Below are 72089 nucleotides of genomic sequence, written 5' to 3'. Positions count from 1 at the left end.
GATGTTCCCAGGCCAGCTGAGAAACATAGTCCTTCCATAGAAACATAGTCCTTCCGGGGCCTCCTTCCTGTGGGACGTCCCCAATTGTATAGCACATTTCAATGCTTCCCCTGCTGGTACCCATCAGCTGTCTCTGGATTCCCACAGGCCACAAAGGCCTGATAGGACTCCTTTTTCAGCCTGACAGCATCCCTCACCAAAGATGTCCACTAACGGGTTTGGGGCTTGCTGCCGCGACAGGCACCAGCAATCTTGCAGCCACAGCTCCGATAAGCTGCCTCGACAATGGAGGCACAGAACATGGTTCACTCAGACTCAATGTTCCCCACATCCCCCGGAACAAAGTTCAAAGTTCTGCCAGAGATGGAAGTTAAAGCTTCGTCTCATAGGGGACTCTGCCAGACATTCCCAGCAGACCCTCACAACACGTTTGGGCATGTTAGGTCTGGCCGGCATCCTCCCCCACCACCGGAGTCAACTCATCACCAGGTAGTGGTCAGTGGACAGCTCTGCACCTCTCTTCACCAAGTGTCCAAGACATACACCCTCAGATCTGATGAAATGATGACAAAGTTGATCATCGAACTGCAGCCTAGGATGCAGTCCTGGTGCCAAATGCACATATGGACACCCTCATGCCTAAACATGGTGTTTGTTATGGACCATCCGTGACGAGCACAGAAGTCCAACAACAGAACACCACTAGAGTTCATGTCAGGGGGCCAATCCTCCCAACCACGCCCCTCCAGGTTTCACTGTCATTGCCCACTTGAGCGTTGAAGTTCCCCAGCAGAACAAGGGAGTCCCAAGGAGGGGCACACTCCACTACCCCCTCCAAGGACTCCAAGAAGCACAATCAACAGTCAGAACCAGTCCACAAGCTCTGGCTTCTTCCCCACCAGATAGGTGACATTCCACGTCCCAAGAGCCAGTTTCTGTGACCGAGGATTAGATCACCATGGCCCCCTCCCTCAGAGACCACCCATCCCACACTGCACCCGATCCCTTTGGCCCCTCTCACAGGTGGTGAGCCCATGGGAGGGGGGACCCATCTCTCCTCTTCGGGCTGAGCCCGGCTAGGCTCCATGAGTAAAAGCCCAGTTCCCAGACCCCACCTTGAGGCCTGGCTACAGAGTGGGGCCCCGGTGATCCATGTTCAGGCGAGGGAATGTAGGTGAATCTATAGGTGTCTAAACTCATAAAATGTATAAATAAAGATTTACACAAGACTCAGAACTCCCTCTGCTCATAGTCGAACGAGAAGAGATTTTAATGCACATCTGCGGATACACAACATCACATACACATCGTTACAGTAATCCAAAATCTCTTGACTTCTACTTCTGACATCAGTTTTTTATAAAGTCCCAGCTCTACAGGTGTCTATTGGGAAGCTTTGACCAATGCCGTTGCTCTCCTCCAATTGCGTAGTTCATCTGCTCCAACTCACACTGGATGTGTATTGGAAGTTCCTTGAAAATATTCAGACCTCTTGACTTTAACATATGCCCTGTTTCAGAGGTGCAAAATAAGGCAATTATTATTCTTATCTGTGCAAACAGCTTACTTCCCAGCCATTCTTCCAGTCCAATTTTGAATTTCGCACTCAAGGAAAAGTTGGGAGCCTAGGTTAGATTGACCCTCAATGGCGCCAGATTTCCTACGCCAATAACAACTCCATAGAAAGTATTTCCTCTCTTTTGTGATTGCTATTCCACATCTCTCCAAATCTGGAATTTCTTCCTGACTTCTAAGTCAGATTGACCCAGTCTATTTGACACAAAACATTTATTTTAGGTTAAACATATTTTAGTGCAAACCAACCAAATAATATAATTTTTAACTATTAATATAATTATATTCCCCTACAGGAACACCATATCCAAAGTTCTTATAAATCATAAGGGGTCTTCAGGCTTTGCTTTGTCTGGTCCATCACCTAGGACCTCTCTGCCTTGGGTGACCCTACCAGAGGCATAAAGCCCCAGACAGCATAGCTCCTAGGATCTTTGAGACAATCAAACCCCTCCACCATGATAAAGTGGCAGCCTATGGAGAGGATATTTATTATATGACATATTATATATATTTAGATCTTTTATTTATATTTAAATAAAAAGAACAAAATCTATTTCTTTAAAAACTTAATCATGCACACAGCGATGAAAGATTTACCAATCCAAGAGAAACTGTCAAGAATGGTTTGCTGTTGTCAGCCAGACACTCCTCGAGTCTCTTATGAGACTTAAAGAGCTTTCCACAACTTTTTCATAGGGTTTTTAAGAGTCAAGCTGTCTTTACCACAAGGAAAGAAGCAAGTTGTGAGCCTGTTTGTATGGGCCCAATGTACCCTCTTTGTGCCTGATGGAAAGGGTTGTTAAGTGGCCCCTTATGGGTCCTGGCTGAATACTTGTCCTCTATGTGTGACAGGTTATCTAATGATCTACTGTGTAGTTTTTGTCATCCACTGCAGGTTCTCTTTTCAATCCAGTGCAACAATAGGTCAGGGTGGGCCCTGTTGCGCATTGGTAGAACCTGGCCAGTAGCTTCTACCAGTTACCACATTCCCTCAGGGTCCACAGGAAACAGAGTCTTAGTTTTTGCTGCTGCTCGCTGCAGAATGGCAGGGTGTGGCAATTGCTTGCACATCAATAACGGACATATGTTGTTCAACTATTTACACAGTAAAACCCATCTACCAAGCAACCAAGAGTAAAGCATGCCATCCAAATGTGGTGGGACAGTGTGATCAAAATGGGCAACTTGAATTTAAGACCACTATTGTAATAAAGATAAGATTGGAAAACTTTATTTGAAAAGTTACCTTTAAGGCACACAGACCCGCTACAGATGATGCTTGAGACAATCTCACCCAATTCAATAATTTTATTTATTGTGCAATTATTTTCAGTTTAATCAAAATTATACTAATTTGAAACCACTCACACATTAAAAGAGTGTTATCGCTCAACTCAGAGATGGCAGTGCAAATCAGGGTAGTGACCTAAAAAAACAAATGAAACTGCAAGAATAAAAGAAAATCGTGCACCAAACAAGAAAGAGTACCACAACCCGGAAAGTTCACCACCAACACCGCGAGCTGGCCGTTCCTGTCAAAATAAAGGAAAAGGAAATGACATTCAAATTACATACATTAATTCAAAATTATACAGTTCAGTCTACAACAATCAAGCAACAACAGTTCAAATTAAGGATCCGTCATAGGACGAACCAACATGCCTCAGCAGACACCACCCAGAGTGGCACTAGAAGAATTGGTCCAAACTGGTCACAACCCACACTGGACAAGTGACAGGAGCCAGCTTTATGCTGACCAGGATGACAGGCCTGAGGCCAGCAACCAAGGCGACAGGTAGGCAGCCGACAACAGATAACCCAGATAACCAAGATGACAGGCGGACCGCCAGCCAGGTCAACAGGCAAATAGCCGGCCAAGGACAAACAGCAGTTGCTTCTTCAACTGTGGAGACTATTTTCATTGGTAAAACTCAGGCTTAACATTTTACACTACATTATCCTGTGATGAATGGTGATAGACAGAAAATATCTCCAGTGCTTTTCTTTGTAAGGTTTGAACATGGTAGCCAGTAGCAACACAAAGAGGTGGAGGATTAAAGATGTAGTAGAAGGTAACTGCAGGGTCACTTCAGGCTATATGGAAAGTGGGCTGTAGGGGAGAAAATGGTGGCAGTAGAGAAAAAAGCGAGGATGGAAGGAAAGGCAGATGCAGAAAAGGAATGGAAAATCAATAAAGTCATCAAACATGAATTGTGCACTGAAATGACTTCTTAAGTCCTATCAGGAAAGCAAGTGGGAGGTAAATGCAGTAAGAAACCATGTCCTTCAGCAACACTGAAGAACTGAGCCACCCACTTTCACACTCAGTAAAATGGAGTGCAATGAATGTTGCTCACAGCAATACACACAGCACTATTTTGCATTCTGTTTTATTGCACTCCATATATATATATATATAATATATATATATTATATATATATATATATATATATATATATATATATATATATATATATATATATATATATATATATATATATATATATATATATATATATATATATATATATATATATATATATATATATATATATATTTGAATATATATATATATATATATATATATATATATATATATATATATATATATATATATATATATATATATATATATGTCACAGTTTTGCCTATATGGTCCACACTAGCATAAGTAATTCCTCATCTATTACTGCATAGTTAGGCTACATTTTTACATAAAAATCAAACCAAGAATCCACCATTCACCAGTAGCTGATTCCAGAAGGGATTAATTTTTTTGTGCCACACCGAATTCCACATCACACCGACGTACTATGGTTGTAAAAGTCAAGGTAGCATGACTAACATACTCATCTCCGTTGCTAATTTTTTTTCTTAAAACTATTTCTTGACCTGTTCAATGACGTACCCTTGGACCTTGTTATCTAGTTGTCTTAGTGTTAATAATTACTGGCAATGTACTCTTCTAATTAGTAGCAAACCAATGTTCTATTGGGAATAAACTATCCTCTTGTGAAATTTGAATGTCAATGCATTTTTTTATATTCTTAAAAACACAAAAAAACTAATGTAAGCCTTATGGAAATAAGTTTGGAATATTCACCTGTGAGTTCTTCGTCAAGACAAAGTCACAGTTACACCTTTCAGCAAATGGGAAAAAGCTTTGTCTTACACAGGCCATCATCTTACATGGGTCAATGCTGTGAACCCACCGCTTCCAATAAAAAAAGGCTGCTGCTAAAAATATTGTGGAGGTCGTAAAATAGGCAGTAAGAGGTCATAAATTTAAATCTTTGACTCCTGTATCAACCATGCTGATATAAAATCAAGATGTTTTATGAAATGTTATCTAAGATTTATTTATGTATTTGCAAATGACCATTGTCATATTTAGGTCAGTGTGGTGAGAGTAGTGTGTAGACCTATTGTTTTTCAAGGATTCTCTTTTCTTTTAACTGGCTATTGGGAAGAATACTCAAAAACTATATATTTATTTATTTTATTTTTTTTTCAAAAAATTCAGCTTGCAGTGGAAAAAAAAATATATCAATAGTATTTAAAATTGGTGTCATCAAATGGCTCAACACTGCCACCTAAACTTAGGCCTATCCAGTTAATGTAGGCACTTGAAATTTGGTCAACAGATAAATCCTCATCTTGTCGTTAATCAGTTTTCAATTTGGGAGTCAGTCATACTTGTATTTTCAGAGTGTTTACCATTAATGTTTAATTTTGCATCTCAATGTCAAATTGTTGAACCATGCTCCTGCTCAGCCTTGCTGTGGTTCTAACTCCTCCTCTGCTGTTCAGTTCTCTGCTTTTCTTATAAAATGACCAACTAGCCCTCCATGTCTACCAATACTGGGCTGCTCATTCTTCAATTTCATTCTGCTTGTTGAACTGTTTTGGACCTGGTGGCCCCATCAAGAACCAGATGACAGAAGTCCAAGTCAAAGCCTTGGTTGAATAAACATCCATCCATTCATTGTCAAACACCCTTGTCCCTAGTGGGATCGGGAGGGGTGCTGGTGCCTATCTCCAGCTAACGTTCCGGGCGAGAGGCGGGGTACACCCTGGACAGGTCGCCAGTCTGTCTCTGAGTTTGAATAAACATACTCATGCCGTTAGGTAAAAGTGCATGAGAGGTGAACGGAGGTGGAAAAAGGATTGTTTGCAGGTTTCCTTTGAAGTGATGACAAATAGTTGGTGTTATCAGAGAGCTGAGAAGTTTTCCCTTTTACTTGGTTCTTAATTTCTTAGCATGAACAAGTTTTTAAAAACTTTAAGCATACTGCCCTGCAACCACTGCTGAACAAACCAGCATGATAAGTATATTCTGCCACTTTTTTCCAAAGTACTTTATTAATAGGCTGGTTTCTTGGTAACCCTAAAATTCCTTCTTTAAAATGTTAGAAGTGTTTCATTGAGTGTTTAAATCAAGGATTCTCTGGTTTGACAGTTTGTTCCTGGTGTCCTAAAAAAACTCCCCTTAATTAAGTAGTTAAAGAAGATTTCATCATCCAGACTTAAGAGTCCATGGTTTTTTTTACCTTTCCCCTTAATTATTGCAATGGTTTTTTTTTTTCTTTTCAGCATCAGTCAGGCTTTGATCATCCATCTAACTATTAAGAAATACAGTCACATCATTTTTTACTGGGACTTGTAAACATTTTTATCACCAAATTTATTTTAAATTCATTGTACTTGCTTTTAAGTCTCTCTATAAAGTTCCATTTTATCTGTCTGAATGTCAGCACCCATGTGTTCTCTAACAGGGATGGACCAGTCGCTATTTGTGGTTCCAAAGATGTAAATTGAGATTAGATAGAGCTTATTCTGTTGCAGCTCAACAATGGAGATTATTAACTTTTTATGTTCTGACTGTTTTAATATTTTATTTAAAAAACATTTTTCTCCAAGACATTCAACTATGTTTAATTAACTATTTATTGAATCTACTATATTTGCTTTATATTGATAAATATTTTAATACTGTTCAACACCCTGATTAGGTTTGTTGTTATTTTTAAGTGTTTTAAAGTGCTTTATAAATAGGATAGAATAGAATGTTTAATGTCCTAACAGGGGTATGTTTCTCACGGTGTGAATATATGACACTGGCCAGTGGCCATATACTTAAACTTAGAGATAAATAGGACAGAAAACAAAGAAGTAAATCACAAAAGCTACACATCTCACAGAAAATACACAGAATCAACAATAGCATCCTCTATAGCTCATCACTTCCAGACTAATTAATCAGTCATGAACCAGGATTATCCAATGCAGGAGGTATGATGAATACAGGGTATTTTAAACTAATGAAAAAGAATCATGAATTCTAAAGAAAAATGTTTCAAATTATGTTGCTTAATATTTGTTCAAGAAACAAATTGCTTTCAATATAAAATTACCTATATGTCAGTGGGACCAACAAAAGATATAAAAAACAAATAAATAAAAATAATACATATTTTTCATTATTGCCTGGCTCGAAACAATTAATATAACAAGCAGGTTCTAGCAAGTCTTCATCCATCCATCCATCCATCCATTTCCTTCTCCCTAATGGGGTCAGGAGGGTTGCTGGTGCCTATCTCCAGCTACATTCCGGGCGAGAGGTGGGGTCACCCTGGACAGGTTGCCAGTCTGTCGCAGGCAAGTCTTCATGTGTCATTATTTTTATGGATTTTCTTTTCACCTTCACCAACCATCATTATCTGGAATTGACTCTCATTTTCGTCATCATGGCACAGCTCTTCTCTGGTGTTGATCAGTGGTCAGACTCTCCAGAGAGTTGTTGGGTGTGAGCTTGAAGTTCATAGTCCTCATTTTTGTTGGAACTGGGTTTGTGCCTTGAGGGTTGATGTGCTAGCAGTGGCGATGGGCCTCTAGACAGTGCATTAAGCAGACATGAGGAGGACATTCAAGGGTCCACACACCGAATGAGGTCAGCATGACTCCGTCGCTCAGCTGGCATTCAGACTGACGGCTCTTATGGCCCTCAGCATTAAGTAAAGGGAGTCATTGTTAACCAGCTGAATTATTCTCTCACTGTGGCTGGGATACAGCTTCAATGAGTCAATAAAACACTTTGCATAAAAGTAGTCAAATATTAAAATGTACACAGCAGTCTGTGGCGGCAGACTATAGATCTTTAGAGAAAACAGAGCTACAGTTCCCATCATACCGCATGATGCCTGGGTGTCAACACTGTTGGGCCGAGAATCTCACAGTGCTGCACATGATGGAATTTCTGGAACCCTATGGAGAACAAGGAAAAATGCCTGGATTGTAAAGGAGAGAGGATAGCCCAAAAGACTGTAGACAGTTATGGTCTGTAGGAAAGCTCGAGCTCTGAAGTGTCAGCAGTTGTGGGTGATTTGCCGTCTGAGTGAAATTCCATCACAGGATCTCACAAAAGATATTAATGGTGAACTAAGGAAAATTCTGTGATAGCTTCAACTATCCTAACCAATTAGGCAAAGGCTGAAATCCTAAAATGAGGCAAGGAAATTGTCAGAATTTCAGAAAGGTGCAAAGGGGATATTTATGAAATATGAAGATTTTTTCTTACAGTTTTTTTGTACCGCACACTTTTGCAGTTTGTTAATTGGTACACTTCTTTCCAACACTGGTCATCTCTAATCATAAAATCTACTAACTTTGATCACAGAAGAAAGGAGGGGCAAGCTCAAGAGGGCTGAGAGATGTCACTGCATTAGTCTGATGTCTCTCCAGAAAATAAACCAATGAACAGTCTATAAAAATTAACAAATGCTGTATAAAAGTAAGAATGGAGAACACACCATTTGGTTAATGCTTGGAGTTGATGTAGATTTGAATAAAGTCAATGTGTCTGAGGTCACTTTTAAAAGAGGGGCCCGCCCACTGGAACAGGTTGATCACATGCAAATTGAGGAGGGAGTGAAGTAAAGTGACAAATTGAGAAAGCTGTGGGAGCGACAGAGTTCAGGGTTTAAGGAGCCCTGATTAAGAAAAAGGTTTCTTGCAGAATAGGAGAACAGTGTCATTTCTTGCTAAAGCAGAAAGTAAGAAGAGAAATAAAATCTGAAATACAAATATGTACAATTTAAAAATAAAACAAAACTAATAATAATGACAAACATCAGTAATAGAGCAGGATTATCAAATACAATGTAATATGTTGGTCCATACATGAAGCTTAGAGCACATAGATTTAGCCTAAACCCAGCAACGTAAGCATATTTTTTACTGCTCTCACCAGAAGCAGCTCAGGCTTTTTACAGCTGTCTTTATCAGGGATTTTACGCTTACAAAATTACCAGCTCAGCAAAGGACATAGATGGAAAAAAGAAAAGTGTTGAAAATAGAGCTGAAAAGACTGACTCAGGAAAATACAGTACCATGTACTTAACAGCTTTAACAGATGAAAATAAAGATAAATGTAAATGACGAAACAGGCTTCAGTTGCTTCATTTGGCAATGAAGAAACTCATCTTCCCTAATTGCAAATACTGTTCATGCCAAAAATGTATTGTGTCTGTCCATGTATGAAAAAAAAACAACAAAAAAAACCCAACTCAATCATAGAAACTGTTTGGAACGAATCCCTTCAGGGTGATGGGATAGTGGGTGTTCATGCAGCTAAATGTTGAACTAATGGAACTGTTTCTGCACTGACTTTCTCTGGCAGTTTGTTTCTACTCCAACTTGAAAGTTGGGAAATTAATCCTTCGCCGCCAATGGGCAAGGCTAAAATTCAAGGTTGAGCTCATGTGGCATTGGTAATTTTTGACAAAAAAAAATCTGAATATGGACTAGAAAGTATGTTCCAGTTATAGATAGGAACTAACTTCAGGGATCACACTTCTCAGCCTCCATGGGAAAGGTCACTCAGAGCTCTTTAAGTCACTTTACTCCTCCTGCATTCGACGTCCAACTATATCAGTAGAAGCCTCCTCTCACGGAGCAGGCTTTGCTTCTTAAGAAAGCTTAGATCCTTCAGTATTTGTACCAAGATGTTGCTGATCTTATATAAATATGTTGTGGAGAGTGCATTTGTAGCTGCCATCATCTGCTGGGGTAGCAGCATCAGAGCCAGGTGTTTGGGGAGGTGGGTGGGGGTAAACACAGTGACTGTTTTGTCAGTCAGAATGGAAACTGTTTTGAAACCTCTGGAAATCATTGGGGTGAGGAGGATTCTTCATCAAATGAAAAACCTTCCAGAGAACTCTGAGTATCCTCTTCATCAGAAAACAAAGCTTCTTCAGTCAGTGGTTTATGTTAACAATGTTCCTCTTTGGCAATTAAAAGTAAACTGATTGTTATCTGAGCAGAGTCAAAGGTTTCTGACATCCTTTTCTTTAAGATATGTATCTTGCTGTGACAAATAAAGACTGCACCATTGAATTTAAGTGATACAAGGCAACAATTTATTTCCCTAGTATTACCTGTAATCAGGGGATGTGAGGAGGGGGATATGGGAGTTGTCTCTTACTATCATCTACAATAATCCCTAAGAATAGAGTTTGAAAAAGCAAAACCACAAAGCGGTTTTATTGAGTGAAGTTTTATTTGTCCCTGGCAGCTGATCAGCAGCATATAGCACATTTTATCAATGCACATTGCTGTTTTATGTTTTCTTCATTAGCACACAATTCAAGAAGATGGCAAGACACAAAGGTGTGTGTTGCTAGGTACTACACGCTGAAAACCTCCTCTGACGGAAACAATGATGGGGAAGCTGCAGATGTAACTCTGCTGTGTGGAATGAAGAGATGAGTCTGGGGAGAGAATCCCAAAAGCCTGAGATCTGCTGCCTCATTGGCAGCTTAATAGTGTGTGTCATAAATGGTGTCACCACCTCATCTCTGTTTCCCTCACAAACCTTTATCTCAACATACCCACAACCACCCATCCCAAAGGCCCCATCTGTCTCCACACTATGCTGTACACCGATACCTCAGTCTTCATCCTGAGCCTGGCAGATAATATTTCCACTTTCACAGCAGGAGATCCTATCTCTCTTCTGCAAGCATCATCAGCATCACTGTGACTTTGCTCTTTAATATATTTATAAATCTATCCTCCAGACACTCAGCTTACCTTTTTATAAAATAATTGAAAATAATAAACAGTGTACTGTGAAAGGGGTGGAGTGTGTGATGACATACACACAGCATGTGATAAGCAGGTTAATAGAAACCTAACTATGAACAAATAAGTGAAATTGTAAAAAATATAAATTAATCTACAACAGGAATAGAATGCCCTGGAAAAACTTGACTGAGAAGAAATTGGTTACTTCCTGTCTGTTCCTAAGATTTTTCCCTGACAAAATATTACAGAAGTTAAGTAGGAAGTAACAGTCCAGATTCTGCAAAAGAGATCCAATCTGAACAAACTGCACATGATCAAAAAATATTCTGTGTTGAGCAGTGTAACATATTAATGAAATTCTTCTTATTCTGTCATTATTACTTCATCTGCAATCAGAAGGTTGTGAGGTTGATTCCAGTCATAATGATGCACCCTTGAGCAAGCATAAGAGTTCCACTTTAACTCATAAGGTCCTCCCAACAGTTAATCCCAAAATAATTCCTACTGCTACTAGGTTTAGATAGAAAATTATTTCCTTTTATGTAAATTTGTTTCTGATGGAAGCAAGGACAGGAATCTCTCAAAAGATAATGAAAAATTATTATGGAAGCATCCGATAGTGGAACCATTGAGAGCCTGCTGACCAGCAGTATCTCAATCTTGGAGCTGCAAGGTCTCAGACAGGTATTCTCTACAAATAATGGTGAAGGCAATAGAGAGGACCTGTGGGACTCCCCCATCCAGAACATTGCACACAGACACTGCTTTAGCCAGAGTTATTGTAGTACTTGTGGTTTGGCTCTGATGAAGAACATCACCAAAAGAAGGATTTGGAGGGAGTGTGTGTTCAGAGCTCTATTGATCTGGGATATGTTGATGATGGTTTATTAGCGTTTAGTTCTGAGCTAAACACTAATAAACATTTAGCTCAGAGCTAAACGTTTATTAAACATTTATCGAGCTTGGCTCAACTGAAGGATGAGCTTTCTGTGCCTTTATGGACAGAAACCATCTCCATTTTGTAAATGTGTGACTTGTACACACGATTCCTCTATTTGAAATATATATCTACATTCCCCACTCTCCACAAAGGTCTTTCAGGGACTCAGTATTGCGCTGCTGTTCAAATAAGCATTTCCCCTTGGATATCTTTATTTTTTATTTTTTCCATTTGGAATTTTTTCTTTACAATTTTTTATTTCTCATTTTTGTGAGGTGACCTTTTGTGCCCTGAAAACATAAGGTCATATTTTAAAATAATATGCACAATAATAATTACTATAAGTACTTGTCCTGATACAAGCAAGGACCATTGTCATGGTTATTGCTTCATGTGGTGGCAGCATTCCAGGTATTTATACTAATTTAAATATGTATGTGTGATGGTAACAAAAACATTCATTCCTGTCACAATATCATTTGAAAATTGTTTTTATTTTTATTACAAGATTAAAAACCTGTTTGCATGTATCGTTGGTATTTGGATGATTTATATGGTCATTCCCAAATTCATTCAGTTTCTAATAGGTTTGAAAGATTACTTTAAATGTAGGTCCAATTTTACATCCCAACCAGTGACCAATATCACAACAACTGAGACAGAGCAGAGGTTCAAATGGCAACACATTGCTGCCACTGTCACTACTTTAACTCCTTATGGACAGTATGTTTAAGAGCAGCCATCACAAATTCCTGACGTCATTCTTGTGAAGAATTTGATAGCAGACCTGAGAAGGTATCAGGGCGAGGCCGCCATCAAACCTGAGTCAGTTACATTACTTCCAAAAACCTGTTGTGAGAAGCAGGTGGAAGGAAACTCCAAATGTTTTAGTTCAAAGACAATTGTAGCAAAAACTAAGGAATTGTATCTATATTTCAGAATTTTAAAAAAAGTAAGATAGAACTGGAAAGGATATGCTTATTTTTACACTGTGTACATTAGTATCTGGTTTTTAATTATATGTTGACCTGTTTTACAGGTTTTAAATTATAAAAAAAGATAGTGTTGTCCTTATCGCTTTTTAGTAATCTATCATCAGCAATTAATTTAATGAAATTGACTGTAATAAATATTTTTAGTCCTCTAATTGATTTTTGTCTTTTGGCTTCCTGTGGTTGGGAAAACACTGGGCCACAGTGACATCATTCTGGCAGCTTTTAATGCAACGTTAATACAACGTTTTCCCACAACAATAGAACCAGGATTCATATTTTCACTAAATGGCAACTGGTTCATGAATAATCATTTATATGATCTGGAAGTCACAGCAAGACAACAGGCCTCATGACAGACACTGCAGAAGAGATATGGAGCCATAAAGAAAGAATAAATGCAAAATCTGGGAAAGCAAATAATAACAGCCTTTCAGCAGCTTTACAACTCCTGAGGAATAAAGACTGCCATCAAAAAAAATGTAACTTGCATGATATTGTCCATCATCTCATGTAAATGTCCCTAAGTTTATACTATTCTCATATGTTCACAGCTGAGCTGATGACTAATGACTGCTGTTGTGTATTGATCAGACAAATCCCAGAACATCTGGAACCCACAATCTCAATATGGTCACAAGACAAGCTCAGAAAAAAAAAGGAATGTTTGTTTTATATGCAAACACATGCATATTTCAGGGATTTATACAGCTATAAATTGTCCAATCAAAATTTATTAGCAGCAGAGACAACAAATGAATCTGACACTGACCTGCTGTAAATTCACTTCTTGGAGTCATTTTGAGGTTACTTTTTGAGGATCATAAATAAGTAGCAGCCCCAGTCTTTAAAGTTTTTATGAATGGCCACAAGAATGCAAGAACAGAAGGGTTTCTCTGCAGCATGTCGCATACTATGCAGTCTGGGGTAATTTGAGGTATTTTATTTGTTTGTCCATGATTTGCCAACACGTACGTGTTGATATTCCAACTTACACTCTAACAACAAACCAATTAATTACCTACGATTAAAGCAAATCTTAGAGTGAAAATTATTTCTGCTTATTTTTGTATGCATTAAAAATGTTGATATTTGAAATTCACATTGTTTCATTACAAGAACATATTTTCAATTAATTGTATGATTTCATAAGTAATCAATTTGCAAATGTAGTAGTCATGAAGGCAAAAACCCTCTGAGCTAATCATAGAAAATGTTATTAAACATTATGTCAGGGGACTGATACAAAAAGTCTCTAAGGCCCTGAACATAAACTGAAGTTCAATTTCATCCACCATCCACTTGGATCTTTTTATTTTCTTTTTTTGGAATTTTATCTTTACAATTTATTATTTTTAATTTAAGCAGCCTTAGAGTGCAGTAACAGTGGTCACAGGAAAGATCTTTGTAAGACACTGAAAAACAGGAAGAAGAAGCCTGAGTGAAGACACTGACACAAAGGTGACCTTTTGTGCCCTGAAAACACTTTTTAAATAAAGTATATAATTATTGTTATAAATACTTCTACTGCAACAAACAAGGACCGTTGTTATGGTTATTGGTTCACGTAGTGGCAGCCTTCCAGGTATTTATACTTATTTACATATGTATTTATGGGTGGCGACAGGGTGGACCAGCAGCTGCGCTCTATTTCCCGCAAATTAGGATGTATGAAGTTAAGGTGTGCAAGTATGTGCGTGTGCACATCTTTGTACAACTGAATTTTTTTGTGTGCCGCTCTTTTCTAAATTTGTCATTACACCAATTTTTAGTGTTAAAGCTGGGCACTCTTTTATACATGAGGCCACAGGTCACCATGACTATGTTGAATGAGGTACAAGCTTCAGCACCTGAGATGGAGAGACCCTTCAGGCAGCAACTGTTGCCCACTCAAAGCATGGAGAGACAATAATTCAGATCAAGGCTGGACTAGAGTTTGCCAAAAAGCATCAGAGAGACTCTTTAATCAGGAGGACACATCTTTGGCATGTTGAGACCAAAATGGAGGTCTTAGGCATCAAACAAGACAGTGTGTTTTTATAAAACCTTACATCAACAAAAGAAAATCTGAAAAAATTTCCATCTCTACAGTTCAATCTACGATGTTGAACCTTTTTCCACATTTCTCACTTAAAAAAACTTAAGAAATAAAACAATTTTAGAGAGCTCTTAGCTAGCTATCTGGGTAAGAGATTATCTTTCACCAATATATATTGTACAAAAAAAGTAAAAAGCTAACTCAAAGTGAACTTTTTAAGGACAACTTTGAATATAAAATTTAATTTCATTAGGTTTGACAAACACAGCTTTGGATGATGCAGAGCTGTCTAGACAGACAGAATTTGACTGGCAGAGCTCTCCTGTTTTACATGCACACAAACAAATTTTCAGTGCCTTTCCACAACAATTCATCATCAAATTATTGCACTTTTTGAAAAACACATGACGCTATTTCTAAATTTAAATTGAAAATAGGGGTGGTTACATTCTGTCATGGGTCAGGTTGGTTTAGATTCCCTTTTCTTTTTAGTTACTGAAATTACCATTTGGAAATCATTTTATTCTTACTCTAATTATCCTTGCCTGTGGGGATCAAGACAGGGAGTTATTGAGGAGTTTACAGAAGCAACTCAAAGTCAAAATTAGAGAGCAAGGAGAATTACAGGCAGAAGCTGGAGAATAAACTGCAGAGGAACAATATTAGAGAAGTGTCGTCAGTAATGAAGAAGATTGCAGGCTTCAAACATAAGAAGGGTCAGTTGAATTGAAATCTGGATAGAGAAAATGAGCTGAACACATTCCTTAACAAGTTCAGTTCAGGAACAAGCTCATCATCCTCTCCTGTCTCCAGCGAGACAGACATCCCACCCTCTACTGACCCATAGCTTTCCTTTCACACCTCAGATCTTTTAATTCCCACCTCAGTCATGGACTCTTCTGCTTCCACAAGTTTGTTGTCAGGAGATGCTGCTCCTTTTGCAATCTTTCTCTCACTTTTCTGTATTGAAAAGTCAGAAGAGGCAGGTGAAGAGGCAGCTGGAGAGACTGAATCTGAACAAGGCTTCAGGTCCGGATGGTATCAGCCCCAGAGTCCCGAAGGCCTGAAGATGCAGAGCAGCTCTGTGGGATTCTATATACTGTATACAAAGCAGGCAGCACTGTGAAGATCATGTTCATTTCAGAAACTCCAGAAGACCCAGGTGAAGTCCTCAACAATCACCTGGATCTATGACTACCGTAACCTCACAAACAGACCACAGTTTTTGACACTGAAGGACTGTGTGTCTTCCAAACTGTGAGCACCACAGGGCACTGTACTCTCATCATTCTTTTTCACTCTCTACACTTCAGATTTTTAGCACAAGTCTGACTTCTGTCTTCTACAGAAATATTCAGATAACTCTGTAGTTGTCAGGTGTATCAGAAATGTATGTCTTGGTGTGGGAACAATCATCTCATCTTGAATTTCAACAAAGCAAAGGAGATGTAGATTTCAGGAGAACAAGATTAGATTAAACTCTATTTCCATCATGGAAGAAGAAGTGGAGGTGGTTGAGGAATATACATATCTTGATGTTGATCTGGACAACAGTCTGGACTGGAGACACAACAGTGAAGCATCTAGAACAGGGGTGTCAAAGTCAAATGGACGGAGGGCCAAATAAAAAATTTAGCTACAAGCCGAGGGCCGGACTGATCGAATGTTCATTGAAATTTTTTTAAATGACGCATATAGTCTAGTGCAGTGGTCTCCAACAGTACAGCGGACCGTGCGTGCGCGTTGTGAGGATCGAACGGGGGGGGGCGTTGTGAGGAGGGGTTGCGTGCGTTGCGTACATGGGTAAGTACATCATCTCACAGAACATTTTAAGGAAGATATTTTTTTTCAGACGGGGTGCCGGCTTGCTGCGGTCTGCGGGCCGGTTCTAATAATAAATCAAGATCATCCCAGGGGCCGTAGAAAATCTTCTCGCGGGCCGGATGTGGCCCGCGGGCCTTGACTCTGACATATGTGATCTAGAAGAAGAGACAGAGCAGATTGGACTTCTTGAGGAAGCTAAATCTTTCAAGAATCTTCTATAAATCTGTTGTTGAGAGCATCATCTCTTCTGCTATCATCTGTTTGGGCAGTGACATCAGAATGAGGGAGCTAGAAAGGCTCAAAACCTGATAAAGAATCTGGTTCTGTTCTGGGGACGACTGTGAAATCTCTGGAGATGATGATGCAAAGAAGGATTCCAGATAAATCAAGATTTTTATGGATAACCCTGGACATCCTCTTAATGAAAAACAGAAAAACAGAGTATATTCTGTCAGGCTTATTCTTCTTGTTGTAGAATGTCTTACAAAGATGTTTCCTGTCACCGCTGTTACTGCAGTCTAAGGCTGGTTTAATAAAAAAGAATCCAGCTGGATGATGGTAGCTGAAGTTGAGTTGGGCCATACTGTGGGAGCTCAGTGTTCCGATTGACACATAGAAGAGTGTGGCTCCAGGTGCAGGTGGCAGCATGTTTATGCAGCTCCTATATGTCTCCATATTCCATATCGATACGGCCATATAATTGTATCAATCTTGATACAGTTATTTCAAGATTGATACAGTTATATGACCAGTCACATTAGGGAGTATTTAACAGAGTTGGACAGGTAGCATTCATATTCAAAGGGATTGATACAGAAAAACAAACAAAGCAGTCCCAGCTGTCATTTTGCAGCAGATGGATGGGTTCTGTTGGACTGTGAGTAGGGCCCCCACCCCTAATAACCGATCTGACAACTGTTTGACTCAGCCTTACCTGTAATTGCTCAACTTATCTCATTGCTCATGGATTACCATGAGCAATAAGATTACCATGAGCAATGAGATAAGTTGACCCTTGCTGAATTGCTCAAGATCTCCAATGACAACTTTTAGGGCTGATAACACAGCAAATTTTAGATATTTTTTGACTTTGCCTCATCTGGATGTGACTGAACCATAAAGATATGAGTTGATGTGCCATTAATCTCCAACTTAGACTTTGGTGTGGGCTAAATTACAGCTGGTAAAACAGTAAGAGAAAATACAGACTCTTTTGGGAAACAAGCAGCACTCTATAAACAGATTCAGCTATTTGCAAGACCTTGCCACAAATAATACCTTGATGGGGATTGAGTGATTACACTCAGCCATGTGATACTTCAACTTCTCATTTCACTACAATTTGACACAGATTTCAATGATCTGTTTGACCCATTTCTGTAACCCTGTGGTTCAACACAGCGGAAAACATGGACAGAGATAGAGAGAGGTTAACCATACAGACAAAGGAGTCAAACTAGGTCAGGCTTACGACACAGATTTTGAGCAAAGAAGACTGAAGAGTACATGTTAAGTAAATTATTTCTGAACTGAGAGCCGCAGTAGATGTGATGTAGCTGCAGCCACCCCTACCTTCTATTGTCAATAAATCTAGATTTATGCCTCAGTGTTTTGAAGTCCAAGCCTCGTCTTTTCTTATTGAAATGAGCTGATATTGGGACACAATTGGACTTGATTTATGGTTGTGCCTGGCACTATGCCAGAGGCTGTTCCCTGCAAAGCAGAAGTCTGCAATGAGTGCTCTGTTTGCAGTTTGCATGAAGCTCCTTTTTTCATCCTGGCTCCTAAGTACTGAAATGATATGCGGAATGGTTATCCTGCACCGTGGGCAATAAGACATAATGTGTGGTCAGATGAAAATGAAATGAACACAATCTAATGTAACTTGGATGCACCTCTGTCTCTCCTTCTTTCTCTCTCTCTGTTTCTTTCTTTCACTCTCTTTCTCTCTCACACAGGTTGTGCGAGAGAGAAAAACAGAAACTATCATGGTCTTCAAGGTAGATGCTGTGTATTGATACAGCTGGCATTTGGTATTCAGATGGTAATGCTGAAAGCTTCATGAGGCTGAGGAGTCCTGTTAAGCAGCATGTGGGATTCCTAATTATGCCCCTTACATATTAACAGTCAAGTACACAGTCACCTTGAATGTGTTTTCCTTCTACACAGAAAACTTTTCACATAGTTTAGTAAAATATTACAAATTTCCTTTACTCTAAAGGTAATACTCAGGTGGACTGTTCAGGTCCTCATGGCTTAGACCTTATTAATGTGCTTTGCCATCATAACAAGCTTTGCTTTAGGTCATTAAAAAAGGAAAACATGAAATTAGTTTTTCCACTTACAACTTGATAGGATCTTGTTTTTGTCATTTTGGCAACAACAATGCCTGCAATAAAAAATGTACAAATGCAGATTTCTTTGCTTTAAACCTCTTTACACTCAGTAATAAAACTTGTCTAAATCACAATCTGTGAAAATTGTCATTCTGTTTTGATATTTTGTTTTCCTTGTTTTAATTATCATGTCATTATCATGATGTAACCTAGTTACAGGTTAGATCCTTCAACTAGGATTTAACCTGGCCACTTAAGATGATGAACATTAATTACATTGCATTATTTTTTGAATTCACCTCTAAAGGACTTCATCAAAATGTGAAGACAGAGCCAACACTTATCATCAGAATGTCTTCATTGTCCTTAGAACTCCTGTAAAACATTGATGTTAAAACAATTGTGGTTACTCCCAAGAAATGCTGGTTCAAAAATAAAATAAATAGTAGAATTAAGTTTTAAATTGATTAAAGAGTTCATACAATCATTGCCCCTGTAATAAATCTCCAAACTGGTTCTCTTGCACTTGCAGTCACTGGCTCATCTTAATTACACTTTAAATCATGGGTTGACAGGACAAAGTGACTGAGGTGTAGCCCTGCTGTTTAATTGCCTATAAAAAACTCCCTCCAATCTTGTTTCCCTCTCAAACCTCAGTACAACATCCTCCTAACCTTAACTGATTCCTCTCTGAGCTGAGTAATGCTTTTGTAATATGGAACCAAATGAAGCTGTCATTCTAGCCATGATCACACATAAACATCTACAGAAAGAAATATTAGCAATTTGTGTGTGTGTGAGGGGGGAGGGAGCAGGGAGTGTGCATGTGTGTGCGTGTGTTTTAGCATTTCTCCCCTGGAGAGTAATTTCTTTCCCAACAAATACTACATTGTGAGGCAAGGGAACTTTATTTATATAGCACCTTTCAAGCCAAAGACAACTGCTTGCACAAGAAAATTAAAAACAACATAAAAAAAATCCAGCAGATTCAAAATAAACATTAAAATTGGGGCCCAAAGCCTGGATCTATAAGAAGTATTTTTTGGGGGTATGGATTAAGTATAGGACTAAGATTGGACTGACTTTGGGTTAGGTTTAGGATAAGTAGGTGTAAATGGATGAAAAATTAAAGTAAGTCAATCTTAGAAAAGACATAGCGTGTCTTTTCTAAGATAAAAAGACACGCTATGTGTGTGTGTGGGAGGGTGTATGCATGTGTGCCACATAAGTGAGTTGTGTGTTTTAGGAAGCGTGGAGGCTGGAGCTCAGTTTCTTTGTTCATCTGTGCATGGTGGCAGGTGTTTGAAACGTAAGAAGAGGCTTTAATGAGGACAGCAGGTGTTTGATAATAAATGTGGAATGAGTTAAGAGAATTGTGTGTTAAAAATCACTTTCCCTGACTTTTACTGGTCCTGCTACTGGGAAACTTAACCAGCAAGAAAGCAACAGCAGCCGGCATGAAGTTACTCGCCAAAGTCAAATATTAACTGATCAGGGGATTTGAATGATAATGTAAATGCTAAATTCTTCAAGTTGTGGCTTCAGACCTGTTCGAAGATTCATACATTGCTGTTCAGACAAGTATGGACTCAAACTCAAACGTCAGATGAGAAAATCAAAACCGAAGCCTGAAGTTTATCTTCACTATCAAATAGTTTAGAGCAGGGGTCTCAAACTCCAGTCCTTGAGGGCCGCTGTCCAGCAGTTTTTAGATGTACCTTAAGTAAAAAACACTGGAATGAAAAGGCTTCATTACCTCCTCCCTGTGTAGATCAATTCTCCAGAGCCTTAATGACCTAATTATTCTATTCAGGTGTGGTGCAGCAGAGGCACATCTAAAAGTTGCAGGACTGCGGCCCTCGAGGACTGGAGTTTGAGACCCCTGGTTTAGAGTGAGATCCCCCTTCACTGCTTCTGTCCACCTCTTCATAACTCCTGATTGTAATCATTCTGCTTATGAACACAGACATTTATAACCTTCTCCCAAGGTTACAATAAATCAGCTTAGCTTCTTCCCATTAAGGAGCAACATCTGTTTTAGCTCAATAAAAGAAGTTTTATTGCTCTAATCTTGGGTGTCCTTCATATTTAGGACCAAAAGGTCACCAATAAATTTTGCTTTGTCTGAAACAGTATCAAAAGACAGAAACAAGTGTCGAAATTTAAATCAATGTCACTGTCAATATGTTTTTACTCTACTAGAGCTCAGCATGTCAAACTACCACTGTCTGATTGATTGCATTATGTATATGTAGCATTTATGGTTCTGAAGGATGAAATACTGAGAGAGGTTTTCAGGTGTTGGGGGTTTCCAATTTTCTGGGGGAACTATGGGAGGGTCGAGTTTTTGTCAGACCTCTAACCTGACATTCTCACTGGACAAAAATAAGAACACAGGGAGGATGTTAAATTTCTTGCAATTGAACAGAGAACTCTGCCCAGGGACATCTCTTTATGGACCAGTTCTAATGTCCCCTCTTTCTTCTCCTCCTTTCATTGTAATTTGAGAACCCTGTTTACAAAGATTAGTAGCTGCTAATTAGGGGAGGGGCAAACAACAAACCCAACTGCTAACACACATTTATCTATCTTTTCTATACAATGCAGTGTCCTGTCTTCATGTGAAGACTTAAGCACAGTTTCAGTATCATCTCTGGGTCACAAACTTTGACCGTTAGCCTTTGGGTGTTTCTCTGTCAAGCCAGCTCTCCGGGAGTGGCCTGGACTCCCCTTCCATTTTGGCATGCCTATCTCCTCCTGCAGACATTACTAAAAGGCACACGTTCTAGAAACAAACAGACATAGATTCTCACAGTCCTTAGTGTAATTATCTCTATTTATATAGTTTCTTAAATTAATTCTATCAGTTCTAATTACAGCTGAGCAACTGCTAAAGAGTAAGACATACAGTGCTGCTTGAAAGTTTGTGAACTAGTTGAGTAGTTTAGATTTTTCTTTTTTTAACCCATGATTTTCTTATTTTTTCATTACCAGTTTTTGCATACGAAATGCCAGGTTTATGTTCATTGATTCCATTTGCTTGTTTTGAGGGAAATGTGTGAATTGCAAGCAGAATAAATGAAACATGGAATCAGCATCTGCAAAAGTAAATGAACCACAGCTGCACTGGTAAAGACAATCAGGTAAAAGACTCAGGCGAAACACATTTGAGTGCTCGACTAATCAGTTAAGCAAATCAATCAAATGAGACATCTTTGGAAAACGTTTTGAGATGCACTGGTTAAAAGGGGGAGAAAACCAACCAAACCACTGTTGTGTCAAGGCATAAAGACCAGATCAACAATGCTGAGAGGAAAGGAGACATCTGAGGACATCAGGAAGAAGGTGGTCACAGCCCATCAGTCTGGGGAAAGCTATAAGTAGTGATGGCCAAATGAAGCCTCATGAAGCAATGAAGCTTCCTGGCCCATTGCTTTGCCCAAAAGTTCATTACTCGATGCTTCATTCATTTCTCACTAGTGACATCTGCTGTTGAAACTGTGACAGCCTTGTCACTCAGATAGACATATTTAAAAAACAAAATCACAAAGTTTTTGTCAAACTCACATTTAGTAACAGGAGAGTCAATTAAATCCTATTTAACTAATCTTTTTTAGTTGTTAAAATAATTTGTAGTCAATCCTGATATATGTTTACTGTCAGTGGCTGTTTTCTTTTGTCACTGACTGATTTGACAATAGACATTTGTTTTAATGTATTCAGAGTGCAGTGCTTGTTGGGGAAGACAGTTTTCTTTGAGTTTTGATTTGCCTCCTGAAAAACTAAAATTCTTCAAAAATTCTCTTTTTCTTGAATTTCTATTGGCTCTCTGATCTGATCCCTTATATTTTTACTCATCATAATTTTACTTTTCCAACAGCTTTAAGTCTGTTTCTGCTGTGTAAGACTGACATATTTTTGCAGAACAAAGAAATAGTGGAAATTTCAAGAAGGTGGGAATTTTGGATGTGAAGGGTTTAATTATTGCTATTAAGAATCTTGTGAGTGATCATCTCAAGTATTCCCAGATATCAGATTTTTTCTTCTTGCTGGCTCCTTTTCAATCAAGTTTATTTGTGTAGCACATTTCAGCAACAAGGCAGTGTCAAAATGTTTTACAGAATAAAAACACATAAATATAAAGTCACAAAATATGCCATAATCAACCATTGAGAAAAATGGTAACAAACATTACATTTTGATGAGTGCCATCATCAAAATCATTAATACAAATCTGATGCGATCAAGCAGCGGCTCATCACGATTTTATTTTGAAAACCGATATGCAAACTGAAGCAGTCACGTGACCTATGCAATGCGAGGCATCGTTTGTTGCTAGTCACGTGGTTTTCAACAAGACAACACATGCCTCGAAGTGGGGCTTCACCGGACATGCCCCCTTATTACTCGGTACAAGCCTCTAAGCCTGGCTTCTGATAGCCCATCACTAGCTATAAGACCATCTCCAAAAGATTCCAGCTTCACTGTGAGACAAATTATTTACAAATGGTAAAATAGTTTCTCTATGGAAAATCACCAGCAAAAGGAGGTGACACAAGGTAGGTGAAAGAGTTCACATACTTTAGCACTTGGCAGATTTGCTGTTTTTTGACAGATAAAATACTGTAAAGAAGGTTCAACTTTATTAGACCTTAAGCTTGGTTTCGTAGTTTTTATTTTAGTTTTCCGAGCCTAGTTAGGTCATTAAATGCAGCGCAGTTCGAGAGAAAAAGAGTATCACGAGACTCGATGTTTATGTTCTGTTGTTGTTATGGTTCTCAATGCTCACTGCCCGGATATTGCCAAGCGCTGTCTGTGCCAGAGCTAGAGACCAGAAGCGACACGGTTCTTACATGAGAACAACTCGGTTGTCGTTGTAATTCATCTGTTGCTGAAAGAAGTAAAGTTCATCAAGAGGTTTTTTTCTATTTTTTGTCGTGTATCTTCACCTACACTAACGCCTCCGTTACCCTGGAAACCAAAAGCGCGACAACTGGTGTCAGAAGTGGGATCATCTACAGGACTCTTGTGAGTGAATTCAATCGCAAAGATAATATCCAAGCCCACCCTGAACTAATTACAACTTAAAGACAAGCTACAACTAAAAAGAAAAAAATATATATACCGCACTGAGACAGTAATAAGCTGCTACATTGTTGCGGCATAGCACTTCCGGTCCAACCCTTCACAATAAGAGCACAAGAAAAAAACTTGCCAACGGAAAAATAAATAAATAAAATGACAGAGGATTTACAAGATGCTACAGCAGGCCCTGGAGAGGCAGACACACCTCCAAAGTGGTTACAAGCTGTGCTGGAAAATCAAAATCAACAAACAAGACACTTTCAAATGATGTTGGCTCCTGTACTTTCACACATAACGGGACAATCAACTGTACAACAAACCCAAGCATCACATACTGTTCCTGAGAGGAGTGATGACTTGATTCCATTGCATTCTACAAGAGAAAGGTCTGCATGTGAAACACATGCCTCTTTGGATGTGACAACTAGACCACGTGTTCATACTCCTTTTGCCGCTGAGCTGGAGGTTATAAATCAAAGATCACAAAGTTCAGGCCCAGTGAGACGAACCACCAACCCTGGACCTGACCCAGGACACAGAGACACTAGGGACACTGAACCTGAGGTCCCACACACTTTTACCTACCACAATGAAAGAAGGCAAAATAATACTGGAGGCTATTACAACAACTGTTCAGAGCTTCAGAGGCCTAAATTAGCCACCTATGAAGGAGATGAAGATTGGGACTCTTTTCTGATGCCATTCGAACGCCAAGCCAGAAAACACGGATGGAGTGCTGCTGAACGAGTGGACAGGCTGCACGAGTGTCTGAGAGGAGCTGCAGTACGCTACATCTGCTCATTACCAGAGCGCACAAGGGAAGATTATGTTCTCTTGGTTGAACAACTCACTCAACGCTTTGGGAAAAAAGACCCTCCCACAACAGTAAGAAGAAGACTGGGAGAACTTCGACAAGGGCGGGAGACATCAGCTGAGTTTGCAGAGGAGGTTAGACGCCTGACTACACTTGCATATCCAGGGGTAGATCTCCAGCTGCAGGACCAATTGGCAACTGATGCTTTCCTCAAAGGCTTAAGGAACCAGAAAGTGGCATTCGAAGTCATGAATCGTGACCCAAGCTCCTTTGTAGAGGCTCAAAGGTTTGTGGAGGCTCATGAGCATAACTTTAGAGCTACTGTGGGTCGGGACACGGAAGTAAAAAACAGAGCAAGGCGCATTTCATGGGTTGATGAGGGGGACATGTGCGATGACAGCGCATCAACGTCCCGCAGGGTCAGTACTCCTCAGTATGTCACAGCTGACCAGTTTGCTGCACTGGCAGAACAAGTGAAGACCCTTGTTAACACCGTGGGGAATCTACAGCTCCAGGTTGCCAATTTACAGCCCATAAGCATTGTATCCCAAAACTCCAAGGCAGCCCAAAGCTCTATACCAGAGAGAAAACAAAATTACCAACACATGCAGCCCAGCAGAGGGCGTTCTCAAACTCCAAGTCCAAATCGTGGAACAACTGGCCCATGTTTTAAGTGTGGAGAGACAGGACATTTTAGGAAGGACTGCAGTAGGGCTCCCAGTCCTGTGACTGCAAGACACAATAGTGACAAGTATATAGACAACCCACTGCAGTCAAATGGAAGCACAACCTCAGATTCCCAACTACAAGGCAGACAGGTTGGCTGCACAGAAAGGAGGGGTGAGAGTCTGCAAATTCTTTTGACCATAAATGGTATCCCAATGCAGGCCGTAGCTGATACTGGAGCTCAGACAACTGTGATATCAGAAGAGCTGTATCAGAGAATCCTGAACGGTAACCCTGCACCTACAGACCTACACCATACATACCTACTAAATGCAGGAGTTGGAGATGGCATGAAAGCTAAACATGGACTCACAGTGACCTTCCAGATTGGGTCCAAATCCATAGACTGGGAAGTGCATGTAGCCCCTATAAGAGACTCTGTCCTCCTTGGATTGGATCTGATGAAGGCCCATGATGTTGTCATCTATACCCAAGGCAAAGTTTTCATTGGGGATGAATTGGTCCCCTCCAAAATTGTGCGAGATGATGGCTCAGACTACTGTGTGGCTAGAGTAACTCTGGAAAGAACCTCAATCATCCCAGCCAAATCTGAATGTGTCGTGTGGGGTGAAGTGGAGGACCCACAGCCAGGGGTTACTGCATTCTTGGAACCCCTGAACATTGCAAATAATGTAGTCTCTGGAAGTGTTGTTGTCACCATGAAGACAAAGGTGCCAGTCAGAGTGTGCAATTTTTCAACCAAGAGAGTGGCTCTACAGAGAGGAGTATGTCTTGGACTCCTAGTTGAGGTTTATCCTCTACCCCCATTTGCACCAAAACCAAATTCAATGCCTGCACCATCACTGGTGGTTGGGAGGGTAGCAACAATCTCTGACATTCCTGAGCATCTCCAAAGTTTGGTGGCTACCATAAGTGAGACCCTCAGTGAGGAACAGCAACAGCGATTCATTCAGCTACTCCTCACGTACCAATCCATCTTTGCTAAAAGTGACTCTGACCATGGCTACTTATCTGCTGTAACACACAAAATTGACACTGGGTCTGCCAAACCTGTGCGTCAACCTGTGAGAAGAACCCCTCTTGGATTTCAAGGCGAGGAGGAAGTACATCTTAAAAAAATGCTGGCAGATGGCGTAATCACACCATCAGCATCTGAGTGGGCCTCTCCAGTGGTCCTAGTTCGAAAAAAGGATGGAGGAGTAAGATGGTGCGTAGATTATCGCTGTCTGAACAATCTAACAATCAAGGATGCTTATCCATTACCCCAGATTGAAGAATGTCTTGATGTTGTGGGTGGAGCCACAATGTTCTCTACTCTTGACCTTCAATCCGGCTATTGGCAGATTGCAGTGGATAGTAAAAATCGAGAAAAGACAGCATTCATCACCAAATGGGGCCTTTATGAATACACTCAAATGCCATTTGGACTATGCAATGCTCCAAGTACGTTTCAGAGAGCAATGGAGCTCGTTCTCGGGGGCCTTCAGTGGGAAACTCTTCTCATCTTCCTGGATGATGTCATTGTCATTGGAAATGGAGTAGACCAAAGTTTGGATCGGCTCGAGCAGGTTTTCCAGAGGTTCCAAAGCTATGGATTAAAGTTAAAACCAGCAAAATGTCATCTGCTGCAGGAAGAAGTTCTCTTCTTGGGTCACATTGTGAGTGGCAAAGGAATCAGTCCAAATCCAGCCCTCATAAAGGATGTACAGCAGTGGAACTCCCCCAATAACTTACAGGAACTACAAACTTTTCTTGGGCTGTGTAACTATTACCGGAAGTTTGTACCCAATTTTGCAGAGCTGGCAAGCCCCCTCCATACTCTTCTCAAAAAGGGGACAGTGTTCCTTTGGACTGATGAGCAGCAGTCTGCATTTATGAGGCTCAAAGAGAAACTGACCACTGCACCAGTGTTGGGGTATCCCCAAGCTGAAGGGAAGTTCATTCTGGATACGGATGCCTCAAACAACAGTGTTGGTGCTGTTTTGTCACAAGTACAGTGGGGAGAGGAACGAGTTCTGAACTATGCGAGTAGCCGCCTTTCACCAGCTCAACAGAAGTATTGTGTCACTCGTCATGAATTACTTGCTGTTGTTTGTTTCACACAGCAGTTCCGCCACTATCTACTAGGTAGAAAGTTTCTACTTAGAACTGACCATGGCAGTCTCATCTGGCTTTTTAGGTTCAAAAGTCCTGAAGGACAACTAGCCCGCTGGCTTGAAGAATTAAGCCAGTATGACTTTCAGATTGAACAACGAGCTGGCAAACAACATGGTAATGCAGATGCCATGTCAAGGATGCCAGGAGAAAAGGTGGAGAACTGTGACTGTTACCAGGCAGGGATTAACCTGTCAGATCTGCCATGTAAAGGGTGCAGGTACTGCCAAAAAATTCATATCCAATGGGCTAAGTTTGAAGATGACTTGGATGATGTTGTGCCTCTAGCCTTAAGGTGCATCCAGCCCAGAAGCAGCACCAGTAATGGTGATCAGCCATCTGTGCACCTACCAGAAAGGCCAGAAGTCAATTGGGTTGAATCCCTAAGTCCTGAGCAACTGGCAAGAAACCACCTGCGCACTGCACAAGAACGGCAGAAAAAGGTGCATGACTTCCGGGCCAAAGAACACTTCTACAGTGTAGGAGATCTGGTGTTTGTCAGAGACGATTCAAAGAAGAAAGGGTTAAGCCCTAAGCTTCAGAAGCTATGGAAAGGCCCGTTAATTATTGCAGCTTGCTGTGGTCCTGTGCTGTATGAAATACAAGGTCCCAAGCGCAGGACAGTGATGCACCACGATCGGCTCAAGCCGTATGACAGTGACGTGATACCAGTCTGGGTTTTACGCCAAAGAAGCAGACTGCTTAAGAATTGCCAAGACCAAGAATTTCAACCAGCAGAAGAGGATGTTCCCCTGGTTCCTCTACTACCGCTGTCAGATGATCAGGATGAAGACCTCCAGCCCAAGGATCCAGGATGCTGGCCAGATGGAAGACAGGGGGATTCAAATTCTTCAGAAAAGACTGTTAAAACATCTAGTGGTCGTCTAGTCAAAAGACCGCAGAGATTTAGGCACTAGTTTAGTTAGTGAGTTAGTTGAATGTTAGAATTGCAGAATTTAAATAACTTGGTTTATGTTTTCTTGCCCTTATGGCATATACATTTCAGTAGTTACGTTCTTATAACTACCACTTCTTTCTCAATTTTGGCTGTATAACTTGTACTGAAGGGACTCAGTATTCCTAAAAGGGGGGATAGTGTAAAGAAGGTTCAACTTTATTAGACCTTAAGCTTGGTTTCGTAGTTTTTATTTTAGTTTTCCGAGCCTAGTTAGGTCATTAAATGCAGCGCAGTTCGAGAGAAAAAGAGTATCACGAGACTCGATGTTTATGTTCTGTTGTTGTTATGGTTCTCACTGCTCACTGCCCGGATATTGCCAAGCGCTGTCTGTGCCAGAGCTAGAGACCAGAAGCGACACGGTTCTTACATGAGAACAACTCGGTTGTCATTGTAATTCATCTGTTGCTGAAAGAAGTAAAGTTCATGCAAGAGGTTTTTTCTATATTTTTTGTCGCGTATCTTCACCTACACCAACGCCTCCGTTACCCTGGAAACCAAAAGCGCGACAATACTTTTGTTGCATAAATAATGAAAACGTATACTTTTTTCTTCGTTTCCCTTATTTGGAAGGACTGCTATACAATTTGAGATTTGGATGTTCATTTCACATGATTATAATAATTTTTCTTTAGAAAACAATGACCATGTTTGGGTTGTTCACAAACTTTCAAGCAGCACTGTATGATAATTCTTTAAAATACTTCAGATTGTACAAAGCCTCTCTGTACTCATAAACTACTAATAGCAATTTAGCTAAATAAAATTATGTAGGAGCCATCCGTCGCACAATGACTATAAACCAGAGCCTCTGCTCCTGTTCCTGCTCTGTGAGTGAAACCTCTTGTAAGTACAGTGTACATTATAGTACACAAGAGTATTCGGTTATTCAGTTATGGGATACACGTTGTTAAATTGACTTGTGGCAACTGAGGAAGTTAAATGAGCATGCTGTGTGTGCACTGTGCACCTACCTGTGTCCTTTTAATAACTGTAAAAGGACTGGGAGACTGGAGGATGTTCGAGGGGAGTCAAGTCAGCTGTTCTAGTCCCATTGAGGAGGCGGTTACAAAGGGGTGCAGGGTTCAATGATATATGATACAGAAGTTACATACAACCTTTTTTTCCTAATTGTCCTTGCGGTAATTGGGAATAAACCCTTTAAAATCATCAAACACAGTCAGCTGCGGACTTTGTTTTGCTGTTTCAGGGCAGGACAAGGAAGAAGACTGTCCAACCATGATGTAAAGAGTTTGTCTAGAATTTCTGAAAACTGTGGTATTATGTAAAGTGACTTATAATTTGTATACAGATGCTTATCTCTTGCTTTGTATATTGGTATTATTTTAGCAATCTTCACTGAGCTAGGGAAGGTGCCCATTTTGAGTGACAAGTTACACATATGTGCTTGAGGTTTTGCAATTAATTGCTTTGTTAAAGTCAAATCATCACTGTTCTAATCTGTGGATTTTTTACAATGTCAATTTCTTTATCTGAGATTTCTTGTGAGAAAAATGTCGCTGGATTTCTATCTACCATTAGTTCTGGATCCTAACCTTGATAGGTTTGGTTCAATTCTTTTGCCAAATTTAGTTCAACATCTACAAAGAAGTTGCTAAAACCTCTTTTAACAGGAGGTTCATATTGGCAATTTCCTTTACATTTCCAGTATAACAGTCTGTGGAGCTAGCATGTAGTATTATTTCTGACAATCCTATTTATCATGAACCAAGTGCATTTGATGTCTGAGGAAGAGCATAACTCAATCCATTGGCAGAGAATACAGTGCATCAAGTCTCCCTCTCATGCCGTATTTGTGGGGGACGAGGTTATCCTGAGCTAACTCTGTACTTATAGGCTGAGGCTGCTGAAGGACAGTCCACTTGTCCTCACTCTGCTACTTTCTTCCTCTACTACCCTCATGCTATGTTTGCAAGAACTAACAATAAGTCTTATATATCACTGATTGGCCCAATAGTAATTCAATCAGAGAAATCTTCTTCAATGGGAGATAGCCTAGACAGATCTGTGAAAGTATATCACAATTGAGTGGAATTGCATAGGAAAGTGATGGCTATAATACATTCCAGCCTGATGTCAATGATAGCTCTAATCTTGATTTGAATTTCATTTGATCAGAGCAGGGTGATTTTTTAAGATAGCTTAGCCTACTTCAGGCTGTCAGACATTGTGTTTTCAATTAAATTTCTTGATTATATAGGTCCCACACTAAACAGGCCTAACTGAGCCTAAAAAAATGATTATTTATTGATAAGCCTTGATTTAACAAAGGACCTTTAACGCTACATTTCTTTGTCCTCTTAGTAAATGAAGTCTTCAAAAAAAAATTACAATGAAAACAACTTTTTACATGTAGACAGCTCATGAATTAAATGACTCTACTGAGCTAAAACCATGAATCAGTCTTCCTCGTTTTTCTACAAACATATGGAATAATAAGGCAACAGTAATGTAAGTCAAATATTTTCCACATTTTGGATGATCCAGCAACCTATAGTCCACATTTTCTGTTTTTTTCCTCTTCATAGTGCTTTTTTTTTTTTTTTACTGATGCATTAAATGTTAACTCGTACTGATGGACATGAACCCAGGAGTAATCATTTCCTCACAACTCCAGCTTTCCTCTGCAGTTGTGAGGAAAGGTAAGAGCAGGCTGAAAAGAAGATGGTTAGAACTGGAGGAATGACTACACAGTTGGGAATCTGTTTTTCTCTTCATGACACAGTTTTTGATTGATGTCACTTATATTCGGGAGCGACTTATTGTCTGGAACTTCAAAGAACAAAACTTAAAAAAAATAAAAACTATTTCTTCAAATGTTGAAACTCTAAAGAAAGTGCCCACAAGGCCTGAAAACCTCATGTTTCTTGGGTTTTCCAAGATAAACATAAAGTACATTTGCACTTTACATTTCCCTAAGTCACAGAACACCTGTTCAATGCTCTGATCTAATGAAGGAAAAGTGTATAGGGACACTAAAATGTGTATAATTGGAAAAATATTACATTCAGGATGTATATACTTATTCCTATATATCTCATCTGAGGTTTAATTGAGGCATTTTTATATTTGAATGTATGTCATGAAATGCCGCAAAGGGAATGTAGCGTATATTGTTCCCTCTTTAAAGTAGTACCCACATATACTTTAGTGGTGAAACTCAAGGGCATTTATGATGTGTGGACTGAGGGCGTCCAGCCCATCTGTGACAGAGTACACCGAGACATCTACTGACTACTTTCAGAATTTTAACTTAAACCAGAGAATTGTATAACTTGATTTCCTCAGATGGGAAGCACAGCAGAACAGATTAAAAAATTAATAAAGACAACTATGTGGAGTCAAACACTGACACAAACAGTCACTGTGAATGAGTATCCCAAGGCAAATACATACATATAAATGAGGAAAGTAAAGTAAGTAGCACAAGCACACCCGCACCCACACATATGCTAATTAATAGAAAACAAACACTTACACAGGCAGTCTGTGGGGACTGGATTATGCTGTCTCTACTTGCTGTAGAAATTGTTCTCTAAATTCAATCAACACACCACACACTTCCCTGAGTCTACTGGAGGCTGTTATCAGACTACTGAAGATCACGAAAAAAGTAGTACACACACCAAAACTATACTCAAAATAATAACACAAGAAAACAGAAAGCACAACGCTTTTAAAATATTCAGAGAAGTGTTTATGCTACTTATTGAGATAGGAGTCTTGGGTAGATATGTCTTAATATCAGCCAAAATAGAGCTTCACACTTCTTCAAAGAGAGCTGTTTGGAGCAAGGGAGAAGTGTTCACCTCAATCCAACTTCACAGGTTCAACCTCTTGTACTTCTAAAGTAGTACACCAGAATACAAGTATTGAGGAAATTAATTTGGCTCAGTTTCTGTGAATTTTGCTAGTGATAATCCAAAGTGAGACTTCCCTGATACAAACACATATGTTGGAAGGTGTCTGTGTGTCTTGACTTGCAGTGGTATCCCAAGTCAGTACTCCAGGATCAGTACACTGCATGTTTGAGTTCTCTCTCTGGTTCAATACAGCTGAATCAAATGATTGCTAAATAGCATTGACACACTGACAAGGTAGAAGCTACCACCACGGTGATGAAAACAACATCCAGGGTTCGGCCCTGATGTGTCAAAAAACACAACATGTTCTCCATCCACATATGCCACCTCACCTTTCATTAGCAAAGCAGGATGTTCATCACGTGCAAAACAAAATAAATAATATTTGAGTGAATGCATAATTTGATTAGTGAAATGTTCCTTCCAACTTGCAGGTGGAAAAGAGCATTTCCCTGATTATTTGGATATATTTTTGTACTCTAATGTAGAAGAATTATGCTGAATCTATCCCATCCTAAAGTTTTAAAATAATAAAAATTTGGTCCAACAGACAATGAAGAGTCCAGAATCCAGAAAAAAGTACCTTGGCAACTACTTCTTAGGGTCCTATTCTTCCAACCCAGTAAAAAAATTAGACCAGAGGATACTTATCTCACCTGAACAGGAGTATCTAGTTTATATACTTTGGATCAACATTATTAGATTCTTTAATTCTTATTTTGCTCTTTCCTTTGGTTTGTTATTTTGTTTGTATTTCCTTTCAATTCATATACAGCACCTTGAATTGCCTTTTTGCTGAAAATGTGCTATATAAATAAAACTACCTTACTTTACCTTTCCTCACAGTTAATTTGTGGCTATTCTTTTTTTCTGCTTATACCAAACCTTTATTAATTTGTGCCTTGTCGTACTATTTTCCTTGAATTTCTATAAAGATGAAAAAAGTAACATTCCCATAATTCTACTTTTTAACTCAAAACATCACATGCTCCAATGAATTGTGGGTAATACACGTCGCCAAAAACTGCCTGGAGGCAGACTTGGCGAGAGGGCAGAAATATACCCAAAATGGGAGGTATTTAGGACACACTTTGCACTCAAACCCTAAAACATGAACACATATTTATAGGACAGAAAAGTGGAACGAGCGTGGAAGTGTGAGTATTGTGAGCAGGTCATGGAGAAGCTTGTAACGTCAAAAGAAAAACGGGGGAGCCTGGTTAGGGTTAAAAGTTTACTTACAGAACATGACAGTACATGTGTCAATCTCGCTGTTTATAAACCTTGCTTGTGCACCTCTGTATTTCTGTAACGCAGTGTGGATTGTGCCCTCTATGAGGACTTCTTCATAGAAAAAAGATACTCCACCAAGTAACAGTTCAAGTAGAAAAACCGCGCAGACACAGGACACGCTGGAGGGACTATGTCTCTCGGCTGGCCTGGGAACGCCTTGGGATTCCTCCAGAGGAGCTAGAAGAAGTGGCTGGGGAGAGGGAAGTCTGGGCTTCCCTTCTGAAGCTGCTTCTCCCGCGACCTGACCCCGTATAAGCAGGAGAAGATGGATGGATGGAATATGGGAGCAACACATAATCTTTGTTGTCTTAGCACATAACATTACAAAAAAGGCATTTCAAATACAATTCCCAGTTAGTTAGAAGTTAAGATGAGATTAAATGACATTTATCTTATACAAAACAAATCTAACTGAGAAACTCAAAGGAACAAACTGCATTTTATCATGCAAGCAAACAGGAAACAAATTCAGTGGTATCCAGGAGGAAATCAAGTCAAGTGAGATGATCTCTGCCTCCGTTCTTTCAAAATGTTTCAGCTGAGCTCTCAGAACACTGCTTGTTGATGAGACCAATGAACCAGAGGCTTAATGAGGGTTAATGAGGCAGGCGACCTAAGAAGACCCGACACATGCTAATGTAACAAGATGTTTTGAAGATTAACAAGCACTCTCAGGAAAGCCCAGAGTCTGCAAAGGAATTCTAAGACATGTTGAAATCAAATTGACTCACATCAGGACTTTTAGATAATCATATACTTATTGACTACTGGAATATTATTTAAACAGTTTATTATTATTATTATTTTAAAATTAAAATATATTTGGTAAACTGGACAAAATGTTGGTGAATAGTAAACCACATTGCTTAAATGGTGAACTGAAACTGGTGCTCAACAATAAAAGGACAAGCGCAGGACAATGTTAGAAAACATATTTTACTTATGGCTGATTTATTTCCCAGTCCACTTTAACATCTGCTTCACATAAACACCAACCAGAGGTGTCATTAAAATCTAGGATCTGCCAAAAGTCTTTGCAGACATGTTGACTGACAGGAACTAAACTACTCTTGCCTTGAAGTTGGTGCCAAAAATAAGAAAATAAAAACTTCAATTAAAATTTTTATAATGAATACCGCTAAGAAAAAACTGCAATTTCTTCAAGCTGGATCATGTGTCTCTGATGTACAGCTAGATTAAAACACTGCATTAATAAATCTTGTTTTTTTTTTTTTTCTTTCGATTCTTCAAAGGAGACTGCATGAGATCAGCACATCATCTCTCCTGCTGGCAAATTCCGAATTCCACTACAACAACTGGCAAACATAGTGGTGGCATTATGTTACTGTGGGACTGCTTCAGAGTAAATTCTACATTGCACAAAGTGGACATAATTATGGATAGGTTAGGAGAAAAACCTTTAATGAAAACATGTGTCCTATGCTTAGAAACCTTGGCTGTGCCAGGAAATTAGCCAGTTTAAATTTACTAAACATTTCTGAGAGAAACAGATTTTCTTGAAATTTCGCAAACATGTCTAAGTAGGTCCAGAATATGATTAAGATGTGTCAAGAAACTAGAAAATAAAATTATAAATGTCCAGGATTATAAATGGTTGTAAGATCTGATAAAACCTTCAATCGCTAGAAGTACTGATTAGAATTTTTCACAAAGTTTACCTCACAGAAATGATTGTGTTTTACGTTAAACACAATCATTGCCTCAAACGCTGATCAAGTTCTTTACATCATAAGCCAAGTGTTTTATTACAAATACATAGTAACTGTGTCTATAGCAGGAAAGATTGCTAGAATTAAATCACCTCTCACTTCCACTGTATAAAATGTTTTTGTCTCTGAAAATATTTAACAATATCCTCTACTGAAAATGTTACTTTGCTCTGTTAGCTATTTTCTTACATTACTAGTGCATTCCTGTGCATGTCATCCTACATTTTCATATTCCTTCAGCTCTGCTTCATGTCATATGTAGTGATAAAAGCACAAAGAAGACTCCCACACTCGATGATTGAAGATGTTATCTACACCATTTATGCATCTCTCTCACTGCTATTGAGACTGATGAATTGCTAGCTTGGTACAAGCTAGCATTTCATTTGGATTCATTTGGATCGTTCCCTGTAGCTAGAGCACTTGGTGTCATTACAGTCACAACTCTCCCACAGGTCACATGAACACCAACCAGAGGTGTCATTAAAATCATTGAAAGGTAATGTGGAATAATCATGAAATTGCAACACAGTGCACTGCTAAGAAACCTTGGATATGTGGGTTTCTGTTAACATGTCACCAACTAAACATTTTGAGCACTACTCTTTAACAACTTCACATGAATAAGCCGATGGTGCTAACCCAGCCTCCATTTTTAAAGGGAAATCTCACAATACAATAGATACAATCAGAATTGTTGCTAGCATTTTAAGGCATTATCAGACTCTACTGGTGGTGTGAGACATAAAGTAACACACACAAAAAGATTATGGGTTTGTGTTTTTATGCACCATAGAGTTGTTGCTCCTGGATGAGCTCCTATGAGCAGAGAAAAGAAAAAAAAAAAAAGATTGGGTCTGAAAGTCAGACCCAGAAAATGTAGGAAATCTAAGTAAAGTAATCTGAAGTTAAATCATGACATATGTTTTATTTTTAAACATCCCTGAAGGTGAGTGAAGCATGTATATTGTGTCATGTAAAAACCAAACCCACAACTCAACACTGTTAGGTTAAACCAACTCAGAATGGATCAGTTCAGGAGGTATATAACCCATATAAGATTACTTTTAATCCAAGAATTCCCAGTTGTTGTGTCCTTGGGAAAGATACTTCAACAAACCTACCTGTTGGGGGGCATCTGCCACGTTCTGACACACTGTCCTGTAGATTTGATAAAGTATAAAATTCAAAGATGGCTTAATGTGAAAGTGAAGAAAGAGTGAAGCTCAAGTTTTCTCAACTCTACTGCCCACAGAGTTAGGCTGATTATACAGAAATATAACAGATGTTTGTTTAAGTTGCCCCTCCCACACACAGCCTCAGCATCTGCTCAAACCACAGCAACCCTGACACCATCACTGAGAGATTGCTGTCAGGAGAAACCTGAGTGAGCAGATGTGTGCGTCCATGTGCATGTGTGGGACAGCTTTAGAAAATCCGTAATATGTTGGAGAATGCTGCGACAGACTGGCGACCTGTCCAGGGTGTACCCCGCCTCTCGCCCGGGACGCAGCTGGAGATAGGCACCAGCAACCCTCCCGACCCCATTTAGGGAAGAAGGGTGTAAAGAAAGTGGATGGATGGATGGATGTTGGAGAATGAGGAGAAACTAACTTGTTTTTGACAAAAGTTTAGATCAAACAAAGTCTAAACCACGAACAGGAGCTTAAAAAAAGAAATAAAGCAACAGAGAATAACCGTTAAAATAATTAAATTATTAAAAATACAGAAAGAACTTACACCTAAATACCCTATGTTAACATGCTGCTGAATAGCAACTGATGCAGAAAAATTTAAACTTATAAAAAATTTGTTCAAAACTTATTTGAGTCACAACTGATTTTTTTTAACCGCCTTTTTCTACAACTACAGCTGTAAATATTTTCAAAGTGATTCTGCATCAATCATAAAGTTCTGCAAGAAAATAAATATACAAGATTAAATACTCCTTAATAACCAAGACTAAATTTAAGAAAATTAAAGCATTAAACGGCCACTGAACTTTTTAAAATGAATATAAGGCCTTAAATAGATAGATTAATTTAAAACTTCTTAAAGACGTGTTGACATGCTTCTTGAAGGGAAAGGGAATTGACCTTTACCAGCTAATAACATTGTGCAAGAGCTGCTCTGTCTCTTACAAACTGTCCCATACAACTGAATGAAATACAACAGCTGATGAATTCAATGAAATAACCACTGAAAACATTATAACAGCCTGTAATTACAGGTCTAAATTAAAACATAAATTAAAATTAACACCAAATGTTAATTACAACATATTTTTAATCACTCTGAAAAATATATTTTTAATAACTGTTATTTAAAGCATAGTAGACATACAGAATTATGTAGTTTTTATGTGTTTGTAACAATGAGCAGCCTTGATAAAATCTGACACATTTAGTAAATCATACAGAAAACAGACGCAGTAACAACAAAATAAAACACATCAATAAGGGCAGATGCTCCCAGGTGAGAATGAACAGCTGTTTCTCATGGCGGAGTAGAAAGTGAGGAACATGTTGCCTCTGGGCAGTAGGGTTTCATTATACCAACAACAAATCGTTTCTTTACCAAGACAGAGGAAGCTTTCTTTCATAAGTGGCTCTGATGAGGTACAGTTTTCACCAGGCTATAAAAATCAAGTATTGAATCCATATTTATGATTTAACCTTGGTCTAAATAATTACAATCTTGTTCCTTTAACTGTGGTCTGTCAGAGCCGAGACTTCTAAGTAGATGTCCTGAAACACAAACAATGTTCATCTTTCCACTGAAGCAAAAGGATGAAAGGTTTGTTTCAGAAGATAAAACTGAGAAAATAGTGCCTTTTAACCGCAATCGAAATGCTGTTTTTTTTGTGTGGGGAGGGGGGGAAAGGGGGCTACATATTGTCACCTTCCTAAAATAATTGGCCGAAGTCATTTTTTGCCAAAAGATTAAGGTAAAAAATGATAACATGGCATTACTCTTGGGAACTGGCGTTTTGGTTCCTGTTTGTGTTCTGTTCTCCCTGTTTGTTGTTGGTTCCTCATTTCATCCACCAGAGGGAGCTAGAGGCTGCACTAGGGATGGGTGTGTCCATGGTTCAGCGTACCTGCTGAACCTGTTCATCTTCTAATCCAGTGGTTCCCAATTCCGGTCCTCGGGGCCCCCCTGCCTGCATGTTTTAGATGTGCCTCTACACCAGAACGGCTGATTCAAATGATTGCATGACATCCTTTGCAGCCACCAAGTACTGCAGGAGCCTGTTAATCACCCAAAGATTCAATCCAGGTGTGTGGCAGAAGGGAAACACCTAAAACATGCAGTCAGGGGGGCCCCGAGTACTGGAATTGGGAACCACTGTTCTAATCATCCTGAAGCTTAAGAGGAGCGGACTGCGTGCACTTCAGTGCCTGAGTGTTTGCCAGTGATGGTACCTCAAGCCTCTCTGCGTTGACTCACTGTGATTTTGCTCCCTGAGAGATACCTAGAGTAATTTCTCCTTGTCCTTTCCTCCCTCAGGTTTTTTCCTTGTGACAATGAGCATTCTCTTTGTGAAGACCAAGCTCTGGCCTTTTGGATTTCCACTCCTTGTGACACCTTGGAATTTACCCACCGGTTGCCCAAGCCCAACAGTCATCTCCTCAACCAGATAACAAGCAGTTATCAGAGCTTTTCCCTAACTGGCAGTCAGATTGCTCCTCTCTCTTTCTCCACCCTCAGAACTTACCTGTCTGCCCTCCACTGCAGCCTCTGCTACCCTGCCCAGGAATCACCCAACTGTGTTGCCCTTGGAAACCTGGACCGCCTCACAGCCACAACCAAGGTGGACCAAGACCTGAACCGGCAGTACCCTCTCCCTGACTGAATCTACCATCTCACAAAGTAAGACCAGTCTAATTCTGTTCAACACTCACTTTTCCCATTACCACAAACTCATCATCTCCCTCTGTTGTTTCTTAGTGAGGAGACGACCTCATGAGCTCGTTTCTGGATTTATTCTCTCTCAAATCATTTCACCATTTTGTGCAAATAAAATCTCTTTTAACTGATTACTATTCTCCTGTGCTTGTTCTGCATGTGGGCTAAGAACTTAAAACCCATTATGACAGAACACTCAGGCCAGCAGACTACCTCTGCAGACACACTAGGAGAACAATGTCTGAACAACATTCCCTCCTCCAAAACCATGAATCCACTTTACAAGAACTCAGCAACTGTCAGAGACTAACTGCTGCCTGGAAGAGGCATTTACATAACTCTTTTCAACAGACTCCAGCTCCTGCTCCCAGCCCGATAGTGCAAGCCTCTGCCTCCATGTCCGAGACTCCGATCCGTTCCACGTTTCCCGACTTTCGACCACCAAATCTTGATAAGTTTTCTGGTAATATAAGCAAATGTAGAGGGTTTCTGTTACAATGCACTGTAATTTTTGATCATTCTCCCCAGAGCTTTGTCCAAGATGGCTCTAAGATTTCTTTTGTTATCTCCTTGTTGTCTGGCCGGGCTTTGGACTGGGCTGAGGCCGGGTTTCCCATGCCCACTGATTATAGATGTTCTTTTGATGATTTTCTGAAGGGATTTAAACAAATCTTTTACCAAGACTGTGACAAGACGTCTGCTTCCCGTGATCTGTGGACCATTAAGCAAGGCCATAGAACTGTAGCAGATTTTTCAATTGATTTCAGAATAAAAGCAGTCGCCTCAGGCTGGGATGGAGCCGCATTGAAAAGTGCTTATTGTCATTCACTGGATGACCCAATAAAAGATGAATTAGCCGCTTTAGATGAACCTGAGATACTGGAAGAATTGATAAAACATACCATCCGTCTTGATAATAGAATCTGTTCTCGAATAAAGGAGAAGAGTAGAAAGAACTGGCCCATAAGACCAACCACTTTTTCTTCATTGGGCCACTCCTCTCCACAAAAACAAACTCATCCTTCGGACCCTGAACCAATGCAAGTAGGACACACCCATTTAACTCCCGAGGAGAGACAAACTTGGTGTTGTTTACTTGTACACAATAGAAAGAAGTAAACGAAGTCAGCCTTGAGAGCCGCACCACTCAATGCTCAGATCCATATACAAGATGTAACAAATATGAATGTGAAGCCACCCAGTGGCTGAAATAAAATACTACATATAAAACACTGATAAAGAAAACCTAAACTAGAGGGCTGAAAACAAATAATTAACAGTCTTTTGTACATCTATGTTGGGAAGAAAGATGGATCCCTAAGGCCGTGTATAGATTACAGAGGTCTAAACCAAATAACCGTGAAAAATAAGTATCCTCTCCCTCTTCTCTCCTCAGCGTTTGAACCTGTTCACAAAGCCACCATCTTCACTAAATCGATCTAAGAAATGCTTATCACTTTCTCCTCATCCGTCAAGGAGTGGAAGACTGCGTTCAAAACACCAATTGGACATTTTGAATACCTAGTCATGCCTTTTGGTTTGTCAAACGCACCAGCATTTTTCCAAGCACTTGTAATGACGTTTTGAGAGATTTTCTCAATGTATTTGTGTTTGTTTATCTCGACAACATCCTAATTTACTCCAAGTCCCTATCCGAACAGAAATTACATGTCCGCTTAGTCTTGCAACCTATGGGAGAGAAAATCTCAGCTGTTCTGAACTGGCCCATCCCTGACACAAGAAAACAACTCCAAAGGTTTCTCACCTTTGCCAACTTCTACCGTCGATTCATACGAAATTATAGTCAAACACCATTGCAGCTAACTGCACTCACCTCTTCCAAGACAGCATTTGTTTGGACTCCAGAGGCTGACCAGGCTTTCAAACAACTAAAGTCCCTTTTTGCTAACGCTCCTGTTCTCATTCAACCAGATCCCAAAAACAGTTCATTGTGGAGGTAGATGCCTTAGACACCGGAGTTGGGGCCGTCCTGTCTCAGAATTCTGACCTAGATAACAAGATTCCCCCATGTGCTTTTTTTTCTCACAGATTGTCCCTTGCCGAGCGCAGTTATGACATGGGTGATCATGAGCTTCTGGCAATAAAGCTCACAGGAGTGGCGACACTGGCTAGAGGGAACTCAGCAACCAGTGCTGGTTTGGACAGGTCACAAAAATCTTTCATACATCCAAACCGCTAAAAGACTCAACCCTCATCAGTCCCGCTGGTCACTGTTTTTCTCTCATTTTATCTTGTTTATCTCCTACTGACCAGGCTCCAGAAACACCAAACCTGACGCTGTCTTCCGCATACACTCCCCAGATGACTCCCAAAGGGAACCAGCCACCATCCTGCCTCCCAGTTGTCTGGTTGCCTCAGTCACCTGGGAGATTGATTAACAGAACCACCCCCGTTTCAGTTCCCTGCAACAAGATTTATGTTCCCTAGCCCGTCTGATTCACTGGATTTATTCTGATAAGTTTTCTGCTCACCCTGGGGTCAGCCGCACAGTCGCTCTCGTCAACCGTAGGTTCTGGTGGTCATCTTTGCACAAAGACATTAAGGAATACGTCCTTGCCTGCTCCATCTGTGCCAGAAATAAATCATCTCACCAACCGCCTTACGGTCTTCTACAACCTCTCTCAATCCCTAAGCGTCCCTGGTTCCACTTATCCATCGACTTTGTCACGGGCCTCCCCGTATCCAAAGGTATGACCACCATTTTCAAATCAGATTTGCAAATAGATGCATAGATTGACATCAGTTTTCAGGTTATGTTTCACTTCTGCATCCTTACATATACAAACTATAGCTCACAAAACACACATATTATCTCCTGCTTCGATTGAAAGTTCACTTGAGAAAACTTTTTTAGTGTTGTAATGTAGTCATCCATGTCGAAAGTCGGGATAAGCGAGGAAAAAATCACTATCTCTATTATAATCTATCGCTGCACTTGACTTGCTTCCCGAATCGTTTAGCCTAGCTCGCTGTCACTTACTCGGCAGTTGAGGAGTGAACAAGGCGAGCGTCTGGGATCTTGACCGCTGCCATGAGGCAAGAGAACTGCCTGCCTCACCTCGAACCTCTTCTCTGCCGTTTATAATAATCGCTGTTGGTGACAAAAGCACTGTACATTATATACATAAGCTAAATTATTGGAAATAAATTCACATATTAAATTTGTTTAAACCATTTTATTGACGCCGTACAGCAACATGCTCTCTCCGCTTAGCAGGCAGCACAGAGGCAGGGGTTGCGCAAGGTGATGCTGCCTCATGAATGGGAAAATAAGAAAATTCAGCGATTTTGAACAAATAAAAATCAAAATTGGTGAAGCTACATGAAAAATAAATATTTTTTAGTACAAACCACCGGATGAATATAACAATTTAAATTACTTTATGATTATATATTTTCTTTCTTTCCATGATGGCTGGTGAGGCACTGCCTCACCTGCCTCCCCTGACCGCACGTCACTGACTTTGTCACGGGCCTCCCCGTATCCAAAGGTATGACCTCCATTTTCACCATTGTCGATCATTTTTCAAAATCCTGTCATCTCATTCCACTCAGGATATTCCCCACAACTATCCAGACTGCCCAACTCCTGGTCAAACATGTCTTTCGACTTCATGGGGTTCCACAGGAGATCCTTTCTGACCGCAGCGCCCAGTTCACATCCCAGGTATGGAGACATTTCTGTTCTGCCCTGGGGGCAAAGGTCATACTCGTATCTGGTTATCACCCCCAATCTAACGGTCAATCATAACGAATGAATCAAGAACTCAAGTCAACTTTCAGATGCTTTACTTCCACCAATCTCTCTGATTGGAGTTTTTACCTCCACTGGGTCGAGTATGCTCACAATTCTCATGTTTCTGCTGCAACCGGTTTTTCACCTTTTGAAGATTTATTAGGTTGCCAACCACACCTGTTTCCCTCAGGTGACAAGGAGATCTCAGTCACTTCTGTGCAACACCACATACGTTGCTGCAAAATTATCTGGAACAGGACCATCAAGGCTCTCAAGCACACTGCTGAACAGAACAGACACTTCGCTGATTGCAAAAGGTCCCCAGCTCCATTGTATGCTCAAGGCCAAAAGGTTTGGCTTTCTGCATGAGACATCCCACTCAAATCCATATCTAAGAAACTCTCCCAGATTCATCGGTCCCTATGAAGTTGAAAGGGTCATCAGTCCTTCAGCTATTCGCCTCTGTATTCCCTCATCTCTTCACATTCTCCCCACATTTCATGTCTCTCTGATCAAACCCGTTCGAACCAACACATTGCCCTCCTTCCGAGCCACCTCCTCCCGCCCGAAACGTGGGTAGGCATCCTGCCTACACCATCTGTCGGATCGTGGACTCCCGCTGGCAGTACCTCATTGATCGGGAGGGCTACGATCCAGAGGATCGCTCATGGGTCCCGGGCTCTTTTGTTCTTGACCCACCTTAGATTGCAGATTATCGTTCCTCGCTCCCTTCTTCATCGCGGCCGCCAGGTGGTGACCGTTGAGGGGAGGGGTACTGTTGGGAATCAGCGTTTTGTTTCCTTCTAGTTTTCTCTTCTCCCTGTTTGTTGGCAGTTGCTCATTTCATCCATCAGTGGGCTCCAGAGTCTGCACTAGGGATGGGTGTGTCCGTGGTTCAGTGCACCTGTTGTTCATCTTCTAAACATCCTGAAGCTTAAGTGGAGCGGACTGCCTGCACTTCAGTGCCTGAGTGTTTGCCAGTGATGGTACCTTGAGCCTCTCTGCATTGACTTGCTGTGATTTTGCTCCCTGAGAGATACCTAGAGTAATTTCTCATTGTCCTTTCTTCCCTCAGGTGTTACCCTTGTGACACTTAGCATTTTCTTTGTGAAGACCAAGCTCTGGCCTTTTGGATTTCCACTCCTTGTGATGCCGTGGAATTTATCCACTCATTGCCCAAGCCCAACAGTCATCTCCTCAACCAGATCACAAGCAGTTATCGGAGTTTTTCCCCAGCTGGCTGTCAGATCGCTCCTCTTTCTTCCTCCACACTCAGAACTTACCTGTCCGCCCTCCATGTTTCTGGACTATGAGAAGAAGACTGAGTACTCAGAGAGAACCCACACATGCATAGGGAGAACATGCAAACTCACCCCAGTCTGGGGTTGGAAAAATAGCCAGCAGTGCTACCAACTCCACCATTATGCAGCCACCTATATAAACATTTGTTCGGGTATCTTCTCTGTAAGCATTGAGTTTAATGAAACAGGTATCAGACCCATGGAAGTAGACAATAGAAGATTTCTCTTGTTGGAATCCATTTTTATTTACAATCTGATCCGAATTAACTCCTAAGCATTCCTTCTGCTGGAAACATCATTACCAAACTCCCCCTGCAATAAAACACAAAGCTGATCAGATAAGAACTGAGCCCCAAAACAAAACCAAGACCTGAATCCCAAAACCTCCAACTGAGACAATGGCTTTGAATCTCTTTCTTCTAACCTGATGGCCAGGAAGATTTTTCTCTAAACCAGTTCACTGGAGAACATTAGAAAGCAGACTGCACACCCTGTGTTTCTGCCTTACCATAGTGCAGTGTTTCTCAATTCCGGTCCTTGGGCCCCCCTGCCCTGCATGTTTTAGGTGTTTCCCTTCTGCCACAGACCTGGATTGAATATGTGGGTGATTAACAGGCTTCTGCAGCACTTGGTGGTCATGCAATCATTTGAATCAGCTGCTCTGGAATAGAGGTACATCTAAAACATGCAGAGCAGGGGGGCTTGAGGACTGGAATTGAGAAGGGCTGCCATAGAGACATGAAAGTCTCTTGACATTGTTACGGTCCAGACAGGACCAACAGTAGGGCAGTGCAGAGACTTATGGAGGGGCAGGGGCTCAAATTTTAAAAAGGGGCACATTGAACAAAAGCTCGGTACAACAACATAGCAACAACCCATATTAATCAAGAATCTAATTGGATCCTACTATATTATTGCCATCATGCGGGGAAATGCAAAGCAAATATAGTCTATATTTTCCCCAACAGGTATAAAGTTGCTGTTTATGCTGTTTACAGTCCTGGAGGGCTGAATTGATCTGAGACTGTAGCTGATAAACAGACCAGAGGAGAGAAGGTCACTGGTTATGAAGTCATGAAATAAGCAAAATTGCTGCCATTTTACTAATTAAGCCCTAATAATATCTACTTAACCTCTAGCACAGGGGTGGGCAATCCTTGTCCTCGAGGGCCAGTGTTCTACAACTGATGTTTCCCTGGTCCTGGATTCAATAAACACACTTGAATCGAACAGCTGAATCACCTCCTACATGCAGTCAAGTTCTCCGGAGACCTGCTAATGACCTCATAATTTGATTCTGGTGTGTTGAAGTAGAGACAAATCAAAAGGTTGCAGGAGACCGGCCCTTGAGGCCTGGAATTTCCCACCCCTGCTCTAGAACAACCTGGCTGCAGACTGATATATAGATCAAAAACCTCAAAGGGGTTAACTCTATACTGTTGCACCTCTGAGATCTAGAATTATAAGACTGGAATATCAAGGCAAATAAAACTCAGTAGCTCCTGGTAGGGGCCATTCAGGGGCCTCCAGACACTCAGGGGCCGCTAGAACTGGTTTTATTGTAACACAGATAATAGATCTAAACCTGTAGCTTTAATTTATAGAGAATAAAAATGTTGTTAAATTTTATTTAATGCATTCAGCTGAGAAAAAAAAGTGCATCTAGGATTTAATTAGGAGGTTTACTTTGCAAAAGTTTAAAGAATCATTTTGATTGTTTGATTGTTGTGTTACCATGGCTACAATATGGTGTAATCTTTGTGTTTGAATGGGGTTTGTTCACAAATACATCAAAGAATTTCTATGAGTCTCTATGTTTCTATTAGTCAGCTCATTCATTTTTAGCTTACAGAAAGAGCCCCAAAATTTTACAAAAGTAAACTGACCAGTAACAAATAAGCTTTGGTATGTTTGTCTCAGACTCACACAGACTCGCTATATACAAGAAGTTTTGACACAATAGCTCTTATTTTCTCCTAAATGTTGTCAATAGTAAAGAGGGTTAGATAATAAAAAAAATCTAAATTATTCTTTTCTGATTTACACTGAAAAAAATAACTCTTTAGAAGAACATAAAAAAATCATGGAAAGGATTTCCACCTGATTACTTTGCTTTATTTCAGCAATAATTCTGTTACTCTATTTAAAGCAAATGTGTTAGCTCAACTTAATATATTATGGTTATTCTAATTTAAATAAAATGAATTTGCTAAACTTATGTTATGTTATAGTAAGTGTTGGCTCAACTTAATTTATTATGGTTATTCCAATTTAAAGCAAATGTGTTGGCTCAATTTAATTTATTAAGGTTGATTCAACTCATTTACTATAGTTGGACCCAATGTAATTTAAAAGAGCCAGCCCAACTAATTTGCAATGCTTTGGACCAAATAATTTACTTTACTAAGATTAATCCAAATTTAGCTGAAACCAACTTTTGTTTTTCTCCATGTTTTTCTCCGAAGAGTTTTTGCAGCGCTAGTGGCTTGTATTTTTTTGAGAGAGGAAAGAGGGCGAGGACATGCGGCAAAGGTCACAAGGACCAGGAGTCAAACCAGCGATTTCCACGTCGAGGACTAGGATCTCCAAAGGGGCATGCTAAACCCCTGCGCCACCACTACACACCCAAGAAACCAACATATGTTACAGTGATACCTTCACACTACTTACTAAGTTAATCCAACTCATGAAAATTAAGTTAGCTCAACAAACATGCTTCATGCTGAAAGAAAGCTATTTAATTGTATGGAAATCCTTTCCATGATTTAATTACGTTCATTCAAAGACATTTTGTTTTTTAAAAGTCAATTTTTTTTTTTTTTACAGTTCTTAAATGCACTGTAACAGTGCAGTTTTTAAATGCTAAAAGAAAGAACTGCACCCTTATAGTGCAGTTCTTAAATGCCAATAGTGCCCTGCAAAGAAAAACAAATATCTATAGTTTAATGTGTAACTAAAACCGCTTTGAAGTTTTCCCAGGCGCAAAACAGTTATGTCGCATGGTCTTCTATAATCTGGCGTGATCCCTTGATCTCGCTAGACCCCCTTAGGAAGGAAATTAATCTGACTAAATTGAATCACGTTATCACGTTATCTAAACTCGAATACAACTTGTTATTCAAGTTGAGACAAAAAACGATTGTCTTACGTGGTCTTGTGTGATATCCCGTGATTTCCCTTGAACTCGCGTGATATCCCGTGATCTCACTCGTTGTCTTCAGCACCAGATCAATCTGACTATAATGAATCATGTTATCTCAACATGATTAAATTTCATAAATGTTAAGTTGTTGAATTTCTTATTTATCCAATATGACTGTATCACGTTTTTGTTTGAAACATGAAATTATTTAGTTAAAACTACATGATATTCTTTTGTTAATGTGATAACCCCTTAAGTAAATTTTTTTCAGTGTACTTAAAGGAAAATCTCAAAGTACACACAACGCGTACAGCCGTACAGCTGCTGTGCTCAGCTACTTATTACAAGTCTAAAATACGCACAATACAGCTATGCCGAGGATAGATAGATATGATAAAAATCACGACTGGTCAAATATTTGTAAAATTAGAAAAATAATAATGAAATACCGTAGATGTCAACTATCCTCCAGCAATACCAATTCAGAGCAGCAGGACAACCTAATGGTTCCAGAGAATCGTAACCTTACGGCGAAGCAGTGCTATCTCAATGCTCTAGGTCTAATACCAAAAGGCAGCGCAGATCATATTTGCTGCATGTTCTGCAAATTGTGTGGGAAAGAGATGTCTGAGTGGGACAAATAACCAGCCAGACTGCTCACAATATTTTTGCATTATAAACAAAATGAAAAACACCATGAATAAACTGTACTAAAGTACTGTACTAAGTACTAATGTACTTGTTATTTAGCAGGCAAAAATGAGTTTCAACAACCAGCAGAGATCTGAAAACCATCAATAGCCATTGATACTTATGGTTACTGATGACTGATGCACATTTGGAAGAGCAAAGAGGAAAATAAATAAATAAATAAACAAATCCACGCCATTATTTTTGGACTTGAGCAAACATGACCTGCTCTGGGCAAACTGTGGGTGAGAGTTTGGTACAGACCCGTAAACAGACATGGGCCCAAAGTCTTTTTTTTTTTTTCTTTTACATCCCGACACGATTAGGAAAAAAAAAAAAAACAACATCGTCACAGTGCTATAAATGTTGACAAATACAGAAATCTCATTTAATTTTTAGGCAGAATTGGTTCGGACCTGGACCGGATCAGAGTCAAATACTTTTTTCAGATGTCAGACCGGTTCATGATCCCAACCCAACCTGGAGCAGCCGCGTGTGTATAAACCTTTGGGTGACTGTTATGATCTGGAGCCTAAGATTTGGTCCAGATCTCAGTGCTGTAGGTTTTATCTGTACCTCTTTCTGCATATACATAGAGAGATGTCAGTCACAGATTGTCAGAGTTGTGTGGAGTCTGTGTAAATGTCTGTTGGGACCTGTGGACGGGCTGGACAGGGCCATAAAGTGGGGTGGTGGACAGGGCAATGGCCTCCTAGCCCTTTGGCTAAATTATGATTCTAAATCTGTTTTAAGGTGCTATTTTAGTAGTTCATGACTCACTTCAATCAGTGGACAGTTATCACAACATTAGGAATCAGTTGTTTGAATGATTTTCAAGATCTTATTCAGCAAATGATTTTTTAAAACATTATTGTAATAAAATAATTATTAAGATTTTGCATGACGTATTGAGAAGAGAATACATATTTTTGGCTTGTTATTTTTTTAATAAAATATAAATAAGATTGGACATTTTCTTTGAATCTACATCAGACATAATAATTTTCAGCTTTGTAGTACCTGATTATGGAGAAGCGCTACTTACTCTCATTAATATTCTGTATTTACTGCATATGTGAACTGAGAATAAAAATCTAATTGTTAGCATAATATTTCCCCTTAAAGACCAAACATATATAAGGACAAAGGCAATCTGATCATGTTCGGTCATCCTCAATCACAGCTAAATCTGTGTCCTCTGAAGCAAGGGCATCATGATGGAAGAGAAGAGAAATAGCATCTGACACTGAATTCTGTTTTCTTAGCATACTTAAATTGTATGTGACCAAGAATTACTCAAGTGCCTTATCTCTGCACAATTTGGATCTCACACTGTGTGTGTACTGAGAAGCATGAACTAAAAACAGCAACATTAAGTCTATAAATAGTGAGTGTTTCCAGGGAATGACCTTCTTATCTTTTCTTCCTGTGGTGTGGGCAGCCTGAATAGCAGACACAGAGAACTCACTGGACCTGCTGAAAGTAAAGATCACCTGAATCACAGCTCTGCCTCTACTCTGTGGACAAAGAAGCGGACTGTTTAAAGTGACTTAGTATTTCAAAACGAGAGACAGAATGCTGCATTTTCTTGACATTCGATGAGCCCGGCTCCCTATATGAAGTTGAGAAAGGACTCAACTAACGGAATCACAGAATTGGCTTGAGTCACACTGCCATCTTCTGGGCACTCTGACATCAAAAGGTTCCATCATGACGCTGAGTTTACACACACAAATAATTGTGATTGTTGGGGCCAGCACATTCTCAGGAGAGTATACAGCTTGAGCAACTAATGCACAAAGATCATCAATGTTCATCTGAGGCCTGTGCCATCTGCACTTGAGCTGAACATGTTCAAATATATAGGATGAGTCTAATCCCAGGACTGTGCTCCTGCTCAGAACCTCTCTGGTGCGCATGAGGAATATCAAATGGCCGTGAAGACAGCTCAGCCCCGCAGCTTAAACCTTATAAATTGTAGAACTAATTCTTCCCTGTTCCAATTTAACTGCAAAAGTAATATATATGCCTGCAAGAGGCTGAGGGCTATGCAGAGTCAGTGCAGCTCACAGTGAAAAATGTTTGCGTGTGTTGCCCTGGGTACAAGAAACTAGGTCATGTCATGTAGCAGATACTACTGGGGGACAAAGACAGTGCATTTTTCATTGTTCACTGAACATTACAATTGTTTGTTATTATGTAGAAAAGCTAAACAATGGCACACAGTTAAATACCATTGACTGTGTTCCTTCAGAGGGAACAAAACAGGGAGGCTGATGAATTGATTAACTCCACGGTAAACAGTGGATCTGTGCCACAGCCGAGTATTACCCTCCACTCAGGGGTTTTCTGATCAGCATTTGAAAAGAGCATAAGTTCTCTTAAAGCACTGCAATATATAAGGTGAAAAACAGTGACAGATCCAGAATAATACCTGTTTTCTGGTTGTTGTTGTTGTTGTTGTTGTTGTTTATAAGACCCTTAACAGTCTGGAAGCATTATTAAAGCCTTTATATTCAGGAATCTCCTAAATACTTTATTGGACTTCGGATTATAAAAAATAAGCCCAAAGAACATAAATTTTAGTAATTAATACCAAGAAATATGTAAATAATAATGTATTATAAAATTAATGCTAACAATATATTACAGCTCTTTATAAAGTCCAGAGGATCCCAAGGTTCTTCACACTACATAGAGTTATTCACCAATTCACACACACATTCACACACTGATGGTTGCAAGCTACTGGGTAATAGCCACATCTGCCCTGGGTAAATGGACAAATTTCCTGAAATAAATTGATGTTTCAATAAAACTCTAACTTATTGAATGGGTCTCTAGGTGTGATATTTTAACAATTCATTGCAGTAAGGAACGAAAGATGGAGTCTTATTTATTGGTGGAACCTACAAACTTGACGCAGCCACTTTTTTACTCAGCTCTACCACAACATGCTATGGACAGATTCCTCATAGTTCTGATAAAATGTTGGACCCAACAAATGTTTGCAGCTATGTATACTTCTGTAGTTACAGTACTTTGATCATTTGTTTGTTTTAATCTGTTGTTGCATTTTGTAGTTGGGTAAATACTCAGAGAGACAGATAGATAATCTTTAACTTTTAACACTTACTGTTGTCTCTGTTTTTCTAATTGCACTTTTCTGGGCTGCAGAAAATTTTTTGAACCAACAGATGATGCAGAAGGACAAAACACTTTCACTAAAACACAATAAAACATTTGAAGAATTTTGCTCTGAAGATTAAAAGACGCCTTCTTTAAAAGGAACAATTATTGTTGAGTCTTTGTGTTAATATTTGAAATGTGCAAACAACTCTATAGGTTAATTTGCAATATCAGCTGTGCAAGACGATTGACTTTTTCTTAAATGTTTGCATGGTTTTGCTCAAGTTTAGTAGGAGATGTGCGCTAAGAAAAGAACTATCTAAACCTGGATCATCATCTTGTTCTCCATCCAATTTGCATGCTTCTTTTAGATGATCAATTTATATTATCAAAAGGTAATCTCAGTAAAAACGAAAAGCTGTCGCACCCCAAGTCACCTCCTGAAATGGTTTGGCTCTTTGGTTTTGCTTTTATTTCGCACTTTAACCACAGTAATCGCACCCCTGTGTATATTTACTCAGATTCTACACTTACCAAAACAATAATGCAAGTCTCTCACTTAAATTTTATAATTTACCCTATAACTAACATTGTTGTAATTATTTTGTAAATATTCAAAGTTTTTGCTTTTTTCTAACTGGTGGCTAGAGCTATTTTCACTTTTTTTTTCCATTTATTGGAAAGGGAAAAATTATCCTGTATATAATGTCATAATTGCCACAAAATGCAAAAAATATAAAACAATGTTGAATACATCACAGGAGTCATGGAGTCACCTACCTGAATTACTCCAGGAGTCATCCAGGAGGACACCAATATTTCAAGCACTGCAAAGCTCACTCGGCTCAGTTATGGACAGAGTGAACAATTCAACATTAAGAAAGAGAGACTAGCATGTTTGGGTCCTGCTGTAGGGCAATGAGCCAAAGGACATCTCAACATATAGGCCGCATTATTCTGACAGGGCGCATATATATTTCATCCATCCATCCATTTTCTGTTCACCCTCGTCCCTAATGGGGTCGGGAGGGTTGCTGGTGCCTATCTTCAGCTACGTTCCGGGCGAGAGGTGGGGTTGACCCTGGACAGGTTGCCAGTCTGTCGCAGCGCATATATATTTCACATTTATAATCAAGCATCCCTGCACATGAGCTCAGAAAAATTTGAAATGTTATTTTTTACCTGACTGGGTGAACTTGGAATGAAAATGAACAGATTTACCATCATCTAACTCTCCAAAAATGTCCTGTGAGAGCACTCTTTATTTTTATTGGTTTTTTATGCCTCCTTTGTCTCATCAGTTTCAAATTGATGTCAGAAGTTCTGCACAAAAGCATTGCAGGAGGCATAGCAAAGACATTGTTCCCCACACTCACATGTAGACAGACACCACAATCAGTCTTTCTGACTGGATGGCTTATGTTTTCATAAGGTTGAGGAAGATCAATGTTGACTCCATGGTGCAGTAATCTGAGGAATAAGATTAGCATATTTTAGCAGCGATTGAGCTGTCTCAGTGGATGTATCAGGGAGGGGTTATTAAGGATTGATTGTCCCAGCAGGAGTAGTTGTTAAATTTAGGAGACAAAGATGGAGGCTAGAGGGAAGAAGTGAGCAGAAAAAACAAAGGAAGCAAGATACTTTAGAAAACTTAAAAAGAGACATAGTGTATGTTTTTCTCAACTGAGAAACTGAATTTGGTTTCAAAATAAAATTTTCAATTGGGGTTATGCAATCTTCAAGACTGTATTCATCCTCCACTTTCCTGAATGATATTTTTAATGACTAGTTTTTCTTTTTTTTATAAAAGCATTTAAAAGGAGATCCCCTGGTGAGCCAGGATAAGTGAGTTTTCCTCGTACCAGCGACGACTTTTGGATAAAAGAACTGTCTAGGCACGATAAATCATCAATGCTGAAACACGTTGTCTCTCATAGGGAACAACTGTTTAGCATTAAACAATTCCGCTTTTATCAACAGTGTACATTACAGTTTAGCCACTAGTTTTAAATCCCAGATTTTAAATTATTTAATAGCCAAAGCCAAAATGGCTATTTATTTAACTTGAAGAGACAAAATGCAGGCTGGACCTCAACTTGATGCCGTGGCTCTGTGGAAGTGTAACATCAAGGCCAGGTTGAGGTTGGAGTTTTATTTCTACAAAACCACCGGGAATTTGAAAGGTTTTTTAGAACTGTGGGATTTTAAAAGTGTTTTGTGCACCATTTCTGATCAGGGAGAACTAAGATATATTAAGTTGCTAATGTAAATATTTATTGTTTTAGTATCTTTGACCGGATTATATAATGTTTTTATTGTTAAATTATTGTACAATAAATGTTTTGTTAAAAATAAGAAATATATATATTTTTCTTCTATAGCTTTTTTTCTGGCAGTTTACAAATTTTGGGTATTACCACCATCAATTGGATGGAGATGTAATTCAGAAATTCATTTTTCCTATACATCTTCAAATCTTACAATAACAAAACTTTATACATACTTATACACTTATACACACACACATACATACTAAATACTCTCAGCTAATTTTGTATCTTTTAAATATTTAATAAGTGCTTGAATTTTATCATGTGATTGATGCTTCCCTAATAAATTAGCCATAATTACTGAACTCCCCATTACCCTTTCCAATTCTTTCCTCTCTTTTATATATATTCTACAATAAATCAGCACAGCTGCCTAATAATTATGCACACCTTGATACAGGGTTTTGATCTCCTTAGACCCTAACCTCACTCATTAAACAAATACACATCGGTTGATATGTTTATATTCAATAAGCATTCAAGTTTACACTGGTTTAACGCACCTGGATCAAATGATGGCTCATTAGAAGGCCTAAAAAGAACACTGACATACTGAAAAGGTTGTTGGTGCCACAAAGGAGAGAATTGTGACAGTGCAAGAGATTGGCTTTCTGTCTGGCTTTCTGCATCCTTAAACAAATCCTTAAGTTAGGATCTGCAAAGGTTCAACAGGTGTCACTCTGATGCTAAAGAGTTCCTATAGAAATTGTTCATTCCCCCTGAATATTTTACGCTTTTTAGTGTAAAAGCATTAAAAGGATAAAACATCCAAGGAAGTGCATACTTTCTAAAGGTAATCCATACAGACAATCAGCTGCCTGACCAGATTAGCTGTCTCCATTAATCTACACTGAACCCTAGGGTTTGTAACTGCCTTACAGTGATCTAATCACTGTAAGCTTTTGAAACTGAAATAGAAAAACAACAGATGATGTTTAACTAATTTTTTTATATACAGTCTGCTCACCCTGTCTATCCTCCACATGTGACAATGAACAAAATCATATTTTGTTTTTAAACTACAGTATACACTGATTCTCTCCATCACATATTACTATTACTGCCAAAATGAAATCTCCAATGCAACTTGTGTTAAAATGTTATTTCATTTTTTATGATTAATTTAGTATTAATCATACTTTTCTCCATAACAACAAAAGACCTGACTCCTCAAAGGTCTCCTCTCACAAAGGATTTCAGTCAAACCTATAGAGATGTCCTTTGCAAAACCTTCACTTCTCATCCCTTCATAGTCGCAGTGGATTGGCCTGGGCCTTACACTGTTTGCTAATCATTTGTTGCATGCAACAGCCAATAATGAGTGAATTAGTCTGAAACACAGGGCTGGAAAAGACAGAGAGTATGTTGTTGTCACTCCCTTTTAGCCTGCAGATCAGACAGCATGTAACACAAAGTGACAGACAAAGCCGACTCCAGAAATCAAAGCCTCCTCTAGCTTCCACATGCTGCGAATGGAACCGTTTGAGTGGCTTAGAAAAACTTCAAAGCTGTGGAAGAGGGGAACTTTTTTAATTTCAGATAAGACCCTCGAGCTGAATGTGAGCTGCTGGAATTGTACAAGTTCACATCTTAATCGATGTGACCAGTTGAATTGGGTGAATGAAGAGCTCATCTTCAGACTCCTGTTTTTCTTACTCCTTTCTCCTACTTCACTCTCATATTTTGGATAAGTTATAAAAACAAAACCTTTGACGAGATCTCAGCATTTTTCATACAGCATTTTTTTAGAGAGTCTGACTAGGATAGCACTCTCTTAGCAAAGTAACAGCAGTAACATTAGCTTTTCTGACTTCTGTATGTTGCTGCTATCAAGGAAATATTCTCCTAATTTGGGTTCCACATGCATAAAAAGCAGCATCTGTCACATGCTTTCTCCCATTCTCACCTTGTTCTCTCCTCACATGAGCTGAAGATCTGTTTTATTTAGGAGCAAAAAGGCCACAGTAACACAAACACACTAGCACACACTTCACTAGGATATCTTTGGAGATTTTCCCAAGACAAGGTTTACAAAGATGTTCCTCATCATGCAATCAAGAGTTTCACCGGATAAATTTTTTCTACTAAGTTTTGGATATTTTGGGGTTACAAGGAGTTTATGCCCGTGCATCTGTATACTGTCACTTCAAGCATCTTTACAAAACAAAGTTAAACAGAGGAGTTCTGACATGAAACCATCATGCTATGTTATTAAAATGATGTTCATAACATCAACTTCATGCTATAATGTTTACTTTCCACCAGAGACTGCTGGCTGGGAGATCTGTCAGATGCAGAGTTCAAGGATTTACCCTCACTGCACACCCATACACACATTCTTCATGTGTGTATGAAGACTGTACTATAAACACACACCGGCCCTCCATTCTTATGATGTCTACATGTTGCTTTATATGGGCAGAGGTTTTCTGCAACTCTTCACAGTGTCTCTTTGTACATAGTTTTTGATGTGACTTTTTTCCTCATCCTTCCTAATGTTATAATTTTTGTCTTATTAAAGGGTGGCACCCCAGCCCCCATAGTGCAGGCTGCAGCCTCAGGCACCTGTTTTTATGTCATGACTGAAGTGTTGGTTGGTGTGGTGTTCTTGGACGGGTTGTACTGAAATGTAAATTTCCCTCGGGGATTCATCAGGGCTGTGAAAGTACTACAGTAGCCCTGAGGTCCAAACGATTTCAACATTAACATAGCACAATTACAAATTACAAAAACACAATAACATTAACGAAGCACAATTACAAATTACAAAAACACAACATTAACAAAACACAACAAAATTAACGAAGCACAATTACAGATTCAAAAACACAACATTAATGAAGCACTACAACATTAACAAAAGAGAAAGGGTATGTCCCAATTAGAGTCCTGAGAGATCGCTAATCGGGCGACAGTGCTTTTGCAGCAGAAGATATCGCTTGAGTAAGGTCGGACCATTGTTGCGATACATTATAGCATCCGCCATATTGAAAGTGACTTATACACCAGCAAGCTAAAACAAGTAAATGGACCGAACTTCATAAAGTGCCGTTCTGTAAAGTATTTAAAGTTAATGTATGCCACTGACACAATCTCTCACACAATATTATATATAGGAATGCAAAACCCCCCCCCAAAAAACAAAGGACAACATTTCAAACTTTTTGATGTGATTATTTAATTGTTTTGGGGCATAATAATTGAATTTGATACAGCTGATTCTGGTAAATCGTTTATATTGATGAACACAAACACACATACAGCGATGTATTCATGAAAATATTAACACAATTCCATAATTCAATGTGCATTTGCTATTTCAAGATATGAATTAAAAAAATTTAACTGTCATGATTTGGTGGTGGAAGTGGTGAGGTAACGCAGCAGACCCAAGATGAGATGAATAAGATGGTTTAATGAAACTCAAAATCCAAAAGACCAGGCAGCACAAAGGAGCGCAGGGCAAATGCTCACAACTGGTGACAACAGGCAGACTAGACAAACACGACAAGGACCTGACGAGGTGTTTCTTTCCCATCCCGGGTTAGGATTGGCTTCCTTCCCTCTTGGTTTGGACCCGACGTCAGCCTGCATGACCGTGGTTCTGTGAAGAAGCACCGCTAACCCTCTGCAGATTGCCTGCTCTGCTTTGTTTTGTGTGTTGGTGTGTGAGTGAATGAAGGGAGGAATGCAACTACCGGAAGAGGAAAAAATTCAGGAATGATTTCTTCGTGACTCCTGAAAGCTTTAAATACCTTTTTAAAGGTTTTTCCTGTCTCTTTGAGACAGGAAACACCTGGGAACAATCAAGGGGAGACAGGACAACACAGAAACTCAAAATAAACACAGAAAAGGAACAGATCCTGACAGTAACTTCATTTAAATTTTTAGGCATTTTATTGTAAAGACAAACTTTGATAATAGTTGTTAAACTTTAGCTATATATTTTTACTTTAAAAATATTTTTATTACATTGTAATATGTCAACTGTGCTATAGACAGCAGTGTGAACGAAATCTAACAGACTAAATTGGTTTTAATTTATTTACATAAACTGTCATAATACCCTAATACTTCAAATTGAGATATTTCACTTAAAATACACAAAAAGTGAAAGAAAAAAAACTGCGCAGAACATTACAAATTTATTTAGAATATACTGGCAACACAGAGCACAGGAAGGGGTTCAGTCTGCTAGTCAAGCTGGGAGCAGTTTGGTTCCTGGGCCTTCTGAGACATCTAGCAAGCCACAGGTTAAAGCTAATGATAAAAATTATCTAACAGTGTAATAGAAAATACATCCCTGATTCATTCACATTCAGGGAAAAAAAAACCCTATCTTCACCATATGGGGTCATTGACTTAGCATCTAAACACAGACATTGTTCAGATGAGCTGGGAAACAGAAGTCTGAAGAACAGTTAGCGCCCATTACAAGTTTCTCATTGCCTCTCCCTCTTTAGAAAAATTACACAGTATAAAAAAGTAAGCTCAGCTAAGAAAATAGTCAGAGTAGTTAACTCAGCCAGTTAACTATTCTGACGGAGTGCCAGTCGGGCTTTAGTTACAAAGGAAATATTTCTTGGTTGTTCAGAAGTTTGTTTCACCATGGAAATGCACAGTACTTGCCACAAAGTCAAGAAATTCTGCTAGTAAATTTACGTTATTATCTTTAATTCTTTCCTGTGAAAGTACAATACAATGCAATACAGCTCACTAACTTTGGCTCAGGTTTGAGCTGGAATGGTTTTAGATTCAGAATGGATCTGAAAGACATTCACATAATTTAATCCTCAAACTAATTTTATTTTTATTTATTTATTTTTAAACATGAGGGAAAACAGACACAAAATTATTACAAAATTATAGATGGAGTTGTATTTCTCAGATACCCTATCAAAGGGAGAGCAGTGTTATAGTGTGAAGTTTTACAGAATGGAGATATATTTTTAAAGCAAATTCTTACTGACAGCAGCTTGAGCAACAAAATCAAATAAATTCCTTCTTGGCAGCAAAGTTATGTTTTAAAATACTGTACAATAAGTCTCTATCTTTTTTCTTTTTTTAAATACTGTCAGTGCTGTATTAAAATATATTCATATGATATTGCTTGTATGCAACATGTTTATAGATTTGAGAAACGTAAATGAGGCACAGAATTTTTTATTTCATTTAATTTTTTTGTTGTTTCCACACAAAATAAGACATAAATGCTTGTCCACTTATGGACCACCTGGCAGTGTTTTTTGTCCAAACATGTCCAACATTGTGCTGCATTCAGGACAGGCCTGACATCTCTCCTGTAGTGTAGACATGAGGTCACCAAGCCCCTGGCTGGAGGAATTTGGGGTCTCCATCCCCCCACAGTCCATCCTGAAACCCCCTCATAGGACCCATCCTCCCAGAAAACCACCTCCCCTGCTGCCAGTACTCTATGCTTTCCTCCATCAGCTCTTAACACAGAACAGACATTATGCGTTACAGTCATCTTTGTTGTCATTATGAAAGTACAGTAAAATTTTATGGCAACTCCCAGCTTAGAATGCAGACACAAAACATTAAAACTAGCTCAATGTGTTAAAATGTGTAAGGAAAAACATTAATGACACAATTATAATGGTCTCATGACTGACACAGTTAAGTCTAACAAAAATATGACATGATAATGCAATACTACACAAAGACAGAGAACTTTTTAAAGTTTGATAATTAATACTTGTTATGACATATCTATGACAGATGATGATTCTTGTTTAATGTAAAGTGTTATAACAGACATTTCTGTCTAGGTTACATTTTAAACAACGTCAGCTTTGTATTAAAAGTGTCATTATTTACAGAATGATATCTAATACACTTTTAAATATTCATGAAGACTTATTCATGTTCATGATGGGTGTTATCACTGTCATGTTGGTTTTATGCACATCCCTTCAAAAAGTGTTACCACACCTATTTAAGACACCCAACATGGATTGCACTATCAGTGATAGAACAAGAAATAAGTACTGAATTAACACACTATGTTTGTCTAGTTTGATATCATCCTAAAGTTTATAACTGAATGTTAGAACATTGCCTTCTTCAGGCCTCAGACTGGCCCTTGTTGATCTCCACCAGATGCTTTGATGTTCCAGAAAATATGTCTGGAGAGGAATCAACTGACTCACTTTTCCTTAATCAGATACAAAGTTTTTGAAACGTTAACAGCATAAAAAGAGGATTGCATGATTCTTGTATAACCAACACACCTCATTTATTATTGTTATACACTGATATTCATTGATCCATAAACAACCAATACATCTCATATATCCATTTCAATCTGGAGAGACTCAGACAGAGAAAATGAACAGCGATTAAAAAGGTTTATTGACAGACATGAATTTAAAGTTCTTTGGCGCTCGGGCCCCGGCTGTGGTCATCATCATCGGGATGCTCCGATAGGACGAGCCAGGTGGGGCTAAAGAGTCTTCCAGTTTGAATTTGCGCCCAGGCGTCATCATAAGAGCAGCAGAGAATCTGGCACTGACGTCATCCTCCAGTCTAATGCATCCCTCCTGCTGCTCTACTACCTCCCAGGCATCTGGACAACTGCTACAGGCCATGCAAAGGAGACGACGTGTGGTCATTTCCAAATATTTTTACTGCATGGGGTTATTCTAGTAGCTCTCTATGTTCGGAAGATGTGGCCATCTGTTGGCATCAGCTCGCTGCCCTCTCCTGGGTCTCACTATGTTGGTGTGGTGCTGAATCTCAAACAAATGCCATACTGCTTACAGGAGCAACCACTGAGCCATGGTACGCATTAGCCCAACCCAAAAACTGTGGTACTGAGCATACATAAACCATGTACACACAGTCAGTTAATGGACTTAAGATCACTTTAATATTTTACTCCTGCTGTTAATTATATTTTTTAAAAACTCAGCTCTGATTATAAATAAGCTCATTTACAAGTTCATTTTAAATCTCATTTAACACACAGACCTCTGAAGACAAATAGCAGGCTTTCTGCTGCTGAGCTGCTGGGAGAACATCACCGCTGTTCTATGGCTTCTCTCAAACTATAGCAGCAAAAAAATCTGGGGTTCAATTTCCGGCCGAGGGTCTTTCTGCATGGAGTTTGAATGTTCTCATGCATGAGTCAGTCTCTGTTTTGCCCTGTAATCTCTGAATTATTTCTTTGCCCTTTTTTACAGGACAGTTTTTATGATAAGGAATCATAAATATTCTCAAAAACTCCTCATAAGCTCATATATCAACATAATTTTCTTTGTATATTAATTGCAAATCTTACTTTAAAAAGTATATTCTAAGTGCCTCTATATGTTCAGCAGTCTTACATGAAAAGGTTTTTTTCATGTTTTTTTTTTTTTTTTTCCTGCTTTAACAATTATACAATATGAACACTGGCAGGTGGTCACAGATGTCATTTACAAATAATCCACTTTCTAATTTGTTTTCAAAATAATAAAAAAAAAAACATAGTCAAGCAATGCTATTTGTTTTTCTCTGCAGGGCACTATTGGCATTGAAGAACTGCACTGAAACAGTTCTTAAATGCTGAAATTTAAGAACTGTTTCAGTGCAGTTCTTCAATGCCAAAAAACCCATTTTTTTTTAAGAAAAGTCTTTGAATGAAAGTAATTAAATCATGGAAAGGATTTTCACACGATTAAATAGCTTTCTTTCAGCATGAAGCGTGTTTGTTGAGCTAACTTAATTTTAATGAGTTGTATCAACTTTATAAGTACTGTGAAGGTATCACTGTAACATAAGTTGGTTTCTCCACTGTGCTGTGGTGGTGCAGGAGGTTAGCACACTGCATGTTTGGAGGCCTTAGTCCTCAACGCAGACGTTGCTGGTTCGACTCCCGGTCCTCCCACCTGGGAGCAGACACTGGGTCCTGTGGGGTCAGCTGGTCCATGTCCAAAAAGGACCTGGCAGAAAGTCAGACTGAGAGGCAGAATATATGTTTATTTTCTGACTACCAAAGTTAACTGTTTTGACAAGTCTTATAGGCTGAAAATTGCAGATATGGATATTCTTATAAAGAAAAAATATGTTCTTAATTGAAACAACAGGCAGCCTCTCTCACAGAAGAAAAACCTGAAACTGTTGTATGCAGTTAGTTTAGCAACACAGACCTCTTCCTAACTGCAGATGTACAAATGGAGAAAGACAGATGTGAAGAAATAGAAAAGGCATGAGTGACCAAACAAAAGCAGAAGCACACTCAGAGAAAATGGGATGAGGTAGAGTACAGAAGGAAAAGGCAGGTAGCAATGCAGCAGCAGCTGCAGACCTGTTTGCCTGAGAGAGGCTTTTAATCAGCAGAGGGAGCACCGGCGAATTGGATAAAATGTTATCTTGGATCTGGAAAAGTGGAGGTGGAATTTATGGTACATTATGTTTCCGCCATAAACAAGTACTCCAGAAAATTTAGCTCACAGAAGTCATTCATCAAATACAGCTCAAAGAGATACTTTCTTTCTTTCTTTCCTTTACACTCCAGCTGGAACCATGCCCAGACATATTTGAGCCCCAAAAGCACAAAGTGCTACAAAAAGTTAATAACAAAAAATGTTATTTTTCTATTGTTCCATTTGTGTTTCTCTTTTTTATCTGTTTTAAATTCTATTTCTTGCCTGAGTTAGTTTCACCACACACACCTATAGAAGAAGCAAAGCAAAGAACTAATGAAGTCAAATGTGGGCATTTCTACAGAAGGTTGTTAAAATGTCAAAGATGAATGTTGTGTTGGTAAAAATGAACATGAGATTAACCAAACATTGTGTGCTTGTGTAAATATTTATAAGATATATTTACAGGCTTTATATGTCTCATAGTGATAGTTTTAAAAAAAACCTGGCAGAACCTGGTGTATGGAATCTGCCACAAAGAAGCAAACATATTACAGCATGGAGCCATAACAGAGCCATGCAGAGACCTTTGGAGGGGTGAATGCTCAAAGTTAAACAGGAGCACATTGAACAAGATCTTAAAACACTGTACAACAACATAGCAACAACTCATATTAATCAAGAATCTAATATTTAATCAGATAATCAATCTCATGTACTTCTTGCTAAATGAGCTAATGGCAAAGAAACAACTTACAGATCGGCCATCACCAGTGGCCGTGCTAACTAGCCGTCATGACATTTTGTTCTAGTTGTGAGTTTGTAGAAGCAACACAATCAGCCTCACAGATCCATAGAACTAAGACCCGCCTTCTGGCTCTTATTGGTTGTTTCTAGTTAGCACTGGGAGAAGGCAGAGGAATTTTCACAGATTATCTATCTTATGCCACGCTGTCATGACATAGTGATAGTTTCAAGAAATATACAAAAAACATTCAAAAGTTACATGCTGCAGCTTTAATATTAGCAAACAATAAAAAAAACTCCTCTACAGCACATTTTAAAATGATTAAATATACACAAACATGCTAAAGGCATCTGGTTTCAGTTATTTTATCAGAGTTCAGATGCTGCAGATTGAACCCAGGTTCATGACCAATAGGTTCAGGACTGAAATAAAATATGTTTTCTACTGTATTCGTCATGTATGAGGAAAAGCTCCTCACAGAACATGAAACTGCATAGTAATAAGCTGCAGTTCTCCATGACTTGCTATCAGGAGTTGATTAAGTCTCCATCTCCCCATGCACCACAAAAACTTTATCTCCCTTCCTTCTTTATCAGCACTCTTTATTAATAGTTCCAGTGTATAAACATTCTGGGCTTCTATTTCAGCCTTTTTTCTGCTTTATTCTTTACCCTTTCCTGAATTTCCAGCTGGTTTTGATTTCCTGTGGAAATCGCTCAGGTCACCTCCTGAGCGAGCCATCTTTCACGAGGCTCTGGCAGTTAATGGCAGAGCCTCAGAAACAAGATGTGGCTGTAGCAGGTTTGATGCAGTGAATGTTCAACATTAAAGGTGGGTTTTCATGGTGGTCTGATGCAAAACAGCTACCATTGACAGTCTGTTATTTCCAATTAACCTTGAAGTCTGCAAATCAAGAGAAGCAGCTGTGATTTTCTCTTTGTAGACAAAAAGAAATCTAATTTCCTGTGACCCAGGCCCAAAAGGAACATTTATTTTCACAATTTGTTTACTCCCTCACCACCAGTTTTGCTTACTTTCATGTTGGCTCTCTTTATACAGTTGAAGAACTATTGGGAACATGTGCTTTGGATGTAAAACCAGTCTCGACGTAATAAATGTGATGTTCAGGAGGTACAGGGAACACACAGAAAAAATATGTTGCTGGCTGAAATATGAAACCATTTAACTCAGTGGGTCTGCTGAAGGGGAAAAGCTGCAAAACAAATAGCTTTTATCTCCACACTTGGCCTTTCTGTACTGATGCAAATTTATTAAATCAATTCATGGATCTGAATTGAATTTTCTTACTTGAACTCTTTTGTTGCTAAGAAAATTGAAAAGCACTTAGATAGTGAAGTGGAAGTGGAATAAAGTACATGCATACACTGCAAGGTAGGTGACCCAGCAGCCAGCCTGAGTTTTATAGGAAGTGGTATACCTTCTATACCACTAACTTCAAAACTCTAAGTATTCTTATTTGGAAAGTGATGAAGACTCTGGTTTATATCTACATTTTGTTACCAAGATTTCATTTATTTCAGTTCAAGAGAGATCTCCCATTCTCACCGGTGTGAATAATACATTCGTTGGCCTCTTCAATTCTCATTGATCCTCAGTTATCTTGTCCAGCTAATACTGTCACCCTGGCTGTACAAACACAAAAGGGTAACACTTGTGGTGTTATCTACATCTTATACAATTTTAGTAGTGTCAGTGAGAATTTTAAAAGGGACTGGAGAAATAACAAACCAGCAAATTTGGTTTATACTAAACCTGCTCGTACACTGTAAAAGATGAACTTAGGGGGTTATCACCTTAACAAAAGAATATTATGTACTTTTAACTACGGTAAATAATTTCATGTTTCAAATAAAAACATGATACAGTCATGTTGGATAAACAAAAGATTCAACAACTTCACGTTTATGAAATTTAATCATGTTGAGATAACACAATTCATTATAGTCAGACTGATCTTGTGCTGAAACCGAGTGAGATCACAGGATATCACACGAGTACACGCGAGACAATCGTTTTTGTCTCAACTTGAATAGCGTTTTCAAATTGAGATAACATGATTAAATTTAGTCAGATTCATTTCCCTCCGAAGACGGTCTAGCGAGATCAGGGTAACAAAAGGGATTATGCGACATAACTGTTTTGTGCCTGAGAAGACTTCCCAGACTTGCGCCTGTTTTTAGTTACGCATTAAACTATAGATATTTGTTTTTCTCTGCAGGGCACTATTGGCATTTAAGAACTGCACTGAAACAATTCTTAAATTTCTTTCAGCATTTAAGAACTGCACTGAAATAGTTCAGTTCTTTCTTTCACCATTTAAGAAGTGTAACAAAAGGCTTTCTTTAAAAAAAAATCATTTTTTTTTTCAGAAAAGTCTTTGAATTAACGTAATTAAATCAAAAAAAGGATTTTCACACAATTAAATAGCTTTCTTTCAGCATGAGGCATGTTTGTTGAGCTAGCTTAATTTTCAGAAGTTGGATCAACTTAATAAGTAGTGTGAAGGTATAACTGTAACATAAGTTGGTTTCTACAGCGTGCTGTGGTGGTGCAGGAGGTTAGCACACTGCATGTTTGGAGGCCTTAGTCCTCAATGCAGAGGTTGCTGGTTCGACTCCCGGTCCTGGCAACCTTTGCCATGTCCTCACCCTGTCTGCCTGCGGTCTCAAAAAAATACGAGCCAATTGCGCTGCAAAAACTCTTCGAAGGAAAAAAAAAAAAGTTGGTTTCAAGTAAATTATTTGGTCCAAAGCGTTGCAAATTAGTTGGGCTGGCTCTTTTAAATTACATTGAGTCCAACTGTAGTAAATGAGTTGAATCAACCTTAATAAATTAAGTTGCACCAACACTTCATAGAATATCCATAATACAATAAGTTGAGCCAACTCATTTTATTTAAATTAGAATAACCATAATATATTAAGTTCAGCCAACACGTTTGATTTAGAATCAACTATAGAATAACTATAATAACATAAGTTGAGCCAACTCACGTTATTTCAAGTAGAATAACTATAATATATTAATTTTAGCCACTACGTTCGATTTAGAATCAACCATAGAATAACTATAACATAATTCGAGCCAACACAATTGCTTTACGTTGGAATAACCTTAATAAATTAAGTTGACCTAACACATTTGCTTTAAATAGGACTAACAGAATTACATGGTGCTGAAATAAAGCAAAGTAATCAGGTGGAAAACCTTTCCATGATTTTTTTAACTACACTGAAAAAAGAGATATTTTTTTCAGTGTAGGATCTGGAAATAGACATGTGCAGTTGTGTGTATGTAGGTGTATGTAATATAATTTGTAATAATTTACCTTTTGCTACAGACACGCCTGTGGAAATCGCTATCAGGCTTTAACAGTTTTAAATGTTTTTATTCTGGTGCTCTGCCACAACATTTAAACTTACCCGAGTTTGTCACAAATTTTTTTTAAACTATAGTACATAGCACATGGGATTGTATCTGTATAAAAAAAAAAAAAAAAAACTGTCATGAAGTCGGAGATTACTTTCGTGTAATTTGGAGTTGCCACATACCATCATCACACTCTCACTCTGTTTACCGGACTTAACAAATACCTTAAAAAAAACAAAACACACACACACAGAAAGCTTTGTGCATGGAGCGAATGATTTGGTGTGAAATGGCAGGAGAAAAATACTAGTAATTCATAACTCACAAAGACCAATCAGGAAGTGTGTATATGTTAAAGTTTTCCACTTTGTATTTGTAAAACAAAAATAAAGGCAAAATGAAAAGTTTATGAAAATTCTACAACAGCCTTTTCAGAGTATCTACACTCAATGTTTTCCTCTAGTGACTGTTGGCTTCCCCTGATCTAGGCATCAAGCAACTCAAGCAACAGGATGTTCATGGAGTGATAGGAATGTCACAAACTAAACATCACAGCATAATAAAAACATGACAACTTGCTTTTCTCCTTGCTTTTCCTCTCAATTGATCTGAAGGGTTGTGGGTAGAGTAGCCACCACCCATTTATATAAAGGATATCAATTTATTTTCCTCAAACAGATGGAGATGACAGTGATGGTTGTTAATTTCATTTAAATCACAAAAAAAATGAATGCTGCTGAGTGATTGTTGTAAGGGAGAGACCAACATATTTCTGTTTCACTAGAATTGAAAATTGTCTGGGTTTGTGGGTTCTGCTAAGAGGAATACTTCTGCTGAATATAACTTATGAAATTTTTGATGTTACGCAATACTACTACGAAGATGTTTTCCTTTCTAAATGATTATTTTAACCTTCTTTTTTTTTTAAATCTAACTCTTCCGGAATTCCCAGGTCAGACCAGAAACAACGGCCCTCCAGCCTGGCACTTTCTCTGGGTCTCCTCACTACCCTGAACTAAGTGGAACGCAATGTTTCGGTCAATGGATGGTTGGGCTAACTCTCAAAAAAACGTACTGATCAAACTGCATCTCCCATCATTCATAGTACTGCAAGGATTCTCGTGTTATAAAAGACAATCGTAGGAAACAACTTCAGTATTTCTGGCTGTCGATCTTCTTCAACTGTGAAGAATTGGGGCAGCTGGCGGTGAACTTGGTTCTGGTTCTTCTTGTCAAAGGAGAATTATTCCTCTACAATGTTGTGACAGCCATGCTTGGTATAAGGCAGTGTTTCTCAATTCCAGTCCTCACGCCGCCCTGCCCTGCAAGTTTTGGGTGCTTCCTTTCTGCCACATACCTGGATTGAATACGTGGATGATTAACAGGCTTCTGCAGCACTTGATGGTCATGCAGTCATTTGAATCAGCTGCTCTGGAGTAGAGGTACATCTAAAACATGCAGAGCAGAGGGGCCTGAGGACTGGAATTGAGAAGCACTGGTATAAGGGAATTCGATAGAGATATTTTTTGTGCAAAAGTATTTTTGCTTCGTATGAAGAAAAATGCCAAACATAATTAAAATCACCTGGCTTTATAATAAACACTTCACGAATCAAATAAGGGTTTAAAAAAAAAATCTTACACTGGGTTATGGTTATTATGCTATAAGTGTAGAATAATCTAGTCCAGGCTTCAAGAGTTTAAGTATTTTAGTTTCTTAGCTGGGTTGGGTCTAGTGTGGTCCACATGTAAAAAATGACTCTGGAATAGCCTTTTATTGGACTTTCACAAGTCAAATAATGGTTTACTTCTGAGTATTGCCTAGTTCTCAGCACCAGACAAATCTCAAACTGGGTTTGATTAATTCTGTGATTATTGTAGAGCAACCTAGTCCGGTTTGATGAATATAAATTTGCTAATAATTAAATTAAAGCAGATTAAAGATGTTGAAGGTAGTGGAATTGCTCTTTAACCATTTCCAGTCTGAAGCAAACTTCAGCTTTGTATCTCTCTTTCTCTGTGGTTCTAAGATGTAATCTCCGGCTGATATTTTCCCAATCAAATCATCAATGTCTGTTCAGCTGAACACCTTACAGAAGCAGTGGTATTACTGAACAATATTTTGACTTCAACAGTGACAATCTGGATCCTGTCATATGCAGCAGCAGCCACTTACAGAGACAATGAAAACGTTCACGTATTCATTTCTGCTCACAGTACCAGACAACTAAGAATTTGGCAGTTATTAAATTACAGTAAAACTTGTTTGTTCCAAGTAATTTTTTCTTCCTGTAAACTAGAATAATAAACTGAAAAAGCCTTAAGTTGATCAACCTAGTTATATTTTTGAGCTTTATTTCTGTGAAAGAAAGAAGATTTTACTTCTCCTTTCTGAAATAGCAGTTTCATTTCATTGGTACATCCATCCATCCATCTTCTTCCGCTTATCCGGGGGTAGCAACTTCAGAAAGGAGGCCCAGACTTCCCTCTCCCCAGCCACTTCTTCTAGCTCCTCCGGAGGAATCCCAAGGTGTTCACAGGCCAGTCAAGAAACATAGTCCTTCCAGCGTGTCCTGGGTCTTCCCCGGGGCCTCCTCCTGGTGGGATGTGTCCGGAACACCTTACCAGGGAGGCGTCCAGGACGTATCCTAAGCAGATGCCCGAGCCATATCAACTGACTCCTCTTGATGTGAAGAAGCAGCGGCTCTACTCTGAGTCCCTCCCGAATGACTGAGCTTCTCACCCTATCTCTAAGGGAGAGCACAGACACCCTACGGAGAAAGCCCATCACGGCCACTTGTATCCGCGATCTTATTCTTTTGGTCATGAGCTTTGGGTCATGATGAGGGTGGGAACGTAGATTGACCGGTAAATCGAGAGCTTCGCTCTTTGGCTCAGCTCTCTCTTCACCAAGATGGACCGGTACAGCGCCCGCTTGACGGCAAACGCTGCGACAATCCGCCTGTCGATCTCCTGCTCCCTCCATCCCTCGTTCGTGAACAAGATCCCGAGATACTTGAACTCCACCACTCGGGGCAGGACATCAGCCCCGGAGAAGGCATTCTACCCTTTTCTGGCTCAAGACTATGGCCTTGGATTTGGAGGCACTGATCGCCATCCCAGTCACTTCACACTCGGCTGTGAACCGCTCCAGCGAGAGCTGCAGATCACGCCAAAAGGACCACATCATCCGCAAAAAGCAATGGTACAATAATCAGAATATCTGAGGTGAAAACACTGATGCCTCTTCATCATGAAGTTATCTTGACATTCTCTCTCTTTTAAAGTCTTCCAGTGCAGTTCTTTCTTTAGTATTGTCAGACCACTCCCACATTAATATTTACTATAACCTAGGAGTTTATGTTCACTGGTGTGTCACTGGTTCAGGAAATTATAAACAAATTGTCAACAGGAGAACAAATATGCCCCAGCTCAGATTTTCATAAGACTGAAGTATGAGAGCAGATGCCATTCCTCTCACTTGGCCACTTTATAGCTGTACTGGCTACTTTATCTCCTATAATATAGGCCCATTTAAAGCAGCATGAAAATGACTTTTCCATTACTGAGCTCCCACTGCTGCTATCAGGCCAAAGTGCTAAAAAAGCCCAGCCAATTAATCAGGGTGCACTACATGGTTTGCACATTCAAACAGCTCTCTTTGAGAGATGAGGATCTCTGAATGAAAGCTCTTATGAAGTGTCAGAAAAGTGAGGCCCTATATCTTTTAACAAAACCCTCCCCAGAGCTTTCTGTATCATGTTGCTCTCTATTTTTAGAAACCAGGAAGTGCATTTTCATATTGTGTTAATAAATAAAACCCTGACTTAAAGGACAGATTTCATTGAATTCTGGGAAAACACAGAACAAAATGTGGGTAATCAAATTCAACCTTGAAAAGGGAATTGCTTATTATTTTTCATCTCAGCAAACTTTATCAGTGCCCCTGAAATAGCATCTTGCATGCAGTCCACATCCAGACCACAATCAGTATTTCTGGACTTCTAGCTGCCTACATGCTGTCTCCAGTTTGTGGTCAGTCCAGATCCTGTTTCGAAAAACACATTGTTCCAGATTTTGCAGGTTTTTCTGTTGTTTCATCTGTTAGGTGCATTCTGACAGATGAAACAACTTATTTCCTTTATCCAACTTATTCATCGCCCCCATATGAGGCTTGGTGTGAATTGAGGGTGCAAACCGAAACAATCATTTATTTTCATGTCTTGTTCACCGGCTTTCAGCAGAGGTTTTGGGCCATAAAATATGTGGGAATTCCAGCTTTCACAGCTTAAATATGGCAATATTGTTTTAGCGCTACCTACAGCTATCGAGGGGTGGCATGATGATTAGAAGAAGTAGTCGCAAATAACCTGCACTAGCATATTTAGCTGCTTCATTCACTCAGTTGCTTCAGATGCAGATGCAGGTTTTCTTCTATTGGCTTTTTGTCTATAGAATAAAATAAGCACACATAAATTGTTTTGGGTGATCTTGTCAAGTTTAAATTTTTAGCTGAATTATTTTTGTTTTCTCCTCTATCGGTAGGCGATGAAAACTACTGACAGAATGTTTTCACAATAACACTGCCTTTTTGTTTTGAGAGCACGTTCAAAACACACTTATTGCAGCCACAAATTCAAATTGATCTTATTGTTAAGGTACAGCCAGGAACAGCACAGACACTCAGAAAAACAGACAGACAGACAGACAGATATCATGTCATGTCTATGTTGTCTTTGGTTGGGTGAACAAACTCCTGCCTAAGTGATCAGTAGCACACTGCTGGCGGATGTTTAGTGTACTACGAAGCACAAAGCTGACGTCATTTTTTTCTCCCTACATCCAGTGGGTGGCGAAGGTTGCTAGAATCGATCATAGCCACACAGGCACACCCGCTAGAAAGAAACAGATGCATCCAGTAAAACATTTTAATTCTATATTGGCTGAGAGGTTGGCAGGCAACTGTGCCAAAAGGCGTTTTCAAAAGCGAGCAGTCTGAGCAGACACTAAGTGTGAGTACAAGGAGAAGTTTTGACTACAAGCATTACAAGTTTTGAGAAGAAAGACATTAAGCCCTGCTTTCAAAATGAAAATATATGCAAAAGGATCAAAAGTTTTGAGAACAAAAGACATGAAATTCTGCTTTCAGACTGAAAATGTGTGCTCTTGAATTATGGCAGAAAATTTCCTCCATACTCTGCTAAGCCACTGTCTTTCTGGTCCAAAACTTAAGGCTTGTGTTCTGATCATTGTGATTGAACTCACAATTACTATATTCTGTACTAAGCAGCTCTCTGATAGCAGACGGCATGTCTGTCTACAATTTTTATTTAATATTGTACAATACTGAAAAGAGAGGTGTAATGGATATCATGAATGTAGATTAAGAAAGAAACCTACAAATTACAGTGAAATACTACTACTTCCGGTGCCTACCGGAAGTAAGACCCATAATTGTTTCCACAGTAAGCCTCTGAGATAATAACACCGTTGGGTGTTATTATACAGACTCCAACATACTGTTAGACATCTGTTGGATGTCTAACAGAGCAGATGTTCATAACTTAAAGGTATCTGTCCGATTATGTTGCTTATAATAATAAAAGTCAAGTAATTATTTGTAATTGACAAATTTAAGTAGGTGGTGTCTAAATGTTAAAACATTTCCTTCAAGATATGTGTGTTTGGTGCATGTCCTTTTGGTGTGATTATGGAAGAGTGTGGTTGATGAATCTGTCATGCAGACCAAAAGGCCAATAATTCTCTCAGGTGGAGATCTTGATTGTGGGATGGAATTATCATTCATCATTTTCCTAGCTGCCTCTCTCCCCACCACCCTCTCACTTGAGTCATATCTCCACAGCCAAATCAGTCTTTATCTCTCATTTTACGGCAACCATCTACTCCGTCAAATCAGCTCTCCTCTCATTTCC

At 39.2% G+C, this 72089-nt stretch overlaps 1 protein-coding gene across 1 annotated transcript; it reads left to right on the top strand.

Moving 5' to 3' along the window:
• Positions 1-23306: 23306 nt before the first annotated feature.
• Positions 23307-28992, top strand: LOC122830832. Its single transcript, XM_044116545.1, has 2 exons — positions 23307-23352; positions 23779-28992. The coding sequence occupies exon 2, from the start codon at positions 24032-24034 to the stop codon at positions 28448-28450; it is 4419 nt and encodes a 1472-aa protein (XP_043972480.1). The 5' UTR covers positions 23307-23352; positions 23779-24031; the 3' UTR covers positions 28451-28992.
• Positions 28993-72089: the final 43097 nt, after the last annotated feature.

Source organism: Gambusia affinis, linkage group LG05, assembly GCF_019740435.1.
Source record: "Gambusia affinis linkage group LG05, SWU_Gaff_1.0, whole genome shotgun sequence".
NCBI classification, from domain to species: Eukaryota; Metazoa; Chordata; class Actinopteri; order Cyprinodontiformes; family Poeciliidae; genus Gambusia; species Gambusia affinis.
The sequence above is the reverse complement of the archived record's forward strand: the minus strand, read 5'-3'. Positions and strand labels throughout refer to the sequence as shown.

What these genes read in the sequence shown, in the direction of transcription:
- LOC122830832 (XM_044116545.1), top strand. Translation starts at nt 24,032, where the DNA reads ATGACAGAGGATTTACAAGATGCTACAGCAGGCCCTGGAGAGGCAGAC.